This window comes from Polypterus senegalus, chromosome 10 (genome assembly GCF_016835505.1).
Source record: "Polypterus senegalus isolate Bchr_013 chromosome 10, ASM1683550v1, whole genome shotgun sequence".
NCBI classification, from domain to species: Eukaryota; Metazoa; Chordata; class Cladistia; order Polypteriformes; family Polypteridae; genus Polypterus; species Polypterus senegalus.
In genome coordinates, this window is record NC_053163.1 from 179343770 (window position 1) to 179415858 (window position 72089).

The 72089-nt window shown below is 40.3% G+C and overlaps 2 protein-coding genes across 3 annotated transcripts in view; both read right to left on the bottom strand.

Annotated features, from left to right (window-relative positions):
* Positions 1 to 4312: 4312 nt before the first annotated feature.
* Positions 4313 to 57727, bottom strand: sdcbp2 (syndecan binding protein (syntenin) 2). Of its 2 annotated transcripts, none has more exons than XM_039767861.1 (9): positions 57593 to 57727; positions 30146 to 30201; positions 26696 to 26786; positions 14032 to 14132; positions 12176 to 12334; positions 8488 to 8663; positions 6210 to 6381; positions 5735 to 5826; positions 4313 to 5056 (listed from the first exon to the last, which is right to left on the bottom strand). In XM_039767861.1, exons 2-9 carry the CDS (start codon positions 30194 to 30196, stop codon positions 5002 to 5004), a joined length of 897 nt encoding a protein of 298 aa, XP_039623795.1. In that variant the 5' UTR covers positions 30197 to 30201; positions 57593 to 57727; the 3' UTR covers positions 4313 to 5001. The 2 variants fall into 2 exon arrangements, with proteins under 2 accessions (XP_039623795.1, XP_039623796.1); XM_039767862.1 differs by lacking the exon at positions 57593 to 57727 and adding an exon at positions 50583 to 50603.
* Positions 57728 to 66828: 9101 nt separating this feature from the next.
* Positions 66829 to 72089, bottom strand: part of LOC120538373 (peptidyl-prolyl cis-trans isomerase FKBP1A-like) — a 24149-nt gene continuing 18888 nt past the window's right edge. The window contains exons 4-5 of the mRNA XM_039767863.1: positions 69285 to 69431; positions 66829 to 68064 (exon numbers count right to left, since the gene is read on the bottom strand). Coding sequence (XP_039623797.1) covers positions 69303 to 69431 — 129 coding nt within the window. The 3' untranslated portion in view covers positions 66829 to 68064; positions 69285 to 69302. The remainder of the gene's footprint in view (positions 68065 to 69284; positions 69432 to 72089) is intronic.

A 72089-nucleotide genomic window follows, 5' to 3' on the forward strand; every position in this document is an offset into this window, starting at 1 on the left:
GCTCTGGCAGAGCTCCTCCTGTTCCTCCTTGCACAAAGGAGCAGAAAGCGGCCCAGCTGGTGGATTGATGTCCTTCTATGAGCCTGTCTAGCTGTCCTCATGTAACGGCCCGTCTCCTGGTATCTCATTCATGCTCTTGAGACCATCTTGAAATGGCATCTATGGATGTGCCATTCTTTTGGAACTGGACTACGTTTGCAACCTGAATCAGCTGCAGGTACCGCCTCAAACTACCCGTAGTGACAAGGACATTAGAGGAGAATCAGTCAGGAAGGATGAGAAAGCAACTGTCTGTGCCCACCATTCCCTTTGTTGGGGGGTTGTCTTGTCATCGCCCCTCCAAGTCACCTGTTGTCACTTTCATTTGCACCAAAGACCATGCCATCAATTCACAATCGCTTCTGCTTCCTAACTGGATTTGGTGTTAGACTCTGAGGATTTAAGTGTTCCCTTCATTTTTTCTGAGCAGTGTATAAAAGTTTGTAATGGTGTCACAGCAGTGAGTGTGTACGACTTTGGATTTGAAGTCAATTGAGTGTTAGCTCGACTAAAAACAGTGTCACTAGAGAAATGAGCCCTTCATGGTGTGCTCCATGGCAGTCCTATAGGACAGAATACTGCCACTATTACAGTTAAGTGACCACCTCAAATATAAGGTTGGACCAAACTACTTCAATTTTAGCTTTAATTGTAATGCATTATAGAATAAATAATAAAGTCTCTGTGAGTTAAGATGGATGGGTTATAGTCTAATGATGGTGCGTTCCACTCTGAGTCGTGTCCTTCACAGTGGCTGACTGCTGTACCCACCTGCACTGTTCTACCACGCTGCACTCCGGTGCAGGATCTCCTGATTAGCGCTAAGCGGCTCATCCTGTAGAGGTTTACACCGATGAGGGTCACACACCTGAATCTGCTCAGTAATGTCCCATTGTCCTGCTAATAGAGAAATGGAAATTGTAGGTGAGGGGTTTAAAAGATCTGTTAACAATGAATAGGACTTTGGTAAAAGGGTGACACTCTATTGTTTATTTGCACCCCACCATTAAAGCCAAACATGTCCAGCTTTGTTTTACTGTCACACTCTTGTCCCCTTGAACTCTTACTGTGTGTGTGTTTGGCTCGAGGCTGGCACGATTAAGGCTGGCTTCACCGGTACCTCTGTCTGTGTACCTGTCAATGTTAGCAAAGAAAAAAAAACGTGCAGCCACCATCTGTTGTCAGCACAGCACTACGCCGCTTTGTACGGACATCACTCATTTTGTACCATTTTTCTAATCATTATGCTGTGTAAACAGACACCAAATTAAAACGCATGGAAAGATTTCAGTTGTGTGTTGCATTTACTACACCGAGTCGTGATGTCATGTCTGCGGGTTTAGAACTTTTCTAGCCAATCTCGTATCATTTAGTAAAATAAAATTTTCAAATGGGACGACGACTCAAACTTTTGCACCCACTAATTGTGTCGCATCCGCCTGGCCAGGAACCCACAACAGCAAAATGGCCAACAACAGATATCCCCCATGTTGCAGTTTTAATGTGTGCTGCTGAAACTACTGGGATGGCACAGACATTCCGTTGCTGGAGCCGACGAGTGTGTGGACAGGTCAGCAGGTGGCTGAGCGATCCCAAGCAGCAAAAAAGATGGGCTGAATGTGCATGAAACATCTGCACTGAAGGGCAAAGCTCCCCCTCAACTTCTGTACCCGCTTTTCCACAGGTGGCCACTTTTGCCATAGGAGTCATTTAGTCACTCGGCTAAAGCTTCATGTACTTCACTTACCTTCCTTGAAAGGGGCAAATGGTGGGACTCAACTGGGAATAAGGATGAGTGGTGGAGGTGGAAGAAGCTGTTTAGGGAACAGCTAAACCTGCAGGACCCACCATTGGAGGATCGGCAGCAGCCGTGTTTGTCACTGGTTCCATCTGTGTGGTGGTGTTGCAATTGGAAAGCTTTGAAGCAACAGGGCCACACAGCTGGAGGAGATGATGAAAGCACTGAATGGTTGGAGTGTTTCGGCTAACTTACCACTTTAGTGTTTAGTTGGGGGACAGGCAGGCTTTGGTGGTAGCCCCCATTTTTAAAAGTACTGGAAAAGGTTTGCCAGTTACCAGGGAGTGCCAACCCACGATGTAAAAGATGGAGTACTAAGAAAAGCACTTCTATATGTGTAAAGAGAAGACTGCAAGGAAGACCGTCATTGAGTTGAACATCAGATTCATGATGGCCAACATCAAGTTTCTCCAGGCTGTAGAATGTTGGTGCCAACTCTGACCTTTGCTTTTGAAGGGCCACAGCAGTTTTCCAGCACCGTGTATGCAAGCTTTATAGACTTTGATAAAGCAGAGGGCATGTTGGTCCACCAGTGGACAGTCACCAGGGCAAAGTGACTTTTAAATCGCTTAGAAACATATGTCTGATGTCCTCACTTAAGCATTTATTTGCAGCAATCAAGCCTGCTGGTCACCATCCACACTACAAACCCAATACGCAGTGACATGCAAACATCGTCTGTCCCCTTATGACAGTCATTAGTTTTCTGCCTGACAGATTTGTACACCTATTTATCCATTCAGTATTTTTAATGTGCACTCAAGTTGTAAACAACCCATTTCCAAAGTGCAGGTAATCCACTTTCTGTGACCCCAAAGTTAGTGTGTGCCCCTAAGGATTCAAGCCCCACACATTCCTACTTTGTTGGGGACCCTTTTGCTACCCTAAAAGCTTCAGTGCTTTTGGGGTAAGCATGTCCCAGTTTTGCACATTGGTCAGGAGGGATTCTTCCCCACTCTTCCTGACAGAATTTCTACAGACCCTCGAGGTTGGGGTGATGGTACCCCAGGACAGCAGTTTTCAAATAGTCCTGCCGTTTCTCAAAAAGTTCAAGATGAGGGCGTTGACTTGGCCATTCCAAAAACACTCACCTTTCTGTTGCTGAGCTGTTCCCGTGTCATTCTGGCCTTAAGCTCTCAGGGCCATCATCACATGAAAACAGGAATCTCCTCCTGAGCCTTAGAGGTTCATAACAGACTGCAATAATGTGTAGAAGAATATCTGTATCCACCATTGCCACAGCCACAGCATGATGCCACCACCAACATATCTCACTGCTTGTGGACACATGAGCCATGTTAGTTTTATGCCACATCTACCTCTTTGAAGTTCAGTTTTGGTCTCATCTGACCCTAAAGTCTTCTTCCACATCTTAACGGGGTCTCTCTCATGCTTTGTAGCAAACACCATACGTGTTTTTATGTGGACCTTCTTACAGAATGGTTTCTTGGTACCCTCCTATAAAGGCCTATTTTATGGAGAGCTCTTGAATTGTGGACCCCTGCACTTTCACTCCAGTTTCAGCAAAAGCACACTTCAGACTTCTGAGCAGGACCATTGGATTTTTCATCGCTTCTGTCATCACTCGAGGTCTTGCTCCGACATTTAGTTCTGAGGCACTGCCTGTTCTAGTAAGAGTCTCGCTGTTGTGATGAACCTTCCACTTTCTGATGATGGATCCAACAGCACAAAATGGGTCATTCAGACTTGGACATTTTTTGGCAGCCATTTCCTGCCTTGTGCATTTCAATGACTTTGTTTCTCACTTCAGCTGAAGGCTCCTTTGTCTTCATTTTTTGCACTGATCATCCAACAAGGACTATGGACCCTTACAAAAGGGGTATCCAGAGAGATATAAAGGACTCACAAGCAGCACCTAATTATGTTTAATTATGACTGTCACCTTTGTGTAAACCTGGATCTTCCAAAGCACAGAGGTTTAAATACTTGTGCAAGCAGTTAACGTAGGAGTTGATCAGTTAAGTATCTGCAGAAAAAAGCTTTATTTGGACTTTGGAAACAGCATAAGAGTTCCCATTAAAAATAGTGAACAGAAATGGTGAGGCAGAAAACGGGGTAATCAAAGGGATTGAATACTTTTACCCACCCCTCTACTTGGACAGTACAAGAAACAGCTTGAAAGCCGCCAGCCACGTCGGCTAAGGTTCTTTGCTTCCGCTTCACTCCTTGTGGTCGCCCTCTGTCTCTTATGTGTCACACTTCTTCAGTCTCGGTCTCTCTCTGGTCCAGCCGATCGCCATCCAACATGTCAAGTCCACTTCTGCTCAAGGCAGACCTTCAACTGGTGACACGTGCCAACAAGTTATCTGCTGTGAACTGATCTTTAATGCCAAAGGGTTATTATGGACCACTGGCTAAAATGTGTGATTTCTGAAATACCAGTCCAGCACCACTGGGGCTGCTTGTTAATGTTATATATAATTTTTTATAAAAAAGCACACACACACACACGGCTTGGGTGACTGACTGAACTATAAAAGTTTATTACAGAATATTATATATACTTCAATACAAAAGATTAATTATTGATTGGTTACTAGTACTCTGAACAGAAAACTCAACAGTGCTGGACTAACATTGATGTGTCCCGTGACGGATGGCATCAGGTGAACTTCAACTCAATCTGCCAAAACAACACCGGCATCACAACTGATGAACCTTTTTTTGTAGTGACCGTCTCATTCACTCAGGCCGAGATATAAACAAGGAGAACGTTAACACCTCGAGAAGAGGAACAAAAAAAACAAAAAACAAATTATAGCACGATGAGGAGTCGAGCTGGGCATGGCACCAGGGCCAAATGGCTGGAATGTTGTCTTTCTGCGACTTCTAGGAGCCATCATGCATGCTGTGAACTCTCCACAGATGTTACTAAATATATCTCAAGATTTTTTCCAAAAACAAAGTAAAAATGGCACAGTAAATTAATAGGACTCTGAAAACAGGAGAAAAAAAAAATCTTATGTAGCAAAATCTTACGTAGCCAGCATTTGAAAGTTTGTAATCAGAGCAGAAATCCCTCCCGACACACAAGAAGATTGATATTAAGGCAGCTACTCGGACAGATCCAGAACTCCATGGCTAGGGCTTCTTGAAGACAAAAGGACGATTTTTCAGGTCATCGTGCAAAGGCATCGTCCCCATCACACGTCAGGGATGGAGTGATCCATTGAGGACTTCAGAAGACCATGAGCCATTCTGAGGAAGGAGGGGTAAAGCAGCATTACCATGGAGTTTCTGAAATTCACTTCACACCTGAAGCCTTCCTGACCGCGACTGAGGGAGGGACAGTTAAGGATGCAGGCCAACTAAAGAAACCCCCCGAATCAGATAACATCCTGTAAGAATATCAATCTGAAAGACGTTAGCCCCTGGTCATTATGCCACTCTTGTGTGTGGGGTGCGCACCAACACCATTTACCAGGAGCTCTGCTGCCACTCACCCACCATTCAGTTCAACTAAAGTTGGCACTTTAACTCGCTTTACAGATTTTAACACAGTTCATGGACCACCACTAAATAATCTTGAGGTGCACAGTCAGTTGTGGATTTACAACTTCAATGTCTGATCACATCAGAGGACGATTTCTGGATGTGGTGTATTTAACAAAGTTTTAGTAGAAATATAAAAACATTGGATTCTCTCTGCATGAAAACACAACATTAAACATTTCTCGACTATCCCTCACTATAAGCTACATGGGGTAAGTTGCATATTATAAATGTAAGACCTTTGTGTGGGGTATTCGTTTAAGTGCTCAAAGCTCTTGTGTCGTTGCCTTTTAGCACTTTTTAATTCTAAACGACGACAGGGTGACAGCACAAGTTTCTCTCAATCCGTAATCTCTACAAAGGCGGCCCAGAAAGTTGCTTTACCTTTTCACCATGTGCTCATAGATGAACTTTGGCATGAGGGTGATGGTCACCGCAGTTCCGGATGAAACCAGGATCTCTTTGACCCGAGAGTCCTGAAAATCAAAGGCAGAGCACACATTACTAATGGAGGCTCAAAATGGACCATCTGTTCATCTGAAGAGCCGACAGGAGAAATGGACTAAATTCTCACATAGTGTTGCTGTTGCGCTTAAGCTTGACCACCATTGAGGCCTAGGCCTAGCCTCTTGACCTAACCCCACCCGCACCAACACACACTGAGCCCCACAAACCCTACCAATCACCATCAATGGATGGAAGAACATGTCAAGAAACTAAACAAGGAGGCACAGATTTAGTTTGTGTGAACAGTCATAAAAGCACCAACAGTTTTACTGTAAAAATGTACTCTTAACAGACAAAATGTTTTGAAATGCAGACCACCATAAGCACAGAGCAACTCCGCCGCTTTGCTTACCTTCAGCCCGATGACGTTCTGGCCATTGATCTCACAGATGTAGTGGTCGGTCAGGATCCCATTTCGGGCAGCAGAGCTGTCCTTCACAATGGAGGTGATCTTTCCATCCTTAAAGATGAAGCCCACGTGGCCACTGCTGTCTTTGTGCATTGTAATTGTACGCTGGAATGGCCTAAAGGAAACTCGTAAAATTACACACAGCAACTTGGTTTGAGGGTTTTGGGCAAACACAGCAACAGTTCGTAAAGGGACATCGAGCCCCAGTACTTAAGCAATTCTAAAGCCAGACACTTGTGACATTCTACAATGACAGACCACTCGGAGGGTTATCAGTCTGTCAAAACTGGCACAGGGTCCTAACAGCAAATCCACCTGTCCTTTCTGTCACTGGTGGGAAATCACTCAGTCGTACCCCTCCCCATTTCACATCCACAGAGGTGAAGCAGGACTTGAATACAGAATGGTGGGACTGCAGGGAAGAGCGGCTGCTGCAATGGGAGGATCAAGTGCAGCAGAGAGAGTGAGGCAGGCTGCCACCCTCGCCACTAGAAACCCAACTGGCCGCTGAAGGAGTTCTTCTATAGCAGTGGTCCTCAATCACAGTCCTGGAGGGCCGCAGTGGCTGCAGGTTTTTTCTCCAACCCAACTGCTTATTAAGAAGCACTTATTGCTGCACTGTAGTGGTCTCGCTTGTTAAGATTGTGAACTCTTATTGCTTATTTTAGTCTTAAACAGCAGTAGTCTTGGTTTGTAATGGCTCCTAATTAGCAACAACATGCAAATGACAAAAGAGACCAGCATTCCTCCATTTAGCTTGTTACCTTTTACACCTGTGTGTATTTATTGTGCACTATTGGGTTTAATTAAATACTTGGTAGGAAAGTGAAGAGGGGAAAAAAAAGTGAAGGACTGAGAATCACTCTTACATTTTTATCCCTCAAATCATTTGGATGATATCCTTAGAAAGGGGAAGAAAATCCACGATATGAGAATGAGCCAACATATCAGAGTTAAAGCACTAAGAAGCCATGAAATTAAATTATCGACAAGAACTGCTTTCAGCCACTGCGGCCCTCCAGGACTGTGATCGAGGACCCCTGATCTACAGTGTAGCTGGCCGAAGAAGGTTGTCACGTAGACCAGCAGCCCCGATCTCCACTACCAGCCCACATGACGGGGTCTCTGCTCAGCAATTCATTCAACTGGACACCCCCAATCATTTGCTCCAACATTCAGAAACCAAAAACACTGCCCTGAAATTTAATTACATATAAAAAGTAAAGAGAGTGGCCATTAAATATGTAAAATGTCACATGCTGTCCTTTTGGAAGAACAATACATGTCACGCAAGTCACATCAGAGTACAGGCACAGTCGCAGGCTCACTGATGTCATCCACAGCCCCACAGTCTACTGCAGCAGGAGGATGCCACCCTGTTTCGTGCTGAAACTGTTAACTACAGCATCGACTTTATGCCCAGTAACAGCCTGTCCTCCCTTCCAGGGTGGGTTTCTGCACTGTGGCAGAGCCGATACATATGACCCTTGACCTTCCCTACATAAAGCTGGGATCTTGGCAGTAAAATAATGCAATCCAATGAACACAAAAATATAAAATCATCCTCTCTGTAATACAACAGCTAGTGGAGCAATTCTGCTTGTAATCAATAGGCTTGTAATAATTTTATAACACTAATAACTGCACCAGATGTCATTCAGAGTGAGCGAGTTTTTGAGGTATCATGTCCAGAGACGGTCATCCTTACAGAGTTGTGTATGTGTGGTCAAGCTTGCCTAAATCTTAGGCCATAGGTTCTCTTACACACACACACACACACTGTATTATTGTAACAGCCTATGATATACAGAAGGAAAGCAAACCCATCATGATCACTTTCAAATTCCAGAGTGGCATCTCTCCACAGGCGGACATGAAGGATGAAGGTATACCCCATGGATAACAATTCTGACTGGCACAGAGCGGTCCCACTGCAAGTGCACATCTTTGGCTTACAAGAATTGAGCTCTGATTTCTTAGCTGTCTCAGTCTCATGCAGTCAAGTCCCAAAGCTACTGGTCTTCTATCCACCGTGTGACCTTCAGAACGTCACTTGGGTTTTATAAGAGCACAGAGCTCTAGCACTTCTCTACGGTGTTCACTTGGGAGAGCCTCGGTTAAAATAAAGGCTGAGTGACCGCCCTGTCCATATTAACACCGTCACAAGGAATGAATTGACATGCACATTCTCAGGAAGGACTGCATAAAATCCAGCACCTACCTGTCTCGGACGATGAACTCAATTCTATCCTGAGCTGATGCCTTCAGGACCTTGTGTGCTTTGTCCAAGCTCCAGCCAGCACAATTCTGACCATTGACTTGCAAGACCTGGTCACCAAAGCGAAGACCAGCTAAGGCAGCAGGGGAATTTGCTTGAACCAGCTGGACAAAAATGCCCTGTTAAACAAATTAAAGTCCTTCATTACCACACAGCATGAAAAACAAAGAGTGTAAGATTTGCCATCAAATTATAAATACTTCAACTAAAATGCCTCTCTCTCTTGGAAATTCTCAAGGTGTGCACACACTCTGGACAGGTTCTGCTTTTTCACTAAACCATCGGATTATCACTTCAGCACACTCTTGGATCACATTACTTCAACGCATAGCAGCTAAGACACGGCCAGGAGTCACCGAGTTGGAAGGCTGAATGCCAAGTACAGCGATTGAGTGACTTAGCAATGAAAGCTAATGCCAAGCTGCAGCAGGTAACACAGCTAGACCTGCATGTCAAGGAGGGTTTGCCAGGAGCACACACTAGACCTTGTAATCCAGAATGTTCCATACGTCAGGCAAAAACCAACCTTTTTCCCCTTAAATCAAGGAAATTGTGAGAAATGCCTGCATGTCAATTGGTGCAAAGGGCAGGCAGCCCAGAAACATTAGGCGGTAGATGCTGACTTGCCAGCCACTGCTACTTTAATGAACATTCAGCCTCACAATTGCTGTGCATCGTTAATCTGCAGATGTGTGTGATGTAGCGACTACTTGATAGCAAATAAGTTATCAAAATATTACAAACACGTGTTCCAAGTGTTACGTCTGTGCAGGATGGAGGCGTCCTCAATGCACCACAGATGGCATCAAATATTTCACAGGGAGTCCACAATTGTGTGAAAGAATGCAAGAAGTTTCACAAGCAAGAGGAGATCATTCGATCCATCAAGCTTGTTTGGTTATTTCCTGCAGTTTGGGTTGGTACTAAATGGGATGCAGTAGTCGCCACTTTTTGTATTTAGTATATCACAACAATCACAATTAATTTAGGATTGTGGAGTTCTATATTTTGATTCATATGTAAATTGTTGTGAAAATCGCTTAATTGTGTGAACAGCAGCGAGACAGAAGCAGAACTGACCAAATTTAACTGATGTGCACGGAAGCTCACAGAAATACACTGATATTTAGACATTAAACCATACCTCATTAATGCATTTAGCACATGTAAAATAATAAGAAGTAGGGCTCAGTGATGTAAAGCAAAAGATACCTGCAGAGATGTTTTGCTCTAGACCGCTTACCATTGCACAAATCTCTTGGTGTTTCCACAAAGAAAATTCTGCCAAATCTGAAGTTTTCGTCTGGATTTACACAGCGTCTATCTAAATAGATTGCAAGGTGTTCAATTGTGATTTAAATAAAACTGGTGACATGGGACAAACTAATCAGAATGTGTAGTCTTCATAAGGAATGAGTCTTCAGGGCTGGGGCCTAATAATTTAATTTATCCAATGTAGCAAATAAAGCACAGCGCAGAATTCTAGCAAAGCTCTCTTCTACACCCAAAGACATCACCACCTCAGGAGCTCTGCTGCTACCAGGGTATGCGTCCCATTAACGTTAATTACACTTTGAGAGAACATGTCTGTCCGTCATCAAACAATCCTGTATTTAAGCTTGTGACATTAATGTACAAAAGGAAGGTGCTTTTCATTAACCTGTGACCAAAATTTCAACATTACTGTTCAATAAAGAAACTGGCCTTTAAAATTTTTATTTTTGGGGGGGGAAAAATAACTGATGTTTAGTATGGAGTTTTGGGTGAAACGTTGCCCTCATGCATTGATTCTCCGAGGGGAAAGCACACATCCTTAAAACATTTACTTCAAACTTTCATTTATCTGTTCTAGATGTTCTCGGGGGTCAAGCAAGATGGGGAAAAAAAATCCTCCATAATGCAAATATCAAGAGACACCACAGTGAAAAGCAAGATGTACAGTCATATGAAAAAGTATGGGAACCCCTCTTAATTCTTTGGATTTTTGTTTATCACTGGCTGAGCAACTTCCTTTTAATAGATGACATGCCTTATGGAGACAGTAGGATTTCAGCAGTGACATTAAGTTTATTGGATTAACAGAAAATATGCAATATGCATCATAACAAAATTAGACAGGTGCATAAATTTGGGTACCAACAGAGATATGACGTCAATACTTAGCTGAGCCTCATTTTCAAATATAAGAGCCTCTAGACGCTGTCCTCCTATATAGCCTTTGATGAGTGTCTGGACTCTGGATGGAGGTATTTCTGTCCATTCTTCCATACCAAATCTCTCCAGTTCAGTTAAATCTGATGGCTGTCGAGTATGGACAGCCTGCTTCAAACCATCCCATAGATTTCCGATGATATTCAAGTCAGGGGACTGTGACGGCCATTCCAGAACATTGAACTTCTCCCTCTGCATGAATGCCTTTGTAGATTTCAAACAGTGTTTTGGGTCATCGTCTTGTTGGAATATCCAACCCTTGCGTAACTTCAACTTTGTGACAGATCCTTATATATTATCCTGAAGAATTTGTTGATATTTGGTTGAATTCATTGGACCCTCGACTTTAACAAGGGCCCCAGTCCCTGAAATAGCCACACAGCCCCACATCATGATAAAACCTCCACCAAATTTGACAGGAGGTAGCAGGTGTTTTTCTTGGAATGCGGTGGTGTTCTTCTGCCATGCAAAGCGCTTTTTGTTCTGACCAAATAACTCCATTTTTGTCTCATCAGTCCAAAGCACTTTGTTCCAAAATGAATCTGGCTTGTCTAAATGAGTATTTGCATACAACAAGCGACTCTGTTTGTGGCCTGAGTGCAGAAAGGGCTTCTTTCTCCTCACCCTGCCATATAGATGTTCTTTGTGCAAATTGCTCTGAATTGTAGAGCGATGTACAGATACACCATCTGCAGCGAGATGTTCTCACAGGTCTTTGGAGGTGATCTGTGGGTTGTCTGTAGCCATTCTCACAATCCTGCTCATATGCCGCTCCTGTATTTTTCTTGGCCTGCCAGACCTGCTGGGTTTAACAGCAACTGTGCCCGTGGCCTTCCATTTCCTGATTCCATTCCTTACAGTTGAAACTGACAGTTTAAACCTCCGAGATGGCTTTTTGTAGCCTTCCCCTAAACCAGGAGACGCAACAATCTTTGTTTTCAGATCTTTTGAGAGTTGCTTTGAGGATCCTATGCTGTCTGTCACTTTTCAGAGGAGAGTCAAAGGGAAGGAAGTACAACTTGCAGTTGACCACCTTAATTACCTTTTACCACTCATGATTGGATACTCCGGTCTATGAAGTTCAAGGCTTAACAAGCTCATCCAACTAATCAGCATTGAGCAGTGACAGGCATTCAAATCAGCAAAATGACAAGGGGACCCACATTTTTACACAGCCAGTTTTTCACATTTGATTTAATTTCATAACTAAATACTCCGTGACTAAAAATCTTTGTTCGGAAAACACCTCAGTACTCCGATGTTCCTAGGAAATGAGACATACCACTGTTTTTTTTTTGTTAAAAGATAATTATTATGCAGGATGAGAGGAGTTCCCAGACACTTTCATATGCTGTATAAATGCAATACGACATCCAACCACAGATGTCACACTTTAAACACTGTGCAGGTTTTCACTTACATTGTCAATGTTGCGCAATCGGAGGCCAACTTTGCCATCTTCATCTTTACAGAGGATTACTTCTCGTATCCCCTGCTTGATCTCAGCTCTGCGGATGCCCATGTCATTCCCAGTTACTGGGCAAACCACGTTGTTGGAAGATGATCTAGTGGCCACCTGCTGTAGAACAAAAACAAACATGCTGCTGATTTAAATGTAATCCCTAAGAGCAGTTTTTATTTGGGGCAAAATAAAATCAACCCATCCAAGGAACATTTGAAAGAAGACACCTACCACTCATTCAAAACTGAAATAAGGAGCTATTAAAACAAAAAGGTATGGGATGTTTATTCAACTAATATCTTCTAAATATGCAGTAAAACCTTGATTATCCATCAGGGGACAGGACTGAGGCCATGACGGATAAGAGAAAAGACAGATAACAGGACAGCTACTTTAAAAATGATATACTGTAGATTAGTTTAACAATTTTTATTTACATATTTATTTACAAAACTGTATTAAAATATAAAATGGTATTAACTTAATTGATTGATTTAATATTGTAACGACCAGCGTAATAAGCAAACAACTCAGAGGTGCAGGAGTTGTCTACGTTTTACTTCTGTAACAGACGGTGTCCTGTCTTCTACTCCGTTATCTGGGTTACACAGCACACCTCCAAAACAATTAAAGAAAGCTTTCCCAACCAACCAACCAGTTTATCTTCTGCCACTCATGTTCCGTCTCTCTCTATACCTCCTAAATGTCTCCTGACTCTCTACTCAAAACGTCCTTCCGCCCCACCTTCCTTTTTCTCCTTACCCAGTCCCATCACTTACAGCCTTCATTCCACCCTTTCTGCTCCCCACAGCACAACACAAGCAGCCTGCACGTCACAATATACTAACATAACAGAACTGAAAAAGAAAATGACAGCACAGAACAATATTATTAAAATGAATACAGAATATTACCATTAGGGGTTTCCATATTTAACACTTTTTCAATTTTGTCAGCATCACGCTTTATATCGTTCACTGTTGTTCTACCTACTCCATAAAGCAATACTTGAAGCACTTTTGCCGTTTCGCAAATGTTTAATAATTTAAATTTTTTGTGACAATTCCAACATCACACCCTTGCGTTTATCAGCCGTAACAATGTATAATAGATTAATTTATAACAAAAAGAGAAAAGCTACAAAATGATATTAAAACCTAAGGCATATAACTGACTAATTTCAAAAAGCGGCATGACATGTGGTGCTGGGGAAGAACAGAATGTGCTAGCAGAAGGGAGAGTTGATCCAAAGTGCGGCACGGCTCACAGTGTACCACACAGCAGTAGTACAGTAATAGGTAGGCGTTGGTGTGCGTCATTTTTCTTCTCCTTTGGCCCTGACAGTTAACAGAGACAGAGATGGTGAGTTGAGTGATGGATAATTGAGATTTAACTGTATAATGAAAAACGTGTTGCTAAAGGTCAGGACACCATTTTTAGCTTTTGTGTTTTCCAAGCAGTAAATGCTTTAAAAGAAGCCAAGCAGTGGTTAACAGGCTAAATCTTCCAACTTGTATCACTTTGAAAAACATGGTCATTTTTCAAGAACGTTTCCATTTTTATTGGCAGGTATAGTAAAGATAGACAGACACATAATGGTGCTCCTATAGCAGACAGAAGATTAAGGATGTACATTTTAATTTTCTTTCTGTAACAAAAATGGTGATCGGCAGCTTATATTTAACAAAACTGACTTAAAACAAACAAGTCTCTATACTATATGGGATTTAGCCTTTATTACAACATATTAACTTTATCAAGTATAAATATATTAAGAGATAATGAAAGGTGTTTGTCACACAACAAATATTTACATTATCAGATGCTGGGACCAGCGCAAGATTCCTCTGAACCTCATCACTGTTTAGGCTCAGCCCCATATATTCACCGAGCTCTTGAAGGTTTGGATAGAGCCCTGAAAAACAAACAAAGCAAAACGTTAAACGATGAAGTAGGGTTATGTGAGCATAAGGACATATTCAGGATAGTAATACAAAATTAAATAAATAATGCAAGTCAAAGAGGTTCCTGTCAGTTTAATGTGGCACAGAGTATGGAAATGGGAGAAAGGAAAGCAAACACACATCCACAACAGCTACACTTGTCGTCATTGACGTACAGCAGTGAACTTCACAGAGACATTTAAATGCAGCGGATTGGCAAATGTGACCTTACAACAGTGCATCACAGAAGACTTCCATGGTTCACAATAAATTCGTTAAGTAAACAAAAATGTGATTATATTTAGCAGAGACTCTTTAGGAAGTCTATCAGGGTGAATCATGCCACATGGGCACAAGCTGTGTGATGAAACCATGTTGTGTCAATGTGAAATATGCCTACTCAGCACTGCACTATAAATTTCCAGGGTCTGTTTTTGATTTACGTCCTACATAATCATCATCGTGAACATAACCAGTCTGAGTGTTTAGCCATCTCTAAACACAGCTGAGCCACATTTGGAGGGAAGTATATTTTTTCTGAGTTTCAGTATGTATGTGTGTGTGTAGTCACGTGGACGCACAAACAAACCAGTCAAGCAAAGTGAAACTTGGCCTAATCACTAGCACTGAGCTCAGCGATGTATCCTGAACTTTATATCGCAGTGTGATTTGGTGTCCTCCCTCACAGAAACAACAAGTTGCATTGTGACACTCGCCATTTCAAGGTTTAATCAGGCCTCTCTTTTTCTGCTTTTGCTTGCTTGTTAAGATGATTTACTTTTTTCCATTACCTGGAAAGGGAGTTAACAGTAAGGCAACCAACAGGGGAGCAGCCAATCAGAATAGAATTCAATAGCATTGCAAGTCAGGGACGAGGGGCCCATTGGGCATTCTATAGAGCAAGAAACCCCAAAGACCGTGCCAACGTCACAGAATGATGATGTCTGTCAACTTCCTGCAGTCAAACAAAGAAACGTGTAGTGGAGGTTCTACAGAAAGCAGCCTAAAAACCTCAACCCTGCCTTAGTAGCTCTCTCACAAACTTTTCCCATCATCAGCTGCTGAGTAGACATTTCTGTTCTTTAAAAAAACACACACACACAGACAGAGAGGGGTTTGGAAGCAGCAACAACTCTTATCAAAAATGAATAAAAACCTCTCTGCAGCACTCAGGATGTCTCCACCACTTAAGGAGCATCAGGCCCTTTTGTCTTTTCTTCCGATGTAGAGATACTCGCATCTCCCAACTGAATTACTGCACTTTTCAAAAAGACTATAAAAATGCTGCCGTCAGACTCCAGACATGAAGCAGGTGTAACACACACAAAGTTCCTTAACAGGTTCAACTATCCAGAGTTGCTCAAAATGTCACTAATTGCTTACAAAAATGCCTCATTTCTACCACTCTGACTCCGTGTCAGGCACAGGAGATCCTCCATCGTAGAACGAGGGTACACGCAGTGCACTTGTTGAGAAGCTCAAATTCCTCCAACAACCCAACTACTTGATTAAATGTTTAGAAGCAAAGGTGCATATAAAGAAAGAGGACAAGTACTTTACTTTAAAAGGAGAGAGAGAGACGTTTGGGTGTCAACCAATTATTCCTGCTATTTTCCTCCTCCATCCCATTTTACAAAGTCCCACACCAATGCCATCCTATTTTACACTATTTTTCTGCTGATAAGATCTCCTTAAGAGAATTTAATTTAGCGTTAATAGAACAGATCACGTGAACCAATCTGGCTGAATGTAAAATGGAATACATTACGAATAGCGGCGTATTTGCAGGTATGCTTTCCTCTTTGCAAGGACACTGGGAGCAGAGAGCAGAGGAAGCAGCTGCATGTGCCAGTCACCTGTGCATTAAATCAAAAGAGGAAGCAATGTGCAAAGGTACACAAAACAGAGATAAGAAACAAAACGGGCCTCAATGTGCCCGACGGTGCCAAAACAAAAGGGGTACTGAATTCCAAAGGTCCTGGTAACACGATGGCCGCTGTTTTCATTGTTAATTATAAACAGCACCACAGCTCTGTGCGGGAAGCAGGGTGTGTGTGTTCACAGTAGTCTATTGGCCGGAATGCACTGTTAAAAGAACACGCAAACAGGAAAAGGCGTCTGATATGGACAGGATCAATACTATTAAAAACTTCAAAAAGTTCAGAAACAATACTCAAATACCAAGAACGACATTAAATGCCCGGTGTTAAAGACTAACTGACTGTCCACACCCCCAATGCACATCGAGGATGCTGTGGTAGAACTGGTCAAGAGCACCAAACTGTGCCGTGTACACCTGGCATAGGACCTCCTTTGGCCAATTAACACCACGTCCATAGCCAGGACATGCAGCAGCATCAGCATCATCTCCAAAGCCACTTGACTGCTCAGAAGAGTCAAAATCAGCCTTCATAAATTTTATCACAACTCAAAGTAACAGAGGAATCGTAAGATGTCATTCCAATTTCCAATATAAACATACATGTAAAACGAGGGGAAAGAGACACAAAAATAACCGGACTAGGCTTGGGGCTTTCCTGGAAAACCGTCTGTAGGTCAGCTGGACATGAATCCTAGGACTATATCCCCTCCTACACGCCCTCTCAAACCGCCGACCGGCTCGGCATATCCTGTGAAGAGCCCAGCCAGTATCTGCACAACAAATCGCTACACGAGTGGCCGGCTGGTGAGAAAAGCAAACAGCGAGACAAGACAACACTCCCACGCACAATGCTCTTCTATAAAGCAGTCTTGACTGACAAAAACATTCCTGTCCTCTCTCATCCTCCCTATTTGCCCGATTTAGCTCCCTGTGATTTTTTTTACTTGCTCCTGAAAATCAAAAGTGACCTGAAGGGATGACATTTTTCCTCATTGGGTGAAGTGAAGACAGAAATGGCAAGCCTGTTGCAGAGCCTCAAGCAGGAAGACTTCCAGCTCTGTTTCAATCAATGGAAGATACGTATGGAGGGGTGTGGAGATCGGGAGGGGGAGTATACAGAAGGTGACAATGTTTAGAATGCTGTAATTCATCAAATGTTTTTTTTTTATTATTATTTTTGTGTCTCACCTCATACATTTGAAATCTGAGTAAACTTATGCGGTGGAAAAAGGCAGCTAAATAAGAAAACAAGAGCTCCATTTAGTCAAAGGAGAAAGCGGCTGTCACAGTTTCAGTTCAGTTTCCCCCCTCCGTGCCAAGCCTAAGTGCCACTCCCAGGCCGAGGCTTAATGGCAGTCAGAAGTTTCCATGATGATAATCAGTATGATGCGATGAACTAAAGGCCTTTCAGAGAAACAGGAAGGGCTTCGAAAGACATTAACTGTTTAAGAACCAGTATCTTTGTAGGTACCACTAGGTGCCTTTATCTGGGCTGTCAGTTTTACAAATGGCTGACAGAAATAAAACAAAGGCATGACAAGAGGGTGCAGTAAGCAGCAGCTGCTGCTGCTAATATGAAATGAAAGTGGCGATGTCAGCACTCTCCTCTCCCCTCTGCCACAAGGGGCCATTTATCCTAGGTGCCCATATTTATACAGCTCGTCAAATTAATGTTATTAGATTATATTGCACTTTCCTTGTTAATGACACTACAGACAAATATGCCAAGGCAAATATTAACAGGGAGGGCAGTCCGATAGGCATTCTCCAAGTCAAACCACCACTGACAAATCCTAGACACCGATTAGAATTACAGACGACTGCAAACAGTAAAACACTGTAAAATGGAGAAGGATACAACTTGTTACAGCAGCAGCTCAAACTGAAGTAAAAAGTACAGACAGCCTTTTCTTCAACAGCACCTTTCTACAAAAAAGCCAAAATGCCAAGGCACTATGCAACTACAGGCCTAAAAGTACAACTGGATCTCACACACACACACACACACACACACACACACACAGAGAGAGATTAAAGGACTTGCTTGGGAGTCTCACAGAGTGTCAGAGGTACGGACATGAAGCAGAAGTCTCAGAGATTGGAGTCTGATGTCTTGGCTGCTAAACCACAAAGTTACAAAATATGAATTGCCAGGACCCCGCAGGAGGCAGATAAACAAAGCTGTCGCAGATTAGTAGCAGAGTTTTACCGTTTCCCCTTCTCCTTTTGTGGCAGACTGCATTGACTTGGCGTGTCACTGCCTTGACTTATAAGCCTCCGCAGCACAACTCATTTGAAAGTATCAACAGAACAGAAACGTAACGATACATTTGGATGCACACGTGTGCTCTTGTGAGTTACAATTATTTTAGTGTTGGACTCACCGAAAGGAGTGTGTGCCAAATGAAACTTGTGTTTTTGTGTGAACCTATGAGAGCAAATTTAGTGAGAGACGCCAAATAAAAAACAAGACACGTGCAGTTTAGCTGGCAAATTCTTATAAGTGGAGGTCCATCCACTTTGATGAAACTCTTTGGAGAGGCACAGTAAAAAAGCATTGCTTTAATATTCAAAAAGCTTATCCATAAAGTTGTCAGTAATTTTGCACCCGTGTTTAAACTTACTCTGACCGTTTCAAAAGCACTTACCCTGCCAGTTCAAATTAGTGTGGTCAGGACTTCGCTTTGTGCAATGAGAACTTTCAGAGATAATTTTAGTGCCTTGTAGCGCGTTTCTTTCTTGAAATACCATAAGCCAGACTTCGGTTGCTGTGCCCTAAAGCAGATCAAGGTACCATGGGTAGGAGAATCACTATGTGCCAAGGCTGAACGATTCATTGATTTCAAATTGAAACAATGCAATTAGCAAATTGCAAAGGCTGGGATGTATACAGAGTGTCTGGCCAACTGGGCTTTTAAATCAAACATTGCAATTCAAATTTTATTTAAAAAAAGGTCTCGAGCAAAGGCACTTGCTGACATTCAATTGTAAAAGATTGACGGTTTGATTTTACCCACATAAATTATGGCATTGTGTTATTCCAGAAACTCAGTGCAAAGCCGCAGTATTTTGCACTTCACTTTCACAATCGGCCTTTTTGCAACTTTTTGCTTGGGTTGCCAGACTGCTTCAAAACTCCCGATGCTGTGCTCTTGATTGACAAGTCAGACCTGCCACTATGGGTGGGCTTTAGGGTGCAGTGCTCATCCAAACATTTCACTAGGGCCATCCATTTAATAATTTTGTTAATGACGAATAAATACTCCTAAATCGTACCTACTGTGCGTACATGTAGATTCACAAAGAACTGAATAGGTGGTTTTTGATTGGGCATAGGCAACCCTAACCAAAACGTACCAAGAGACCTCAATACAGAGCAAGTTTTTACTTGGATCTCTTTCATGGTGCGTGACGCATACCCACCACTTTCTCATTTGGTCTTGTGCCTGTGCCTTGATGACTTGCTGTTCTCATGATCAGTGTGTTATTAACACCGTCTGTAGCATCCGATTAAAATTCTAAAAACTGCAAAGCATTTATTGGGTGGTTTTATTATAAATTTTGGAGGTATCGGCTTAATGCTGTTCTTCGGTTAACTCAAGTCGAGTGGCGTCTGTGCGAGATGTGGCACTGACCTCTCGGTACAAATCATTTTTCAAGTAGCGCTTGACCGATTAGCGTGTCAGCATCTCTGCTGTTCATTTATTTTGAAAGCAGTGCTTTGTTTTTATAAAAAACCAATAATAGTGCCTGGCCACAGAAATACAGGGGCCTGCCTTTTATTTTTTTCTTTTCTTGAATGCCGTGATATTAAATGTACTACTGTGTAGTGGGCACCTCCAAAATATACTGCTCAAAAGAATTAACGGAACACTTTTTAATCAGAGTATAGCATGAAGTCAATGAAACTTATGGGATATTAATCTGGTCAGTTAAGTAGCAGAGGGGGTTGTTAATCGGTTTCAGCTGCTGTGGTGTTAATGAAATTAACAACAGATGCACTAGAGGGGCAACAATGAGATGACCCCCAAAACTGGAATGGTTTAACAGGTGGAGGCCACTGACATTTTTCCCTCCTCATCTTTTCTGACTGTTTCTTCACTAGTTTTGCATTTGGCTACAGTCAGTGTCACTACTGGTAGCATGAGGCGATACCTGGACCCTACAGAGGTTGCACAGGTAGTCCAACTTCTCCAGGATGGCACATCAATACGTGTCATTGCCAGAAGGTTTGCAGTGTCTCCCTGCACAGTCTCAAGGGCATGGAGGAGATTCTAGGAGACAAGCAGTTACTCTAGGAGAGCTGGAGAGGGCCATAGAAGGTCCATAACCCATCAGCAGGACCAGTATCTGCTCCTTTGGGCAAGGAGGAACAGGATGAGCACTGCCAGAGCCCTACAAAATGACCTCCAGCAGGCCACTGGTGTGAATGTCTCTGACCAAACAACCAGAAAGACTTCATGAGGGTGACCCAAGGGCCCTGAGCTCACTGCCCAGCAGCATGCAGCTCGATTGGCTTTCGCCATAGAATACCAGAATTGGCAGATGCACCACTGGTGCCCTGTGCTTTTTACAGATGAGAGCAGGTTCACCCTGAGCACGTGACAGAAGTGAAAGGGTCTGGAGAAGCCATGGAGAACATTATGCTGCCTGTAACATCATTCAGCATGAGCAGTTTGGTGGTGGGTTAATGATTGTCTGGGGAGGCATATCCATGGAGGGTCACACAGACTGCTACAGGCTTGACAAAGGCACCTTGGCTGCCATTAGGTATCAGGATGAAATCCTTGGACCCATTGTCAGACCCTATGCTGGTACAGTGGCTCCTGGTGCACGACAACTCCTGGCCTCATGTGGTGAGAGTATGCAGGCAGTTTCTGGAGGATGAAGGAATTGATACCATTGACTGGCCACCACACTTTCCTGACCTAAATCCAATAGAACACCTCTGGGACATTATGTTTTGGTTCATCCAATGCCACCAGGTTGCACCTCAGACTGTCCAGGAGCTCAGCAACGCCCTGGTCCAGATCTGGGAGGAGATCCCCTACAACAACATCTGTCATCTCATTAGAAGCATGCACCGATGTTGTCAGGCATGTATACAAGAACACAGGGGCCATACAAAGTGCTGCGTACAATTTTGAGTTGCTGCAATTAAATTTTGGCAAAATGGACAAGCCTGCCACATAATTTTTTACTCTGATTTTTGGGGCGTCTTTGAATTCAGGGCTCTGTAGGTTGATCATTTTCATTTCCATCAAACGATGTGGCATCCTTTCGCTCCTAACACATTACCCAGTCTATATCAGTATAGATATCCAGGAGGATTTCTTTTTCCCATTGAGATCTGATGTGTTTTCAAAGTGTTCCTTTAATTTTTTTGAGCAGTTTATTAAAACATGTCTGCCTTCACTATCCCTGCCATTTTACTTTGTTCCCTTTTCTCACAATGTTGTGGTCTTTTTAAATGACTGGCCATTATTTGTCTTGATCCTTGTCAGGACAGCAAGCCATAAAAGCGGCCACAAAAAGGAGCCGAAATCCTTACAAGGCACACGCACTGGGGTGAGGGATGAGAGACTGTGCTTTCACGACAAACGGGCCGTGTGATTTAAACTTAAGCATCGAGCCATCAGTAATAAACTTAAACACAAGATGGTGGTGCTGATGCTTCCTTTTTATAGTCTGCAGCTACTTGGTGTTTTGATTGCTCTTACAATTACCGAAGCACCACTTGAATTTTTAAGTTGGTGTGGCCATTAACATTATTGTAAAATATTTATAAAATAAAAAAAAAAAAAAAAACACAAGAACACACATAGGTTAACAATGACGGGTGTAATGCAAGTACGAATATATTTGACTATATACTGATTTTTAATCTGAACCTTAATGTTTGGGTAATTTGACAGTCCTTGTGCACAATGTTAAACTTCGGACGTGGAGAAAACTGGCTCACAAATATCTGTGCATACCAGACAGGAGTTCAGTGCTGGGGTAATGTAGTCCTGTGTCAGCGTTCACGTCTGGAACCAGCGAAGGTCGATATGCTGGTGCAAAATCTCTAAAGAGCACAATAAGTGTTGAGAAGAAGTTGATGTGTCATAGAAGCATGTATTATGAAATGCTTCTGTTGGAAACAATTTTAAGATTTTAGTTGTTCTACACGGTGTCCTATAGTGGCTAACACTTGGGTGGGGGGCTGCCGATTATCTGCAAGTGTTTTATTTAAATATGTAATATTTAGATATTGTGTAAGATTTAGATTCTACTGCTATTATATTTAGAAATCACTTTTTTGATTCTTCTTCTGTGGCTTGTCAATTTATAAGCTAAATACTGGATAACAGTAAACAATGTTTTATTGATTACAGATTAGATGCTGCCCCTGAGCCACAACTTTGGTGGTATTTGTTCGCTCTTGGACTGTTCTATGCCAATAGTTAATAAATGCATCATCCTTGCAATAAAACGTGCATAAAACAATTAGTGCTTTGATGGTATCTCATATGGCAATGCTCCATCATGTTTTAAATCTATTACACAGTAAATATTGAACTGAAGCCTGACTTAAAAATGAATGCAATGTGATTTCCAATTTATATCAGAAAAATAGCAGATTAGATGTATTCCTCGACTCATTCATCCCTACTTTTCATGCTTCATTTTTCCTCATCATACCTAGGCCAGGCAAATTATTTTGGTCTAAATATTTTAAACGTTTCAAGTTGCTGCCTCCAAGATGCATCTGTGCCACCTAATTTACCTGTGATGCAGTTGTGGTGGTTTGTGGGAGGGCAGAGTAAACAGGTTTTCCTGGAACTGCATAAACCAGGAACCTAATAAAAGGGCCTACTTTATTTAAAGACAATGAGCAAGGAGTGTCTGAAGCAGAAGCAACTGACTCAGCATCGTTTGGATCAATAACTCAAGCTGTGCTTTCACTCCGTTAGATGATCAAATTAGCAGTGATGATAGTCAAGCAAGTCTAAATCCATGTGGGGCTAGCAATGATCAGATTAGCACTCTACATCACATTTAACCACAAATCTCTCCGGGACTACTTGCCACCTCACACTCCTTACAAAACTTTAAATTCCAATAAGCAAGGTGGAGAAGGATGGGGGGTTTGGGACAGACAGGAGTATATGTGTGCGCCTTGCGGTGCTCAGCACTGTAATTATAAAAAGTATTCACCCCTGTGGACAGATTCACACATTATGGTTATGGATCTGTTATGACCAAAGAGCATCAGGACCTCAGTTTTGTGTCTCATCCAAAGGACAGCACGGCTTCCCCCATCACTGTACTGGGGAATTGGGATCCACATTAACACCACAGGGCCTGACCAACACCTCTTCCAACAGCAACCCAAGGTCTTCCATCCAAGTACTGGCCAGTTCCAAACATGCCTAGCTTCAGGTGGATGACTGCTTCTAATGCGTATGTGGTATACATGGACCAGAAGAATTAGAGAAAGTGCGAGCATAAAAAAACATCCACATAACGGGAGGGGACACACTCCTCCTCTGTAGGACAAGATCTACTAGAATGATCTAATAAAAAAAGATTAGTCATTTTACTGTGCTACTAAGTAACTGAAGGTCCATTTGGATTGAATGAATCCAATTCGAGTTGTGTCTACAGACTCGCACCCTAAGCTTGTAACAGCCGACCCCTTACCCAGACTGGCCATTATACTACCAAGACTATTCCATGGATCACCTGAGGTTTCTTGCTCTAATAACAAACCATACTCCTTACAAGTTGTCTTACTTCCAAAAACCAGACAACGAAATAACCAGAAACAGTAAACAGATATGTAAAAGTAAACACTAGCCAAGTTTCCATCCAGTTTTTTGCGACGTTTTGTTATCGAAAAAAAGAATATACGTTAAAAAAATGTGCGAAATTTGCTGTCTCCAGCCTGTTTCCATCCAACTGGCTTTTTATCGATAAAATGGTGTGCGTGATGACGTCATCCCACCCAAAACGAACTGTCGCATAAGTTTTGTTGTATCGCGAAAAAAAATCTGCCCTTGAGCCGTTTCCATGCATAATTTTGTGTATGTCGCAAATTATCTACCTTTTGTTTTCCACGTTACACCCCCTCCACTAAACAAAGAAACAAAGAAATTGAGAGATTATTCAGACAGTTTTTTGAAATTTGCCCGCTTACTGTTATTTCAGTTTCACAAATAATTGGAATTGCACATAATATCCGAAGATGACAGCAGAATGAAGCAGTTGCTTGTCTGATAGCCATAGAGCTCGAAGAAAGTACCCCAGTGCGACGAAACCCACGGGTATGGGAGAGACGACGGAATAAGACCTTCTGGGAGGAGGTGGTGGAGAGACACTTCACAGAAAATCTCTGGCTGCAACATTTTAGAATGACACGGCCGATGTTTGAAATGTTGTGTGGATTCATCAGTCCTGATGTTGTGCCCATCACAGGTTGCCACCGACCACCGGTTCCAACCCAAAAGCGGATTGCCATCGCCCTTTACAAGCTGGCAACCTGCGCCGAGTATAGAGTAGTTGGAGAAACTTTCGGGGTTAGTAAAACTACCGTTCATCGATGTGTATATGCTGTGTGCACCGCTATTAAAGAAAAATTAATGCGGCGTTATATCAGACTTCCGACTGTAGCAGAGACCAATGAAATTTCATACTGCAATTCCTTGGTGCATCTTGTGCCACAGATTTACGGTGTGCTGGATGGCACGCATGTGCCTATTCTTCCCCCGACGGAAGGCTACTGCGATTACATTAATCGCAAAGGGTGGCCATCTATTGTTCTCCAGGCCCTTGTTGATGACAGGTGCATGATACGAGACATTTGCGTTGGCACTCCTGGAAGTGCCCATGATGCAGCTGTGTTTGCAGCATCGGATCTGTACAGGTGAGCCTACCTTTCAACATCCCTTCTCAGTGCGATAACTGAATTAGTACTGTAACCTGCTTCCTTTAAGGTTTTTAATTAAAACTGAAATTTAAATTAATACAAAATAACGTTTAATAAAAAAAAAAACTAAAGTTAGCATTAATGAGAGAATTTCCCATATATGCTAAAACATCTGCCATTTAATAAAAAAATGTTTAGATAATGAAACACACGGTTTATTAAATATTTTGACTGGCACAGTAAATTACCTTTGCGGTTTTTGTATTATTTAGACATCCTGAAAAACACCCCCAGGCTACAGTTGATGTGGAGGGAGTTCAGGTACCCCTTTTAGTAGCAGGAGACCCAGCCTATCCGCTACTGCATTGGCTCATCACGAGAAATAACGAGTCTCTTCATCAGACCATGCGAACCGCTCCGCCATTCTCGTTTTGAGTGCACGTGATGAAAATGTATCATGACACACATTTGCGTTAAAGCCCTTTTTCCGACAAAAGTGTGTCCAATGTAGTTTTTGCGACATCTGAAGTATCGATATGGAATTTATGCGGTAAAGTTAAACGGAAAAATATTATGTCGACATGTACAACATTTTATCGATAATTAGCATTTCCATCAGCTATAATCGGTAAAAAAAAATTGAAGCGCTAAATATTTTTTCACAAAAACTCCTTGGATGGAAACCTGGTTAGTGATATATTGAAAAAATGAAAAGATAGACAAATATTCAATAATAAATATATGTGTGCGCAAACCACCACTTACCTGAAAATCAACAGTGACTGATCATCATAAGAAACACAAATATACAAATATTTTCATTAAACCCTCCCTTGCCCCTAAACAATAAACAAAAGCACACAACACAAATACAGAATCACAGATCGGATAAACTGAAAATGTAGTGATAAACGTGTACCAAAATAAAGTTCGGCAGTATTGAAAGCTGGCTGTAGTGATATTGTGCTTCCTCCCGACAACAAAGCGACCTCACTGTAAACATCCTGGAAATGGTTGGAACGGATTCAAACCCCGAGGTTATCGGCTCTGGCTGTGGTGATGTAGAATCGGATGATGAAATAGCAGGCAGTGAAATTAAGCAATAAATAAGTTATGAGTCTGTAGATTTATGGTAAATTGTTGTCTATCTCTCTCTCCTCTCCCTATTGTTCTTTCACCTTTGCTCTGTATCTGGTATGTAAACAGGCGATTTCCATCTTGGGGCTGTGGTCTCTCTCCATAATCTTTCCCCTCTGCAGTTATGGAGATAACATTCACTGACGCACACATAACAGACAGTAAACGGGACGATGAAAACAAACCGCACTCAGCACACACATAGTATATTCTATTATGTAGCCCCACTACAAGCTAACCATCACATCAAAAGGAGTCATTATATTGTAATTAAAAATGCAATGTTGGAAACACACACACACACACACGTTACATGTTGGAAAAGTAAAAACAGTGTAGTGTTCAGTGGAAAGAAAAAACTAAAAGGGAAATGCAAATGTATAGGACTACATTGCTTCATAAAACGTCAATCTCCAAAACCTTTCTTAGAACCCGAAAGGTAGTATCACAGTTGTAGCCACATTTAATGTGGACATGCACTGTAACAGACTCTCTCAAACACACTGTAGGGAGCGCATGTTTATGCGGCAGGAGACACAGAAGCTAAGTATGTAGCGTGGTCAATTCAGTGACACCTCTGTTCACATAATGATATTTTCACTGACCTGGCTTGGCAGACCAAGTTCCTCCTCCAGCTTCAGTGGCGGCTTCTGCAATTGCAGGTGTGGTGGTAGAGGCAGCAAAGTTGGTCTGTGCCTAGAATAACAAACAGATCAATAATTAAAGGAGTGGCAGGAAAGGTGTGGTATTGAACAAGCAGGGTTTAATTTTTTTTCCCCCAAAAAGAAATATAAAAAAAAGATTATTAGATACACTAAATGTGCACAAAAAAAGCCTGCAATGCTCATCAAAGGTGAAAGAATGTTTTTAAAGAAAGTTATTGATCAAATTAATCAACACTGATGCATGGAATTGTCTGACACTTGACAAAATATGGTTACAGTTCAGATAGCTTTATTACAGGGATTGGAGGGGAGGAGAGAAGGAAAAAAAATTCCACTGAAAAGTTATCCAATTTAAAATTAGTATTAAGTGAAACCTACATAACCGTATGCCTTCCAAGTAGATGATGCATATTAAAAAGTACTAAATTCCAATTTCATTGTAGAAGAAGAAATCTGCATAAGTATATGGATTTTTTTTTATTTAAAAAAAAATCCCATAATTGATTATGGCCCTTTGTCCCCAAGCAACTAACTGAAGCAGCCTGTACTGCACAAAAATAAGATCTTATCAGATAATTAAAACGCGTTACCAATGAATGGTTAGAAAGGGGGGGTGGGGGAAACACCCCACTATAGAAAACAAAAAATAGTCATGCAATACACTAATCAATGTACAAAACATGAAAGCCCAAAAACATTTAATATGTACTGTACAAATACGACATCTGACCGACTGAGACAGTTAACACCTTTAGCCAACATACCTGCTTCTTCGGGCTTGTGGTAGCACACCTTAGCAGCTTCCAGTAAATGTAACTACTTACTGAAAATGTGCTTTTTTTGGATACTTCAGCACTATCTTCCTTACCTCTCCAAAATGCAACATGATTTTTAAAATGTCCGCAGAAGCCTCTTGGACGAGAGGGTCAACAGTTGTGAACTGTCATGTTACACACACAGCCCCTCTACATAAATGGGCAAAAAGGAATGCTGGCTGTACATTTACATGTAGAGTCCTCTCCTATATCATATTTATAAAGAGTGAAGCATACCTTCAAAATGAAAGAACCCAACAGCTTTACAGAGTGTCCTAAAGTTTACGTCACATGCAACATAACCATGCATTACCTTGAGTGGCAGCCGTACATAGAGGATCGCCGGAGAGACCAGACATCTTGATAGGCATCAACTTCCATACACACAGATCTACAGCACTGCCCATACCAACATGTTGCATTTGCCACATTCAGGATCTTAACAACACTGCCCTCCTTATGCAACATTTTCCAATAACAAAATTGTGAAGCAAAAACAATTATACATTTATACTAATAAAAGGCAAAGCCCTCACTGACTGACTCATCACTAATTCTCCAACTTCCCATGTAGGTAGAAGGCTGAAATTTGGCAGGCTCATTCCTTACAGCTTACTTACAAACGTTAAGCAGGTTTCATTTCGAAATTCTAACCGTAACGGTCATAACTGTCAACAACATCCGCCACGCTGAACTTTATTTATGGGCCCACCTTCAAGAAATCTGCAGCTCGGTCACCGTGTGAGGCGACGTTGGGTCCCCCATCCCAACACCTCCCACGTTGTTAGCTTCCTGCCTGTACAAGGCCGTCCATCGCTCAGGTCTCTACATTCCCTTCCTTGCTTCGTCACGGGATTCATGTCTCCCTGCTGATAACTGCAGCCTTTTTATTTAATCCACGGCTTCTCCGCTGTTTTATTGTTCATTTATTATGATTATAGTTATTGTGTAGGTATTTTAGACTTACTTTACAGTGTTCAGGTACCCATTTCCTTTATCATTCTAACTGTACCCCCATTAACATGTCTATCGAGGTGATCACTATCGATCAAAGAACTGTCACTTACCGAGTGGTTTCCATGCCCGGAGATGGCACCTACCTTTTCCATTCTCTGTGTTACATATTGCACGGCCATATCAGGCTCACTCTTGATATCCGGAGGAACATTGTGTCTTATGTATTGAATGACTGGAACAGGTTCAAGGTGTGGACTGATGACGGTAAAGGAAGATAATTATACTACACAGGAGCTCTAGAAGAGTGAAATGCTTAAGCCCTTCACCTATGGTTCTGCATGTGAGTTGATGGCTGCCGCTGAATTGTTCGGTTGTCGCTTTCAAGTGTACCGAAATGGCCAAATATTTTACATCTTTTGACAACCGCCAATGTCTCTTAAACATCTTAGATTCACAGGTGACGATTTCAGTAGTGGACACTTTGATGTTTATGAATGTTTAAACTCTCAAAAGCTGGATGTGAAGTTATCGATGAAACCGGTTGTATGCTTACAACGCTTGACAGATGCCGAATGTCACTTCAACACAAGTCCTGCAAATACTAACGTAATTGAAACAAACCCTGAAACTCAAACCGATCATGACAGCAGCAGTCCAAGCTGTGAGATTTGAGGCAAAATTACTGTTCACATGGCCAACTGTGCGTTGCATGCTCAAGAGTAAGCTCAGCGCACAGTATGGTCATATTACAACCGGAGGGCCGAACTCACAATGTGGTATACAAAGAGATCCTTAAATAATTATTGATATATTTTCCCTCAGTTTAAAAAGGTTTAATTTTCTTCTTAATAAAAATTTTAAGGCAATACTTTGCCGCTGCGAAAAGCAGGTATTTTGCTAGTATTATACTGTATATATGAAAATAGTTTTCATTTACAACAATTATCACTGACATTTACGCTTTGCCGTTTTTACTGATAGCCTTAAAGGAAGAGGTGAGGTTTTGCCAAGACTGACCATAAACAAATGAGGGGAGCAACTATTTTTAAACAAGCTTTGCTGTGTTAATAGGGGGTGGGTGGAGTGGAGATTGCAATAATCACAGCTTGTCAACTCTCCTATGGCAGAACACCCAGCATCAGATGCACAAGGTTTAATCAGCACAGCAGCCAAGGGGATGAAGATTCAGGAAATTATCACCACTGATCTCCATCTACACCTGAGTGGAGAGGAGCCCCACACATGTTCAGTGTTTAGGTGGCTCAATAAAGGAGACTTCAATTAAGGACAGACCAAGGAAACAGACATGTTCATGGCCTTCTTGACTGTCCTTGTAAGCAGGCTCAAGAAAGTAGACAAGCTGTTAGTGTGCATTCTGATCTCTGCAGCCAGCTTTTGGACTGGAGAACATGTGTTACATTACTACATACCCCCTACTGCCCTGTCCCAGAAGTAATCATTTCTAGAAACTCTACTCCTCTGAAGCAGGAACTTCCCAAACTAACCCACTGGCATGTCTGCATTATTCACCACTGCGAATTCACCATTATAAATGTACTCGGACCATATAGTCACCTGGAAGAAGGAGGAGGAGGGAACACAACCTTAAACTTCTTACCTTCATGACTTTGTCGACCTTCAGGTCTTCTAGTGAAGGATAGAGAGACATCTTTTCTACAAAGAAAAATGGACAAGGATTATAACCAGAGACACACATTTTCCACAAATGACTATTTTACTAACAAAAGCACAGTCTTCATGTACCAGGGGCACTTGCTGATAGTCCAACTACACCGCAATGCTTTCATTCTTGTGGTACCCGAGGGTAAACTGGTGCCAATCAAGTAGATAACTTTACATTCTCACCACAGATGCTCCTATTAGGTTTTTTGTTTTTTTTTTTCCTCTAAGCTCTTGCATAACCAGACACAGAGAAGCCTTATGGCCAACATTAAGGTGTTAACGTTATTTTATAAACATAGAATACAGGCTGCAGGTGTTACCTGTTCATTTTTTAACAACAAAATGAAATTCTGTAGCTATATTAATCAGTGACCATATAATATTATATAATAATATAATACTTTAATGAAATATCTAGAGAAAAATATTTAAACCATAATACACATGGTATTAAAGAAAATAAAATGCATTACACTCTGTCATTGTTCAGTTTCTTTCGTAATGCACTTATCTGAAACAAAGCTTAAATAAAAAAAAATAAAAAAAAAGTTTGACACATGCAAACAAGAACTTGACTGCGTTATGTACACAACAAAACTTCAACGTTTACACAACATTCTTCTTAAACCAAAATTATCCTTTAACCAGTTCAAGGCCACATGGAGGATGTGGCACAGTGTTTCCTGGACCAAGGCAGGAAACAGCAAATTACCCAACACCACTGGTAATTTCAAAATTAGTGGCACTTAAGACACAACAGGGATGAGAAAGGCAAAGAATACCACACCTCAAGTTACACCATCACAACGGCAGCACCTGTAAAGGTGAAGCTGAGACAGCAATGACGCACTTAGAATTTCACTGCTCATGTGACAATAATGACCTGATAAGCCTACCTGTAATTTATTATTATATTTTCCATAAACATTGTGCAACCGAACATTACTGATAGAAAGAGGGGAAAAAAAAAAAACACACAAGTGATGGAGAAGCTTAAACCGTATGCCAGAATAACCAAAAGTGTCAAATGATCCAGAATTAAGCCCCTCTAACACATATGAAGTTATTTACTTTTCATTTCACGACCAGTGTTGTAAGTTCACGCTAGACAGGCTATTGTTACCAGACAGACAGACATAAGACAGATTTTTCTTAAAGTTGACAAGTCAATATCTGTGTAGGGAGCTTGCTGCTTTACTGTTCGGTAGCTTTTTTACGCAACAACCTTTAAAATGTCCATATCAAACAGGAAAGCTTTATGTTGCTTTAAGTGCCCCTCCTGGTGTGTTTTCAAGACAACGCTGACAATGCGTGCACAACCACTGATACAACCCTCATTTATTTATGTTGTGGAAACTGTACGCTGTAAAAGAGGCCATCTCAAAAAAAAAGTGGACTGACATCCCATACAGAAGGTACTGTACATTCTCCACTACAGTCTGAGAGAAGTTGGCAGTAAAGAGGTGGCTTTTGGCCAAGTATGTCATCTCATATCTTATAGACTTGTTATACCACACAGGAGGGTCTGCGGTTGACATGGACACTTTATCAACAGAATGTTACTCCAACATTAATGGTATGTCCACCTCACAAACATTTCACTCTGCATTGAAACGGTTACTGTAATCATATTTGAATACAGTCAGAAAACACATTTAAAACATTTCTCACAACCTCATTGTAAAATTCAGCTGGCAGTTCGTCCTTCTCTACCACATTAAAAAAAGACAATGACATATGGGGACACAAAAGAAAAAAAAAAAAACCTCAGTGTATCATAATAAAGTAGACAAGCATTGGGATTTGACAGTTGAACCATATATCCACAACAGGCAAGATACAGAAGGGTGTGGAGTGAAGCAGTGGTTTGTTGTGGAATCACATGACCATCCATTTAAGACCACACATTGTGGACTGGGGTAACAGATATTGGTCAGTCATAAAACCATGACGTCTGGACTGCAAAGGCCCTCAGAAGCAGCACTTGCAGCATAAAGCTAAAGGAGAACTCTCGTTGATGTTTGTGTAGGTACTCCCTGAAAGTCATGCAAACCAAAGCAGTTCCTTTCAATGTTGGCCGATCTCTCTCACTCAAGCCCTACCTTACAGTGCAGCACCACCACCACCACACCAGTAGCATTTTGACCTAAAGACACCATTTCAACATTTTTAGAGATGGTTGCATTTGTTTTGCCAATTGATATGCAAATTCACAATGAGAGTTTAACGTATGTCACCATCACCAAACCTAAAAGCATGTATAAAATGCTTTTGAGTAATCCAGACAAGCCTAGATCATCTTCACGTTTTTTGGAATTGGACAAGCTTTACAATGGACTACTTCTTTCTACGGTCATATACGTAGTAAATCAACTGCAGAAGTATTCTGAAATCCACATTCATGAAATGTTCCATTGTGGCTTTCATGCAGCTCACAGCCTAAAAGCAGCCTGAACGGTTTCGGGAAAGGATATTTTAATACCCACTGATGGCAGGAAATGCTGCAGTCACCACACTTACAGACTTCAGCAGTTTTACTTGCTCTTGGCAACATTCCATTGTACAGGCTTCAGAATTTAGCTGGGCCATCAAACACTCTGTGAAGGTGTTTTATTAAAATCATTTAACATACACAGACACAAGCCTGCTGGTAACGCACTCCTGTTGAATACACTGCTCATCATGACTCCATCCTGGGACCGATTCAGATTCTCTCTCTGTGTTGCCACCACAGTAAATTATGTGGTAGACATTAAACTTGGATGCTGGTGAAACTCGGACACATTTCTTAATAAACCTAAATGACACTTCTATTATGCCATTAACTAACTGCTTTAACGAGATGACTGTTGAGGGTTATTTGTAGTGATGCTCTGATCAGACGCTGACTGAAATTGGTCAAATTTCACTACTAAAAACTCTATTGTTGGCCAGCAAACTGTCCAATCAAAACAAGACTTTTTTCAACACGTTTTTCTAAGCTTATGGTAATTTAGTTGTAGTACTCCTGTATTATGTAAGTTCTGCTAGTGCATGTCTTTTTTGATTCAAACTTCCTGTAAATACAGGGCAGTAAGACTACAACAGAGACAGAGAGAGAGAACGCACTGGAATATCAGCCTTTTATTAAACAAGGTGGAATAATAAACTGAGTAAAAGGAATCGGTAAGGCAAAACGGCAAGAAAAGCTACATTAATGAAATCAGGCCTTTTTCTTTTGTCCTTTAATTACACTGGATACTGCTTGTCTGAGTCTGATGGTGAGCGAACTTTTATGAAGTACAGAAAAACGCATTTTCAACTTGGAAAAACGAAGAATTTGAAATTGCTGCTTAACAGCAAATCTGTCTATTTTAGCTGTAAATTTGTTAATGACGTTGGCCTTTTATGTTCTTGATAAGACATTTTATGAACGTTTGATAGCTATGTGGCTGTAAATGCTTGTACTGTGTTTATAATTTGTGAGTGTGCCATACAGAAGGTCTGGTAAGAAACAAGTACTGTGTAATTAAATGATAACTGTGGACCATCAGGGCACTCCAGCCGCTCCAACACTGATAGACAGGCAGGCAGGCAAAGAGACAAGTTCCAGCACAGCACATACTTTATTTCTATGGGGAAACACTTTGGTCTCATCTCCCCAACAGCAACACAGTGCAAACACAGCACCAAAGCACAGTTTTCTTCTTCTTCCTTCTCTCTCTCCGTCTATCCTTCCACCTCCACTCCTCCTGGCAAGCTTTGTCCACCTTGTCCCGTCTCTAGCTCCAGGAATATTGGCTGCTGGCTCCTTTTAAAAGGCAACCTGAAGTGTCCCAGGTGCACACTGACCATCTTCTGGCAGCAACACTACAATCAAGGGCTTAGCAATAGCTGCAGCACCCCCGCTAGCGGCACCCACGGAACCCAACATGGATGCACCAAACTCCAACTCCCATGGAGCCCTGCAGGAGTCAGAGGCAATGCTGCAACCCAGGGGGCCGACACCTAGTGCTCTGGTGGGGGTGATGCACTGGATGAACTCCTTCCAGCGCAGAGGCATCCTGTCCAGGTAAAGGTCCCTGGCCGTCCACCTCATAATCCAGATTTATTATTACACTTCAAAACGTCAAGCTACACAATGGGGGGGGACCTTGTATATGGTAAATGCATATTTTTTAACAGCAAAAACCTGTAGTGCAATTAGTGATTAAAACTGATCAACACATACGAGTGCACGTATATTTAAGTAGTGTTTAACTACCAATATCGATTAATTGAATCAATGTGTAAAAATTCAGTAAATACGTTTTAATTTGACAAGTGGTGAAAACTACTTTTTCAATTAAGCTGTGTTTCAGATAAGCACATTACAAAAGAAATTAAACAATAACAGCCAGCTTGCAATTATGAGGAGAATTTATTTTCTTTTAGGTCATATGTACTGTGGATACATATTTCCTATACAAATTTTTAGGGAATTTTACTTTAGCATATTTATAGCCACTGAACAATATGCCTAAAGAATTTCATTTTGTTAAAAAAGTTAACACCTGTTAAACTATAAATACACCAAAGTTATTAGTTAAACATAGAACACATACACGTCTGGTTATGCAGAAACTTAGTGTACAATTTTTATTTATTTTTTTTTAAAAGGGATAAAGAAATCGGCCAATTCAATAACATGAAATTAGAACCAGTTGCATCCCTAGTTATTTGCACTCAAGTTCACAGAACACAACACACTTTAAGTGGATTAAGGTCTATTTAAAAAAAAAAAAATTCATGAAAAAGGACTGGAACATCAATTATGCCTTCTTAGTCCATAGGAAATGTGTGTCTTTTCATTGAATAGTAGTTAGCCTATTTTTAGTTTAACAGCTGCAAAATAAAGGGGATTTTAAGAGAATGCAGAATTTGAAAATACTGGTTTATCCATTTATACCACACGGAACTCATTCACACTGTGAATTTAGACTTCCACAGGAATGACCCTAACTAAAACAATGTATAATGAAATAACTTCAGCTCATTCAAATTCTACAATGACTTAGAGGTTTAGTTTAAAATCCACTTTTTGGATATATAGCACCCTCAATGGCTTTAGTTCCCATCAACTTGCAGAACTCATTAAATGTTTTTGTCTATGAAGTAGTTACAAGATTCAGGTATTTTTAAAAAGAACATTCACGAGTTCCATTTAAGGTCACAGCGTGTGTACAGCCCATTCCAGAAACACTGGACACAAGGCTGGAAACGGGGTATCCAGGGCATTGCAAGACCCACTCAAGCGCGGACACACACACACACCCCCTCCACACAGGGTCAATTTAGAGTTGACAATATAGCCAACCAGCACTTCTCTGAAGATGTGGAAGGAAAACCAGAGTACTTGGAGGAAAATCTGCAGAGACATTAAGAGACCATATAAACACCACACAAAGAGTTGGGCCTTGTCGGACAAATGGGCCAAAGCATCTCCAAAACAGCAGGTCTTGTGGGGTGTTCCCAGTATGCAGTGGTTAGTACCTACCAAAAGTTGTCCAAGGAAGGACAACCTGTGAACTGGCAATAGGGCTCACTGATGCACTTGGGTGCCTATCTGGTCTAATATCACAGAAAAGATAAAGTAGCACAAATTGCTGAGAAATGCAATGCTAGCCATGACAGAAAGGTGTAAAAATGCACAGTAATAATAATTTGTTGCATTTATATAACGTTATTCTCACTACTCAGCAATTGCAGGTTAAGGGCCTTGCTTGATGGCCCAACAGAACAGAGTCCCTTTTGGCATTTACGGGATTCGAACCGGCAACCTTCTTAATGCCAGTGCAGATCCCTAGCCTCAGAGCCACCACTCCGCCTAAGTACATCACAGCTTGCTGCATTTGGTGCTGCTTAGCCACAGACCAGTTAGATTGCCCCCATCTACTGCCAACAGCACTTGCAAGGAGCATGTGAGCGCCAAAACTGGACCATGGACCAATGGTAGAAGGTTTTCCTGGGCTGATGAAGTTTTCTTTTATACGATGTGGACGGCTGGGTGCGTCATTTACTTTGGGAAAGAGATGCCAGAAAGATGCACCATGGGAAGAAGGAAAGCCACCTGAGGCAGTATGATGCTCTGGGCACCGCTCTGCGGAAAAACCTTGGGTCCTAGAATTCACGTCAATGGCACCTTGACACACCACCCACCTAAAGACTGTTGCGGATCATGTACATCCATTCACGGCAACAGTATTCCCCGATGGCAGTGTCTTCTTTCTTTCAACAGGATATTGCACCCTGCAAGAACTGTTCGGAAATGGATTGAGGAAAATGAGAGTTCAAGGTGTTGACTTGATCGGATTGAGATTTGGGGATTTTGGAGGCCATGATGTACTGAAAAAACAAGTCTGATTCATGGAGGAAGCACCTTGCAGCGCAAACTCTTTTTCAGGATTATGATTTTAGATTTGGAGATACTCATTTGTATCCTGTGTCAAAACTTATGTACTAATCACCTCAACATACCAAAAAAAAAAATTAATTAAAAAAAAGGTTGCCAAGACAACCGATTAGGTGGAAATGATCTTTTTGGTTACCTAAAGGTCATCTGAGAGCAGACTGCACTTGAACAATCCTTTTGTAAAAATTTAATAGGAGAAGCGCTAAGACAGGGGTGCCCAACTCCAGTCCTGGAGGGCCGCAGTGGCTGCAGGTTTTCATTCTAACCCTTTTCTTAATTAGTGACCTGTTTTTGCTGCTAATGAACTCCTTTTGAATTCATTTTAAATGACTTGCTATTGAAGGCTCAGCCCCCTTAATTGTTTCTTTTTCCTTAATTAGCAGAAAAACAATGAGATACAAAATGAGCCAAAATACGACCAGCAAACTGTGACCATCATACAATATCTGATAATAAAGAAAAGCGAAGGTCTGAGGAATGCTGATCTGCTCTTAGAAAAAACAAAATCTACAATTTCAGAAATGTGGCTGCAATAGCAGACAAGCCATGAAATTAAAGAACGGGTTTATTAACAACAAGACTCAGCGCCTCATTAAGCAACTAGTTGGAGTGAAATTTGAGGCCCTGACTTAGTTGATCTTCTGTTGGCTCATTCACTTCATATTTCACTTCTGTTTGGGTGCCATTTAAGGAAAGAAATGAAGAAGTTCAGAAGAACGATGGAATTCAAGGCAACAAATCTTAAAAAAGCAATTAAATTAAAATGAATTTAATTAGCAGCAAAAACAGATCACTAATTAAGAAAAGGGTTAGCATGAAAACCTGCAGCCACTGCGGCCCTCCAGGACTGGAGCTGGGCACCCCTGCGCTAAGAGATACGCTTGCAGCACCACACACAAGATGGGACAAGATGCAGTCATCAGCCTGTTCTAAAAACACAAAATCACAACTGGCCTACAAAAAGACAAAGAGCTGGTTAGCTGTTTCAAGGCCACAATAGAATGCACATTGCTCCTCCTGGAACCAAAAATGATGCTTTCAGGATAGAAAGCACAAGGCTCATCTCTGGTTCCAGGAAAAACAATCAGCTGGAGTGTTTTCTTCTGTACTCAAGCATAGCCAGCTAAGGAGTGTTTCATCTCAGTTATAAGAATACTTAAGCCCCCTTTATGAATATTAGTCACCTTAATTAGTTAAAAGAATCCCCTTGGGAATCAATAAAATACATTTGATCTAAATAACACTGTCAATACAGCAGCTGGAGTGCTTCATGCAGGACCTGAACTGCTCCATCATGATTTCCTGTTTTTAATCAGGACTCAAGATGAAAATGAGTGGTAATGCACTCTACGGCACTAGATTTGCCTTATAATGTGTAGCCTATTGTTCTTACAGACAAAAATGGTGACTCATAAAATGAATTCAAAAGTCTAAAAAGCAGCAACTGTCTTTGTTATAATAACCACTTCACTAACACCAATATTCTCCCTTTCGGAAATCAAAGGAGTTTTTCAGCCAGCCAGAAATGGGGCTACCCCAAAGCCTGTCTTCACCACCAGGATTAGGTTACTAGAAGCCAGATGATTTTTAAAAGTTAACAATGAAAACCAAAAGGCATAAGAGATTGTAAACTGCTCTGTTAAAAGATCACGTGGAGGTATGAAAACAAATTCACACACACAGGTAACCTAATTGAACATCTCACAAGTAAACAGAAGAATGAACACAGTAAAATTGCCTCTGGCAGCATGCAGCATCAACCAACCACTGTGGCACACTCCAGCAAGGACAAATATAATGTCAAACGATAACCCGCCGGCAGTGGAAAATAACAGAAGCTCTTGCCGAATACATTGTTCTTGACCATCAACCACGGTCAGCTGTTGATAACATGGGATTTTGGTGCCTCCTGAATGTGTTGGAACCCAAGTACAACATTCCAAGTCATCTTACCAAGGATGCACAAGTTTGTAAAAAAGGTATGTCGGCAGCTTATTGCACAACAGAACAGCAGTCAGCTTCACCACTGGCATTTAGAGCAGCAACTTTTGTTCAATGTCTATTATCAGCTTAACTGTGCATTGGATAGATGAGAATTTCACTCTCTAGCAGGTTACTGTATGCTGCAAAGACAGACAAAGTGCTGGTCACCTGTTTCAGGATAAGACAGAAGGGAGATTCATTTTCTTGGAACCAAAAACTACACTCTCAAGGTAGAATGTACCTAACTCAGCTTTGGTTAAAGGAGGAGCAATCAGCTGGAGTGTCTTCTCCTATACTCCAGGACAGGAGGCTAAGGAATGTTGAATCTCAGTCATAAAGAATACTCCGTCCCCACCTTTATGAATATTGTCACCTTAATTAGTTAAACATCCCTTTAGGAATCAATAAGAGACAGTCATGTCATTCTCCAATCCACTATATCCTAACACAGAGTCACATTTGATCTAAATAACTATCAATACAGCAGCTCGAGTGTATCATGCAGCACCTAAAGTACTGAAATGCTGCATCTCAGTTTCCTGTTTTTTATCAAAACTCAAGATGAAAATGAGCGGTGTTCACTCTAGGGCCTAGATTTGACTTAAAATGAGTAGCCTATTGTTCTTACAGACAAAATGGTGACTCATAAAATGAATTCAAAAGTCTAAAACCAGCAACTGCCTTCCTTATAATAACCATTTCACAAGCACTAATATAATCCCTTTTGGCAAAGCCGTTTCTTTCAGCCAGTCTGAGACAATCGAGCTACACCTAGGTCTGTCTTCACCGCCAGGATTAGGTTACTTGTAGCTGCCCTAACCAAGGGTTGTACCTCTTCTTAACAGCTAAGTTGTTTACTCTGCCTTTAAAAAGGAAATACTGTTAAAAATGACTAAGGCAGCAGCTGTATTAAAAGGCACCAGTGCCTAATTACACTTATGGTGCTGGTCTATCAACATTATATTCCATGGTCCACAAGTCAAGTTGGGGAGCATGCACTGGTACAGTGCGTTGCTGCACCCACCACATGACGAAACAACTCTGAATCCCGGTTAGGAAACTCCCCAGGCAGACACGCGGTCCAGTCCCACCCTCGATCTGCCGCAGCCAGGTGTTACATGGGCGACCCCTCGGCCTGGTCCAGCCACTCAGGTCCCAAATAATGAGGATCCTGCGAGCTGGATCTCCCTCGGGGAAACACGCCACATGGCCATAGTGCCGTAACTGACCGACGCTCCCTCACAATGCAGGTAATGTGTCTCATTCAGGACTCCATGGTCCACCCTGATATGCAATTGAGAAGATTGTTATTTGTATAACTCAACCTTTGCTTTATTACAGTGACTTTCATTTCCTTAGATTATGTGCAAATTTAAAATAAGCAACATACAGGATGCACATATATAACCTGCTTGTGGTATGCACTAACCAAGTCATTAAAATTGGTAGGAAAAAACTTTACTTGACCCCGAGAATGTTGGATTTAGAGTCAGAGTTACTAAGCAAAAAAAAAAAAAAAAAAAGGGTCAGATCAGAAACTGGCATATACAGTAAAGTTTACAATGGGAAAAGTTTGAAATCACTCAGAAATCAACAGTAAAATGCCCATTTTATCTTTTTTACTGTTGCAGACGACAGTGGCATTTGCAAGGTATTATACATGAAAGCGAATCAGCAGAAAACCCATAAGGCATTCATTTCTCAACCTACAGACTGACGTACTCATCCTCTTGTACAGTTTTGTAACTGAGCCTTTCCCTTCTTTTTCTATTCTAGTTAGATTCAGTTTGCCCTCTTCAGTCACGACAGTAGTGGACATCTACAGGTATGTATGAAATATTCAGTTTCGTGGCAATCTGTCACATCGAATAACTTTAAATTTCACAAAAACAGGATCACCGATTCTTCAGACAGCTGTCACATTTCAGTCACTTTAGAATACAGAATGGAATGTCAGTTCCTTACAACCCAAATTGGGGATGGGGGGAATTAAAAAAAAAAAACAAAGCTAAACAAAGATGCCATTGAGACACTGGAGTAATAGCTGCTGAAAATGTGGCATTGCAGTCACATGTGAATAATAAATTATAAATCAGTCATTTCAAGTAGTAATAGCCATTTGTTCTGGCTTACATTTGTTGAGAAATATACTTTATTAAAAACTATTAAAAACATGAAAATTTCTAGGTGTTTCACAACTTTGAATGCTACCTAATATTAAGATTCTACACTAAAAAAATGTATGCAGAAAAAAAAAAATGTTTGTGAGGCGCGTAACTGCTCTGGTTTCAGTTATGCATAAAGTGACAACTAAGCACAGAATTATGTGGAATTTAATACATACTTTAGACTGTCTGGTTTATGTGGAAGCGGTCTTACAGTTCCAACATACAATGATACCACTGTGACATTTACCCCAGTTTTCACTAAAATAACTGGACTTCACATCAACATCTGAAAGATGGAGTCTACCCGCGTGGTATAAACAATCAGGTAACATGCCAAGTAAGAGGAAAACAAATTGCATTGATGAATTTTGTAATGGAGCAGCACAATATGATGAAACATTAGAAGATGTGTTGAAAAGAATCCGAAAGTCTAACCAAGCCTTCAGATCATAGAATAAGATGTTGAAACTATCGCAATGACCCTTATCCACAAAACTACAAATTTAAATGCTAATGTAATGAACATGGTGTTATATGGTTGTGAAAATTGGAACTCGCCCAAGCAATTGTGAGCAGGCTACAAATATTCATTAGACACCTATGGAAAAAGATTGAACACATGTTATGGCCAAATACAACTACCAATTTTGATTTGTTGATAAACAATAGTAAAACAACAACAGTAGCTGCATGTCGGCATATCCTTTGCAGAATAAATCAAATTACAAAAGCTTTGGACTGGTACCCACTAAGTAGTCACTAAAAATGAAAGATGGCATAAAACCTGGAAAAAAAGACATCACTGAATGAAAAAATGGTTGGAGCTTCCCAATTCTCCCTTCAGGAGAGAGAAAACTACAGCTATCAGGTCAAATATCACCAAGGATCTAGAGATGTAATGGCACCGATGCTGGTATCAAGTCTTAGTCCAATACTGTGCTCATGAACTTGTACTTCTAGTAAAAAAAGGCACCAATGCCTATCACGAATACCATTAACTAACACACACACACAATTGTATGAACGTGAAGGAGCCCAAAAAAACCACACGAGAACAAAATGTTTAGGGGGCTACGGTTAGAAATTAACAATGAAAACCAAAGCCATAACGGACTGTAAACTGTGCTCTGCTTAAAGATCAAGTGGAGGTATGAAATAAAGTTAAAACACACACACACGTAAAAACATCCTAAAAGTAAACATAAGCATGGGCACAGCGAAACTGCCACTAGCGACGTGCCGCAACAACCAACATTGTAGGAAACTCTAGCAAGGAGAGGAGAAATGTCAAACGATAACTTGTGTGCAGTGAATGTACTCTTACCCAGTGCATTGCTCTTAACGATCAACCACTGTTAGTTGTTGATAATGTGGGATTCTGGCACCTCCTGAATTTGTTGGAACCCAAGAACGACATTCCAAGTCATACCCACGTTACAGATGTCATTTTACAAAGCAAGGATGCACGAGTTGTTAAAAAAAATTATCAGCTAATCTACACAATAGAGAGATGATAATTTCACTCACCAGTGGGTTATGCTGCATGCAGTGCAATTTCGACGCTCCCATACAGGCCAAGCAATAGCAGATGCATTTCAGGAAATATTTGGCACTTGGGCTAATCTGAAAAGTTATGTGCACATTGTGCTAAAAATGATAAAAGGCATTGATAACACAAGTTCCCAAGCTTTTCCTGTGTTGCTTATACACTCCAGCTGGCAGTTGCCTTTTTTATTCCAGCAAAGTGTTGCAAATGTCAGGACAGTCAGACATAAAACAGCTGGGCAACATTCAGACTTAGCCTATAAAATGAGTATACCTTGTTTCGATTAGAGTGGTGATGCTTAATTTCCTCTAAGCTGGAGTAGGCAATGTGGTGCACTTCAGTTGAAAGCAGCGTATGTGGTCATGTCACCGTTTGCTTTTTCTAGGTCACATACTCTAGTTTTAATGGGGAAATTAAGCATTAAATGCTAAGATGATGACTTAAAACAAAAAAAAAAAAAAATCACTATTTAAAACTACATTACACATTTTTCACATATTACAGTGCATCCAGAAAGTATTCACAGCGCATCATTTTTTCCACATTGTTAGGTTACAGCCTTATTCCAAAATAGATTAAATTCATTTTTTTTCCTCACAATTCTACACACAACACCCCATAATGACAACGTGAAAAAAGTTTACTTGAGGTTTTTGCAGATTTATTAAAAATAAAAAAACCTGAGAAAGCACATGTACATAAGTATTCACAGCCTTTGCTATGAAGCTCCAAATTGAGCTCAGGTGCATCCCGTTTCCCCTGATCATCCTTGAGATGATTCTGCAGCTTAATTGGAGTCCACCTGTGGTAAATTCAGTTGACGACATGATTTGGAAAGGCACACACCCGTCTATAGAAGGTCCCACAGTTGACAGTTCATGTCAGAGCACAAACCAAGCATGAAGTCAAAGGAATTGTCTGTAGACCTCCGAGACAGGATTGTCTCTAGGCACAAATCTGGGGAAGGTTACAAAAAAATTTCTGGTGCTTTGGAGGTCCCAATGAGCACAGTGGCCACCATTACCCGTAAGTGGAAGAAGTTTGAAACCACCAGGACCAGCCATCCATCTAAACTGAGCGATCAGGGAGAAGGGCCTTAGTCAGGGAGGTGACCAAGAACCCGATGGTCACTCAGTCAGAGCTCCGGAGGTCCTCTGTGGAGAGAGGAGAACCTTCCAGAAGGACAACCATCACTGCAGCAATCCACCAATCAGGCCTGGATGGTAGAGTGGCCAGACGGAAGCCACTCCTTAGTAAAAGGCACATGGCAGCCCACCTGGAGTTTGCCAAAAGGTACCTGAAGGACTCTCAGACCATGAGAAACAAAATTCTCTGGTCTGATGAGACAAAGATTGAACTCTTTGGTGTGAATGTCAGGCGTCACGTTTGGAGGAAACCAGGCACCATTCATTACCAGGCCAATACCATCCCTACAGTGAAGCATGGTGGTGGCAGCATCATGCTGTGGGGATGTTTTTCAGCAGCAGGAACTGGGAGACTAGTCAGGATAAAGGGAAAGAGGACTGCAGCAATGTACAGAGACATCCTGGATGAAAACCTGCTCCAGAGCGCTCTTGACCTTAGACTGGCGCAACGGTTCATCTTTCAGCAGGACAACAACCCTAAGCACACAGTCAAGATATCAAAGGAGTGGCTTCAGGACAACTCTGTGAATGTCCTTGAGTGGCCCAGCCAGAGCCCAGACTTGAATCTGATTGAACATCTCTGGAGAGATCTTAAAATGGCTGTGCACCGACGCTTCCCATCCAACCTGATGGAGCTTGAGAGGTGCTGCAAAGAGGAATGGGCGAAACTGGCCAGGAATAGGTGTGCCAAGCTTGTGGCATCATATTCAAAAAGATTTGAGGCTGTAATTGCTGCCAAAGGTGCATCAACAAAGTATTGAGCAAAGGCTGTGAATACTTATGTACCTGTGATTTCTCACGTAAACGTTTTTCATGATGTCATTCTAGGGGGTGTTGTGTGCACAATTCAGAGGAAAAAAATGAACTTAATCCATTTCGGAATAAGGCTGTAACAAAATGTGGAAAAAGTGATGATGCGCTGTGAATACTTTCCGGATGCACTGTACTTTGGAAATTCTTTTTTTTTTTTTTTACAGTAAATGCCTTCTGAAATCTAAGAGTTGGTTTCAGATACATTGCTTTAATCAGTGAAATGAACTGCTCAAAGTGTCCTCACAGGTGGCGCAGTGTTGTCCTCACAGGTAGCACAGTGGTAGTGCTGCTGCTTTGCAGTAAGGAGACTGTGGAAGATTGTGGGTTCGCTTCTGGGATCGCTTTCCGGTTCCTCCCTGTGTGGATAGCGCTTTGAGTACTGAGAAAAGCGCTATATAAATGTAATGAATTATTATTATTAAGGGTCACTTTATTCATACTGATTTTGAAAGATCATATAACAAATAAATGTGTTTGCAAAACATGGTATCCAATGTATGTTTTCTGACAGCGTAACGGAATAGAATCTGTGCTGTGCAATATCATCACTGCATAGTGCAAAGCATTACTGGTGCAGAGTTTTTCTATTTACTGGAACTCTGCAAACAAGCACTGAACATAAACCTTACATGTTGATTTTACTGGTTATGTGCATTTGCATCGATATTGACGACTCTACATTCAAATTGATTATCTTACTGGAGCAATGCTATTTTTGCTTTTCTCCAAAAAGGACCACACATTTCTAGGTCAATTCATTATTTCAATTTTCCACTATACTCGCTAGTAAAAAGTAATTCAGTGGAATATCTCTCAGGCTTTTGTGCTACATTAAAGTGCATTTTTATAATTAAACTAAGGACCACAGGTGTTAGCTGTTCATTTTTATTAACAAAATTAAATTATGTAGGTTTTCTGCTCAGTGACCATATTACTCAAAATGTATTTAAAATACATCAAAATATGATCAAAAAAATTTGTATTCATATGTTGCATCAAAGAAAAATTCTAATTAATTGTAATCTGCCAGATTTTTTTTTTTGTATTGTACATATCTGAAACAATGCTCAATTAAAAAGTAATTTCCCCATTACCCCAACCAAAAAAAAATATATTTCTCACACAATCAGTTAATTGATATTGGAAATTAAATACTGCTTAAACGTAAAAATGCATGCGCTTAAAAGTTTTAATCATTTTATCTCATTAATTGCACTAAAGCTTTCTATCTGTTAAAATACACATTTACTAAATAAAGGTGTGTTTTTCTTCAGTTTATCAGCTAGATATTTGTAAATCTTGAGGTGTTATAAATATGGATTACCATTTTTATTATGTACAGTAGGACTTGTTTCTTACCAATCTTATGCTGCATGACACATACCAACAAATACAGGGATTACAATGTCTCGACCCACGACATTTCAAGTTTACAACGTTCACTCCCATAAAAAAAAAATTGAGACGCGAGTGTTTCAGCTTACACCTTTAGCGCTGTACTTGGACTTCGTGGGCAAACTAGTTTGGTTGCGCACAGTGGAAGAACGCACAGTAACGCAGCATATGAGTGAGGGAGTTGGTGAACTAGTTTTGTTGCGCACGGAGGAAGTGTTCCGTTTGTGTTGCTTTGTTTGGCGACTTTTTACCCCTTATGGCTCCTAAATGAAAGTCAAAGTCTTCAGATGGTAGTGCTTCGAAGAAGAGGAAATGTCATCACGATGGAAGTGAAATTAGATATTGTAAAGAGATCAGAAGGAAGGCAAGGAATTTTCTGTTACTACAGTACAGTGTACTGTAAAATATAATTTATGTCCGTTTCCTTTTTCTGTGGCTTAGTTGTGTTTTTATGTTCTAGATTATGATTTTGCAAATGTGTTAGGACAGGTAAGTGAGACTTAGGCTAGGGTGTGTTGACACCAAAATGTAAGAACAGAACTGTGTCATAACCCAAGGACCCCCTGTAATAAGCATTACACATAATGAGAAATAACTGCCTTGTTTCAAATTTTCCTTTTATTTTATTTTCCTTTTATTATTACCATTCTAAAGAGCATTTTAATGTCGGGAAAACCTACTTAGCTACCTCAGCCAACTTGCAACTTATGGAGGCTGCTAACTTGGCACATAATTCCTAAGACAAAGGTGTAATACTTGATTTTTCATTACAGTTATGTGCATTATGTTTTTGCAGAGTATATAAAACGGGGAAAAAAAAAAATCACAACCGTCTTAATCCTATATGCTATTTTTTGACCAGTGGACATCCTCATACAGCCCCACTTTGCAACTTATCAAAATGGGGCTAATCCGTTTACCTACCACAAGCAGCTTTTTTCCTTATTAGCCACATTTGTAAGTTGATGTTAAGGAAAGCTTTTGCCAAATAAAAAGTATAGTGAGGAGCAAACAATTAGAGGCCATTACAATGCAACACTCTTGAGTTACTCCATTTAAAAAAGGACCAACAGACATGCCAAGCCTTGAGTTATGTGAAATACACAAAGATGGGCAAAAAAGGCACACAGATGAGCAGAGGGCACATGGGGATGGCGGGTAGCAGAGTTTGGTGGACTAAAGTAACATGTTTAAGTAATCATGAGTAATTTTGTATGGGTTTCATATATGCATTACGGGCGTGCAAGTGTGCCCGTTCCACCGTTCTCTTTGATCATGTCAAGGTATGTTAAGTATAAATGTACATGTAGTAGCACTTAGAACTTTTAATCTATGTTCAAATGTATTTGAATAATTACACATTTTTAATACTATTTTTGGACTTCAAACACTAAGATTGTGGGATCAAAGCAAATCACTTCATCTGCCTCTATTCCAACTGGAGAGACAAACATACCACAACTGTATCACCCAAATGCAAGTTGCGGAGGATAAAGGCAGCCGCCAAATAATCTCTTATATTGTTAATTAAGGCAATACATTTGAAACTGTATGGTTGTCAGTTCAATTGATGTCGCCATCTCAGTATGTAACCACTCAACAGGGTTTGTGCTCTACTGAGACAGACAGTATCCAAAAATGTTTATGTTGCCTTGAATAAAAGCATCCGCTAAATTTATAAAGCAATCATTCACTGACACTGTATAAAAACGGAACAATGCTAAACTGGAGATAACCCCTCCGACACAAGTGGGCTCAAATATGCACATTTTAACACCTAGTAATAATAATAATAATTCTTTGCATTTATACAACGCTTTTCTCACTACTGAAAGCGCTCAGCAATTGCAGGTTAAGGGCCTTGCTCAAGGGCCCAACAGATCCTTGTACATTTATTTACCAGCTTGATGAACGAAGGTTGCTTTTACATTCAGTGGATCAAGTGCATTAGACAAGAAACTTCCTAAACTCTACACAACAAAGCTCTTTTCTAGCTTATTTCCTAAAATGCAATTAAACATTCATCAAGGTTTTTTTATGACTACCTTTCTCTCTGCACAAAGTAAAACATCTCCCATGTCTCCATGAGGCTCTACTGGCAGAGGGGGGCCCCCAAGTTAATGAATGCTTTCAGATACTGTCCAAAACACTGTACATGCCACGGAGGTTTGCAAAGAACACAAAGAGTTCTCCTCCTTAATATGCAAGCCACACAACTTGCAGATTTCACTTTCCATTAAAGAGCTGCTCTCCTAGACACTGCAGTAAAGAACGTGTGGAAATGCAAAAACTGAGTGACAAAAATGCTTACAAAACAAAACGTTAGGAGGTGATTGATGAAGAGTAATCAGAATCCCTAACAATTAGAAACAAAAGAGCAGACAGCACTCAATATGTAACAAAGATTTTTGAACGACTGAATGCCAATTTCTTCTTGCAGTATTGCAGGAATGGTAAAAATCAGGCATATACTTTTTCTAAAACGGGATTTGCCACAAGCCAGTCTTTCACTCCTCAGTTTAAAACAGGCAGCAGTCCAAACTACTCTGCCAAGTCAACAAATGAGTATTTCAAAATGTTACCCACCCATTTGTGGTCACTTCAAGCTAATTGGTGGGATATACATGGAAGAAAGTGGGTGAACATCTCCCACTCTACTACTTCTGCCTCTAACTTTACATCTTGGAAGTCAGCAAATCTTAGGTTGCCAACAGCTTTAACTCATGCTCAAATTTAAAACTTGCAGTTCATCTCATAAAAGTGAAAAAAAATGAAAGATCTGACATTACATCAGATAGTTGACCTATCTATTTTGTAGCCCGCTGACCAGACACCGACAAGTACAAAGTTCATTTGTCTACTGTTGCCAAGTGCCTTGATGTTAATTGTACTAAAAGAATGTTATAGTAAAGAAAAGACACACTAAATAACCTAACTGCACGCAAGACCCCAAATCAGACACATCAACTGCAGGTGGCATTTAATGTCTTCATTATGCCCAAAACACCTGCCACCAGCAAGGTGACATTGCACAGTCCTAAAAGTGACAGAACATGAACTTTAGGCAACATGTGTGTTTTGTTTTCAACCATGTAATTAAAATCAACACATTAAATTATGAACAATGTGCAATTGTTTTCTGTGATGGACTGGCACCATGTCCACGGATTGTTCCTTGCATATTATGTGCTCTGCGATTGGCTCCAGCTTCCCCAATACCCTGCCCTAGGAACTGAAGCATTAGTTTTTATTTATATTACAGTTTCTTCTTGATGCACTCTGTAGTCGTCGTAGCATCAGTTATAACAGTGCAATGGCTCCTTGAGATCACTAAATAATCCAAAGTAAAGGGAGATCCCAAATTCAAACTGAACTTGTGTCAAGAGTGAGGTACATTTTTTCCATTTTTCCCCAAGCAAAATTCTATGAAGTGTCAGAACAAACAAAATGGTGCCACATGCCTTATGCTTCAGAGACAAGCTACTGCACTGTACAACTTTGAATGAAGACAAAGACCCCAACCCTGTTCTCTAGAGCAGGCGTGGGCAATGTTGGTCCTGGAGAGCCACAGTGGGTGCAGGTTTTTGTTCCAACCCAGTTTCTTAATGAGAAGTCAACTATTGCTGATGAAGCTCTTAAGTGACATTTTGATAATTCACTTAAGGGTTTGCAAGCTTAATAAGCAAGACCACTAAATTGCTTATTTCAATCTTAAAAAGCTGCATTCAGTGTTTAAAAGGCTCCTTAATAGCAATAAGATGTAAGTGGCAAAGGAGCAAGCAGTTCTCCATCTAGCTTGTTTCCATTTACGTGTGTTGTAGCCACTGCGGCTCTTCAGGACCGACATTGCCCACCCCTGGTCTAGAGCATATACCTAGAATACAAGAACAGTCCCTCGAAAGTAAGGACTATACAAATAACCCCAGTCCCTCTAGTCAGACTAGCAGAGAGACAGACATTAAAGCTTCCAACAAGGTCATGTTTAAACATTTACTTTTATATTACGTTTATACATACTGAGGGAGAAATAAGTATTTGATCCCCTGCTGAATGTGTAAGTTTGCTCACTTACAAAGAAATGAACAGTCTCTAATTTTTATGGTAGTTTCATTTTAATGGAGAGAGACAGAAAACAATACATAAATGTGTGGTAAGTTTACTAGTGAACATTGGGGCCTGTACATGTGCCTTCTTGAGCAGGGTGACCATGCGGGCGTTGCAAGATTTCAATCCATTACAGCATAATGTGTTACCAATGGCGTTCTTGGTGACTGTGGTCCCAAATGCCCTCAGATCATTAACAAGCTCCTCCCATGAGGCAAGATCTTGCACGCAGCAGCAGACCAAGAGCGATTGATGGTTAATTTTATTTCTTCCATTTTCAAATAATCGCACCAACATTTGTCACCTTCTCACCAATCTCTTGCTGATGGTCTTGTAGCCCATTCCAGCCTTGTACAGGTCTACAATCTTGTCCCTGATGGACAACACCAAGGAGATGTCAAAGGACATGGTGAAGGAGAGGTCGCAATGGAAGAAATTGATTCTGTGGACATGTGTGCTTTATACACAGAATGAGTTGAGATCAGGAGTATCTGTGATTGATAGTAATCTGTGAGCCACGTGGGCACGCAGCCAATCTGTGGGAGCCAGAAGTCTGGCTGGGTTGTAGGGGATCAAATACTTGTTTCTCTCAATGATATGCAAATCAATTTATAATTTTTATGTAATGTGTTTTTTTCAGGATTTTTGGTGGATATTCTGTCTCGCATTAAAATGAAACTACCATAAAAATTAGAGAGACTGTTCATTTTTTTGAAAGTGATCAAACTTACAAAATTCAGCAGGGGATCAAATACTTATTTCCCCCAATGTATCAACAAAATTCTTACTTGAATGTCTCTCACTGAGTAATGCCTGCAGTAACAAAGAAATGGAAACAAAAAAGAGAACAGTAAAACAAAATCATTGAATACAACATATATACATACACAAAGCAAACATTTGTGGTGTTGTCAGCCTAATGGCCTGCAGATAGTCCTATGAATCTGAATGGCCTGAATCTAGAGGTCCAAGGGTTAATGGTCTTGTACCTCAGTCTGAACAGAGGAGGAAGGAAAGAGACTGCACAGGATGTCAGAGGTCTTTAATAGTACTCCTTGCCTTTACTGTAATTCAGAACTACTCAAATTAAAAAATAAACTGCAACAAGATACTAAAATAAAGAAATTGCAAAAAAAAATCAAAATGAAAACTATTTCTAATTTTACAACCCTTTATTTCTGATACACAAATGCAAGTACCCAGTTATGACAGGACAACCCTGTTGAGCTGCTCAATGAACCTGAAAATGTTGGATTTAATTTGGGTGACAAGAGTACAGCGAACTCCGAGCAGCACAGGCCCAGAATTAAGTTCCAACTCTGCGACTTACCTCTGCATTTGTGCATATTTTTGAAAGTCATGCTAGTTTGATTAACTCAGAATACTGCACAACCCCAGCAAATGTGTGTTTGTGTGTATAATCATGTTTCACATCAGACGCTCCCAGACCTTAATAAGGGACAACATTGGTTAACATAACAAACAATGACATACTGTAGTCAGCACTTCATTTGCACACCTTCCACGGGATTTTTACTTAAGGAAAACCAATGATAACCATGCAAGTTTAAATGGTACACACAGGAAAAGTCTTGGGAAGACATGGGAGTCCTTGAATTTTTAAGGCCTGTGCTGACAATCTTTGTGTCATTCTCCATCTGTCACTATGGTTCCAAAAAGTGTGACCTTTATGGAAAGAATCTGATGTTAGGATGGGCAACAATGGAACACAGGAACAGTCTTGTCTCATTTTATCTTCACCCTGTACACCTCAAGCTATAAATATAACACCAGGTCATGTCACATGCAGAAATTTTTAAATGATTCCACTCAAATGGGGTGTACTGACAAGAGGGAGAGATAGAAGGAGTCAAGTGGAGAACTTTTATAGCTGTAGGCAACTCAACATCAGTAAAGCCAGGAAACTGCTTACTGGCTTCATCTGCACTAAAAAGACATATATACTCAGGCAGTAGTCAGAGGGTGGATTTTGCGTTGGTGTGCTGCTACAAATACTTGGGTGTCCACATAAAAGATGGGCTGGACTGCTCTCATAACACAGAGGAACTATATAAAGAAAGGGCAGAGCAGAAACTTCTTAAAAGAAGCTTATTTTTGTAATGCGTGTAGTGAAATCCTTTACATGTTCTACAACTCTAATGGTTAATTCAAATTCCTGCTCTGTAATGTGCTCAGCTAGTAACATCACCAAGGCCACCAAACCAACAAGCTAATTAAAAAGGCACACTCAGTGATAGGACACAGCGAGGACCTGCTGGAGGTAGCAGTGAAAGAGAAAATAAAAGACAGAATGGACAGCTATTATAAACAACTATCCAACCCGCGGCGTACCATATGCCGCATAATCAGGCCGGTTTTTTAATAATTTTTAAGCACAGGGAGAAAATTAACATTTGAAAAAAAAAAAAAAATCGGTAATGTAATAAATCAGCAAGAAAATCAACATTGTAACAATGCACGGAACGAACCAACACACAATCGTCTGTGTAGCGCTCAGGCGCGGAGGGTGGAACGGGAGGAGAGGAGAACGATGTCCACTCCGCTCCCTCCGTCATGCTAGTCTGCCGATTTCTCGTTCAGTATACACTGCCTGCTCATGTGCCCACCTCCAACTTGTCACTCGAGTCGTCATCTTTGCACAGTCCAGATGCACCTATGACTCACGTAGACTTTTCAGTGCTCTGTGCAGTTTTCGCTGCCTTTCTATATATAATCCACCAAGACACCCGACCACGGTAGCAGCGAGGTGGGTGTGTACAAAGTGCAGGAGCATCTAAGACGACGCATGTTTGTTGCGGATGCGAATTGCTGTATGTAGCGTGTAAAACAGTTTGCTATGGTGCACGCGGTCATGCGTTGTAACCATGTTGACAAAAGAGCTTTGCATAAACTTAGAATAAAACACTATAAACACAAAAATGTTACAAAAAATACAAATAAAAAAGCAAATGATACTAAAGCATTAAAAAGAACACAATAAAAATGACACTACCTTTAAAAAAAAAATCTCCATACGTAAACGAGAAAATAATTTGAATTAAGATTTAAAAGCATCAATAAAGATGGAAGGCCTACAAATAGAGAATGTAGAAAGAAAGAAAAAGAGCACAACCACCATTAGGCCAATGTTGCACAACTTTGTCATGGGGTACGTCAGATTTTCCAATTACAGTTGCTGATCTCACTACTATATCATGCCATTATTACATGACTGTAAATAGGGACCCATGTTTACAGTCCTCGGCCCTTTTCCTGACAGTCAATAGCATGCTATTTGACCAAGGAGATGCTGCACAAAGGGTTAACAGCTGCAACGTGTTCAACAGCAATCCCATCCCTGTATTTCTCTTTTTTTTACTGTTCTGTAATAGTATGTACTGTAAAACACGAGACATCAGACAGACCAGCTTCTCTTCTGTTTGAGAGTTCAAAAGCCACCCCCCAGCTACCCAACACAGCTGGCTCTATTCAAAGGATTATTAGCTGTGTTACAGTCTCAGCCCTTTTCTTTTTTTTTCTGTTTTTGTTTTAGTACATAAAACATGACATCAGACAGATGAGCCTCTATTTCTGAGGTACGAAGCGCACAAGTTCCTTATTCCTCATTGCTTCACTGGTTGTCAGCTCTCCCACACGCTTAGACCAGCACTCTGAACGGGGGGATTTCATCAATCAATCACAGACTGGTTTAAGTCAATAGATATGTCACATTAGGCAAAGGTCTTCATGGACTATGCCGCTGACTGCCACCAAATGGCTATGGTTATGTAAATGAAGGCTACAACCGAAAATCTGTGGAAAAGTTGTCTGACGTGACATGGGCTTTATGCTTCATCCGAGACCACAGGATAGAAACTTTTTTGATTTGATGACCTCAAAGGCCTAAAGCCTAGAAGTGGAGTAGAGGGTGAAAGAGATCTCATATATATATGTGGTGCCAAACTGTGAAATTATTTAAAAACAAATAATGGAACTTTAAACTGAATTCTGTACTTTATGGCCAGCCAATTAAGACAGGCCAACACTGGAGAAATCTGCTCTACCAGAAGCAGAGCTGCTGCTTTTCAGACCAAGCTTCAAAAAGGATAGGGAAGATTGACTAAATGTCCAAAAAGATAGAATTACAATAGTCGAGACAAGAAGAAATAAATTTATGAATTATCTTCAAAGGAGAGCCCAGATTTCAGTTTATCAAACTTCTTAAGCTAAAAGAAATTTCCTTTTCAGTACAAGTGCAGAAATTAAGATGCAGTTGCACTCTCAGGAAGCCATAGATTATCAGACCTCACTATGCAGAATAGATGGACAAGTTAGAAAGAAAAAAAAAAACTTTTCTTTTACTATTAGGCTCCAGAATCAAACTGATCTAAATTGGTAGCGAGACACAGGGTTATGGAGTTGACAGATAAATCCTTCAACTCCAACTCTTTAGTTTCCGGTACTTCTAACTTTGACTCTCCGACTCCTCTGTATTTAATATGCCAATGTATTTTCCACGTTGATTGAAGGAAGACAACATACACATCATTTAACCACAGAACTACTGGCTAGGAAGCAGACTCTCTACCATATTGGCCAGTTTAAACAAAAGACAATAACCCCTGAACACACATCAGGCCACAGCACACACCTCCACCTACATCATTACACTGGTTTACACCCAAATAAACTTGTTAAACACATTATATCTGAAATAAAATGAAAACATGTTTTACAATGTACCATAATCCAGATTACAATATGTGAAAGTCAGGTTGTTTAATAGCTCAGATGAACTTCACACTAGTAGTAACACATCTATGCATTGGGCTTTATTTGAACATCAGAGAAGTACTTAATTATGACTATTGTTTGTGAAATGGGACATTTGAACTTGCTGTATTTTTTTTCCCCATTACAATTTAAATGTATTAAGAGTCGGAGTTGGTACATTTTTGCCGACTCCTACTCCAGGTACTCAAAAATTGTCTCCGACTCCACGGCCCTGGTGAGAAACCACAACATTACAATTCTCTCCACCCATTCTCTAACCCAGCGTTTCATATACCGTGGGTCAACATGCTTGTGATGGGTCACCGTACGATTTTGTAGTAAAGTTACCAGAGTGCACCCAAAAGTGAATTCTTTGCGGAGTGATGCACAATCCTCCATTTATTGTACTGGTTCATTGCAGTTCAAAACAACGCTGTTGACACGTCACTGTGAGCTTTTCAATCTATGGCAGAAACACAACATTCCCTGTGACACCAAATACCCTCTTACAACTGGTAAAACAATCAAAATGAGACGGCCGACGTCCATATACAGATATAAGGAAAGGACAGACAGAGGAGGAAATGACAGGCAAGCTTGTGAGGTGAAGGGACAGCAGCCCTAACTTGAAATTGAAACGTCTCAATGAGCACAACAAATGCGGTACAAGTATATGACAATTTTCATGATGTTACAAAAGGCAAGTGAACAGGTTTGGGGTATGTGTGTTGTACACTAAAAGCAGTTTCAGTGGCCATGGACAACTGGTGGGCCCGAATTAAAGAGTGTTCACTATTACAGCATATATCAAATTCAATTCCATAGCACACGTTCAAAGGATTTTAGTTTTTTTTTTTTTTTAAATTTGATTTTCTTTAGCGAGGAAGTGGTACTGACAGTGTATATAGGACATGTTTGTTGGACCACCAAGGACTGTAATAATACCAGAAAATACCAAAAGGTTGAGACAAGCTGTATACACATTCAGAAAAATGACAGTCAGTAGCATAAAACATTTCAAACATATTCATTAAGATTTACCCTATCAGTGAACAAAAAACAAATGGGGCACACACTTTCAGGAAAACGTAGCCACATTTTTACTCAATTTACAAAGGGGGCATACATTTTTAGGAAAAAATGCAGCCACGTTTTTACACACTTTATCGAATCGTTACATGAAACGCAGGATATGTGGAACTATTTGCAAACCCCAAAGATTGCTCGACTACCTTATTCTTTATCTGGTGCCATGAGTCAGGTGACTAAGTTAACAGACCATTCATATCGACTTTCACAAATTACATCCTTGCACAGCACCCGTCAAAAAGCAGCACTGACTCAGTTTTACTAAACCTAACGCTAAGCAAGTTAGTCTGAAAGTGATATACCTCCCTGTTTGGAATAATATATTGTTTTCATTAACAATTTCTACTTTCCTCTTTTAACCAATATTCACGTGACAGATATGCTTAAATGGGAACAAAATCTTTCAACTTTTTTTTTTTTTATTATAAGGTCAATGCTTTTTGTCTTTTCATGGCTCTGCTTCCATTAGGACAATACTCCTCTTCTCGGGTCTCTGTAGGATACCGATGTTTTCATTTGGGTTCTCAGATTAAAAAGTTTTAAAGAATCCTTGCTCAAACCCATACAAGGCTCTGGGTGATTATATTGGCACAGATCCAGACCTTGATGAGGCGTCAACCTACTACTGAGCACAATCACACCCTCATACCTAATTTATTGTGTAGGTTGGGTTAATGGGCAACATCTAGAAGAACAAGAGACTTCACTAAACCCAACACTAAGCAGTTAGTCTGGCAGGGATATACTTCACTGTTCTGAATAATTATTTTTAATAAAAATTTACACTTCCCACTTTCCTCCTTTAAATATGCTGAAATGGTAACATTTTTTTCACTTTTTTATTATAATGTCAATGCTTTTTGTCTTTTCATGGCTCCGTTTCCATTAGGACAATACTCCTCTTCTCGTGTCTCTGTGGGATACAGATGTTCTCATATTAAAAGGTTTTAAAGAATCCTTGCTCAAAGCCATACAAGGCTCTGGGTGACTATACTGGCACAGATCCAGACCTTGATGGGGAGACAACCTACTACTGGGCACAATCACACCCTCATACCTAATTTACTGTGTAGGTCGGGTTAATGGGCACCATCTAGAAAAACAAGTGACTCCACACAAGCAGGGTCAGTATTTAAATTTCATACAATAAAACCATAATATGAATGATTCCAGAAGACTTGCGTTGAAACGATTCCACCTCGTATATCCTTTAATATACGGATGAGCTCCACAAGAGACGACCGTTTAGCTTTAAGGTTTCTTGGCAGAGCTCTCACCTTCGACATGACAATGAGGAGCCCCCCACGTTAGCAGCTCTCTTTTCCGCACACAATGACACACCTCGACATTGCCTGAGTCACGGAAGTTTCGTTTACGGTTAATTGAAACCGGGGTTTTGTTTTGTTGGTAGGGTGGGAGAGGCAGTGGGACGTCGATAAAAATTGTCCTAACATTTTGCCCGTAAACAGCCCTCGAACGTCAAAACTAAAGCCGGGTTGAATAATAAGCGTTCATTTCGAAACCCGACTCTTACTCTATTTTTTTTTTTTTTTAACACCACCGCCGTCTCCGGAAATTCCCGAGTCCCCCAATTTACAAGAACAGAAACAACGGTAGTGGTCAGTACGCTGTGACAACTCGGGAGTGGAGGCGACTTTACCACACGGTCTCAAGCTGCAACATTCGTGCCCCTTTCCCGCAATAATGTCCAAGGAAGCCAGAGCACGGCGTTCACTGCCTTGAAAAACCTGCGCCTTGTGATGTTTACTAAACTCCTTCCCAGGGAAGGCAGTTCCAACTGCGCACTCGGAAAGACGGAGTCCAGCTGTATAAACACAAAGTCGAGCTTTCCGTGCCTTTGTGTCCTTAAGATTCTTAACGAAAGTTGGCCACGAACAAGCGCACGAGTTAAATAAAAAGGAAAACAAAAACTCACCTCGAGTGTAGCACACAGAAACCGTGGACCAAAAAACAAAGTGCGACTGCTGCCGTCACAGGACTACAAGTGAAAAGATTTCCGACTTTGAAAGCAGTGACGTGACACTCCCAGCAGTCAGCTGACCACTTGTGTCACGAGAAGATTATTCAGCGCCAAAAACTCACGCGCACATATCAGGAGTGGAGCCCGCGCATTGGATGCGCATGCGCCAAGAAGCTTAACGTCACCACTCACCAGGCTCCTTCGTTTCGCAAGAATGTAAAAAGTCCCTCCTGATCTCTTGTTGTAAAAACAGATTTTTCCAAAGCTACTGAGTACTTGTTTATTAAGTTTATTTGGAAAAAAAAAACGTCAGCTTTTGAAAAAAGAACATTATCTTTGTCACCGGTCGCGAATGTGGCTTTGAGTTAACCGATTCTACTATTTTATAAGAAAGGTACGTCTAGTGTCCATTGCTGTACTGTTACAGATTTAGTGTATAATATGTAGTATATCATGTGATATGATTTAAAGCAGTCCCCGACGCTCACAGGCACTGTTCGAGCAGATGTCGAAAGCTTTTTCGTAATATTTTTTTCTGTTGCGTGCGCACAGAATATCACCGCCCGAGCCGCACGATCAACGCGCCCCTTTGTGTTATTGTAGCCCACCACAACCCTAAGCGTTGTGACTTCACATTTCCTCAGACACGAAAATTAGCAGCTGCTGCATTGTGAACAGTGCTTAGGAGGTCAAAGTCTTTCTTGTCCTTCCAAATGATGGCAAGCTTTTACCTTTTTGTCACACAGCTACTAAACTAGGCTGCCTAATGCTAACATTAATTTTATTTTAATTTCTTTCATTTTTTTTTTCATTTTTATTACTATTTAATTTAATATTGTTTCTTTGTATCAGTATACTGCTGCTGGATTATGTGAATTTCCCCTTGGGATTAATAAAGTATCTATCTATCTATCTCTCGATGCATTCACACGACTGGAATCACCAGGCAAATCACAGTGATTCGGTGGCACAGTGCTGTGGTGAAGTAAAATTTCAAGCAGTTCATGTGAGATATAGAAATTAGAAGCTGCCCCTCGTTATACAGTAACATTGGTCAAGCTAATCGACCGCCAGTGATAGCACAGATGATGTAGCGACGCCGTATTGACTGTACTTGTCACCATACTTGGTCCCAATCCCGGTGTAAAATATCGAGGTCAGGATGTGCCCGGAGCTTGCTTCGCACAGCATGTAGAACTTGATACCGAATCTCGCCGGTGTGGATGCCATGTAGCGTTTACATGACAGCTTTCTCGTCTAATATATGAGACGTTCGTTAATACTTACTGTAGGTCACAATCAGGAACACACACACACCTTCTGCACATTTTTCGTGAATGATTGAAACGCATCCCACAGTTTATACAGTTTCAGTGCTGGTTGATTCATTAAAGTCATCGTTATTAATGAAATGCAGGTATTTCATAATGGGTGTAAAATGACACTCACTCAGAAATTCACCGGCGATAGGGGTTTGCAACAACCGGTTTGTAGACCAGTACCATCGCTGGTTTTGACTGGGTTACCCACTATGCCTTGCAGCATCAAAAGACTGAAAAACACCCACACCGACAGGCGACAAGTGACTGCGACAAGCAGATGGTTTTACTGGGCCTTTTCCGACACTGTTTAGCACCGCACTTTATTTCAACAACTATTTTCTCCACCACAATGACAAATCGTAAATTGTCCAGATACTCAACATCAAAATATATCTTTAGTCCGGGATATCCCGTATATGGACAACGAGGGGCTGCAGAATTGTCAGCAGTAGTATGAAGCCGACACCAAACACGAACGTCACCGAAATATGGCAGGTCGGAATCTACCCGGCAGGTGTCACTTTCACGGTCTGAGTCAGCGTCAGATGATCAATTCACGTCAAAATAGGTGGTGAAGGTTTTTTTTTTTCCTTTAATAAATCGAATAATCATTTAAAATCTGTTTATTGTGTTTATTCGAGTTGTCTTTTGTATATGACTAGATTTGTTTGTAGATCAGATACAAATAAATGTGACGAATACGCAAAAACAGAAGAAATCAGGAAGGTGCAAATACTTTTTCACGCCACTGTATTTCGGCCTGGAAAATGTTTTTGGAACCCCTAAAAATAACGGATATTCTTTCACATAAGTCTTGGAATTTTCCCATTTCAATTTTGTATTTCTAATAAAGTTTGAGAAGTGCATTCGAGAATTTTGCAGCATTTCTTAATATTGAAGACAAATGTTTAAGTAGTAGCGACTCAGAAAATGGCATACATTTTATACGTTTACCAATTGTATTAAATTTGGGGGTGGTTTATCTAATGAATTTTATAATATACCCTACCATATTTTTTTTTATAATGTAAAGATGTTTTTACTTTATAATTTCAATTTGAACTCTAATTGAAGTCCAAAGACATGCAGGTTAGGTGCATTTGAAATCCTAAATTGTCCCTAGTGCGTGTGTGTGTGCGCCCTTCTGTGGGCTGGCGCCCTGCCCAGGATTTGTTCCTGCCTTGTGCTGGCTGGGATTGGCTCCAGCAGACCCCCGTGACCCTTTGTTAGGATATAGCAGGCAGGACAATGACTGACTGTCTCTAATTGAATTGAGCGATTCTTACTTAGTGATGAAAATTCCATCTTTCAATTATTTTCAATAGATACGCTGTAAAGGACTTTCATTAAATCTCTTAAACTTCATAAAAACAATAAACATTTGCATATGGTTAACACCTATAATGATTTTAAAAATCCTCTTTTTATTGTCTACCGTGGCAATTTTTGTTATTACTTATTCATATGCTCTAAGAACTGTAAACTTACTGTTATTGTAAAATTAATGTTTGTTATCACACCCACTGGCTAAGATGATTAATAACAATGTTGTGGTCTATGGTGTCGAATGCGGTACTCAAGTCCAATAGAATGAGTACAGATGAACTGCCTGCATCAGCATTAACTACTTAAACTAATGCAGTTTCGGTGCTGTGATTTGCTCTAAATCCTGACTGAACCTTATCAAGAATGGCGTGTTTATTGACATAATTATTTAACTGGTTAAAACTGCTTTGCTTCTAGAATTGTACTTAAAAAGGGCAAGTCAGAAATAGGTATGAAATTGTTAAAGGCTGAGGCATTAAGGTTATTTTTGTTGAGCGGGGATTTAGTCTTTAGAGAATCTGGGAAGACTCCAGTATAGAAGACTGAGATGAGAAGTTAACTAAATCAAGTTCACTATCAATGAGCACATCAGAAACTACTTTTTAAAAAGAAAATAAATTAAAAATGGCTGTTGGGACTGGTTCCCGGGTACAAATTGAAGTTTGAGTAACTATTCTATGAATGCCTCTATACAGTCTGCCTCACAATGCTCACCTACAGCCAATCTATCACAATTTGTCTTAGCTCCATGAGCCCGAAGACCTTCCATCAGCCGCACACCCAGCCCAATGGACCTCAGCAGACTGAGAAACCGTGGTGGAGCAGCAGAGGTGACAGTCTCTCAGCTGTCATCCATCCTGTACAGATGCTGCAAACAGCAGTCCCTATCCTGAATCTGTCTTGAGACTCTCCTGCAAGTACATTCTGGGTCTTGTGATGGTCCACGCCACTTAATCCCCACTATGGGTCAACTTAGGCAATCAGTAATTTATGAACCACCACTGGTAACAACCATATAGAAGTGAAAAAAGTGCTTCCTCATTTATCATCAAAAACAGTAATAAAAAAAAAGTCACAAGGACAGCAAACGGAAAAAAAATATGTACAAAATGAACAAGAACCACTTTTTCCTCTTTGCATTAAAGTAAAAATCAAGAAATAAAGGATTTTCAAAAAGCTATTTACAAAATCAAATGAGCAGACAGCTCACCACCACATTAGCCACTCTGCTTTTAAGCAAGCCATTATTTTCCAGTTTCATGCACACCAGAGAAATCTTAAGGGCTTTGGTGATGGCAATTACCCACCAGACAAGGGAGTGGTGCCGTGTATTAATGCTTTCTCTTCTCCTCCAACCTGCAGAACAGAAGACTGACAGCCACTTCTTTGCTGTTGTCACTTCCATGTCCGTCCACCTGGACCCTTCCCTTTCCCACCTTTTGAACTTGTAACCCAGAAATCGACTTATCTGATCGATTTCCCATTTAGAACTCCAGGTTGAAAAGCAATAGTCTAGCTACAGACCTCCAGAGCTTCACTCCATTGAGGATCTTATTAGTTTATACATCTGTGAGAACACCTGGTTACACTATGGTTAAGAAGGGGGTTTGTTGTTATCCAGCTCAGGTCAAATACACCAAATGACAAAAATCTGCAATCCAATTGGCTGTCCAACAGAGCTACTGAATCATGGAGCTGCAGAGGTCTGCAGATGGACCCGTCTCCTGAAAGGACAACTCCACATTTATTGCATGTTTTCTTTGCGGTTTCTCAATTACATGGGGTTTACAAGGTGGTGCCCCAAGTCTTCATCGTTATTTGTGTCCTATACACTATATATTTTTTCAACAATCTAACAATTAAACTGGTTATACTATATTTTTACTAAATACAGCAGGACTTTTGTGTTAGATGGGCAAGAATGTTTCATTTTAAATGTTTTTTGTATTTTTTTTTTTTAATGTTATGGCTATTTAGTTATTTACTGTTACGCACACAAGTGAACTAGCTGTTCCTTTCAGTCACTTGCGCTGGCCAGATCGACATTAACCATCTGTATTTAATTACAAATAAGAAAGCAAATTCCATTGGGAATAAAAAAAAAAAGGAAATAAAATGAAGCAAACATTTAATGATACAGAAGAATTACAAATATTTCTCAATTTCCTAGAAGTGTAAGTGCACATTTCTAAATGCAACATAGGAGAAAAAAAGCAGTTAGGTTAATTAAACAATGAGATCAGTTAATGGTAATAATGACTGATTGAGAAACCCGTTGGAATAAAAACCTTATGGTCACAGGTTGAAGCATCACACAGGTGTATTACTGTTGGTATAAAGGAGTCCCCATAGTGTTTCTTGACACACTTCAGAAAGATTTCCTGGCTTTGGCTAAATGCAGGAAGTGCTCGTCTTTTTATCACTTGGTTTTGTTCTGGGAATTCACTGTGTGGTGTTGTGGCCACGTGCTCCCCACTAATCGTGATCTGGAAACCTTTCGGCTACAGAGGAGGATGCTGCACCTGCTCTACTCCTAAGCTGAAAGCAGTGCGCTTCTACAAGTTCAATGGCAGGCAGGCAGGCAGGCACTCATGTGTGTCTGGACTGTTGAACTGTAAGCCAGCAAAACCATTTGACATCATATTAACAAAGGAGAGGAAGTAAGGTGACAAATCTTAGTCTAGCCACTAACACACTTAATTTTTTACCCACATGAATTTTTTCACATCAAAATCAGAGGTAAAACCAAAACAAAAAAAAATAAATTTGGCCCACACCGATTCTTGTACATGACATGGCTTTATATTATTTCCTGTCAATGGTTAACCTGTCACATTTGTGCATCTGTCTTGGGCACATCAGAATTAAAACTTGGTCAGACTGCTACTTGGAGAAGTCACTAGGAGAGGACAAAAGGATAAAAACAGACTCTCCTTTAAGAATGATTACCTGTGTGACACTGGGGGTATGGTTTTGATGTAGTGTCCGACGGTTAAAACAGAAGCACTTGTGGAGTCATTAGGACCTCAGGATACACAGCTTGAGTGAGACAGACTGTTCCACAAAAAGCGGCGTCACTTTGGGGTTGGGGGGGGGGGAGATGAATAAATAAATAATTCAGTCACTCACCACCCTCCATGTCAAGACCTCACATGCAGACTGTGAAACCAGGGCTTCTGCGTCAGTGCAGAGCTTATCCAGTCGAATTAAAGGAAAACCTTGGTACAGTAGCAGATAGTTGCTTTACAAAAGACCCAGAATTTAAGTCCCACTATTACTATCTCAAGGAGGAAGGCAGGGTAATATTATGCCAGTCACAAGTGTCTTGACTGGACCACAGCATAGAGTAGGGCCACCTACCTTTAACATTCTAGCCAAATCTCTCCAAACTGCCTGCTGGCGATAGCAACCACGAGGATGGTGTTAACATGGATCAAGAGATGTTGCAACGTATTTGAGAAACCTTGATATGAACCCAATTATTTCAAATTCTTAACATGCCAGTTTTTAAAACCACTAAGCAAAACAAGCCATTAATCAAAGAATGAGTTATCACCAGAACCAAGACTGTACACAGATGAGAGATGGAACACTAGGGAGGAGTTAAAGTAAAATGTTTTAAAACACCATTAGCATGAGAAAGATTGTTTGAGGTTTTTAATCTGTAACCCGGGATGTGGAGGGTCAAGATGTGATGGTTCCTCGTGTTGAAGCTTCTAGCAGCAATGGAGCATGTTTTAAGGCCCTATCACTGTATGATTTTTCCAGTGATTTTTTTAGAGCCATGCTTCATTCCATAACATTTGAAGGAAGTCACATCACATTCTTCATGTAGTTCGACATACTCAGTGTCCACCAGTCAGCAACTCACTCCTCAAACAGGTTTAATTACATTTAATGATGAAGAAGCGGTTTATGGGCATGTACAGCTACAGTATGAGGAAAGCAGGCTGTTTGCACCACGCAAACAGAAGAGAGTCTTATGTCTGATTTTTTGTTTTTATATACTATAAATGGAAAAAAGTTAAAGATTGCAGGCACGTTCTCCTTACCTTTAAAGCAATGATGAGTTAGAACTCCTAAACAATTTAACACAGGCAAAACAAAAATAAACTAAATTTGTTACAAATCCACAGAATATAAAACCAGGGAGAAAAATGCAAACAAAGGTGAAGAGAAAGAAAAGGCAGGAAAGTATTCTGCTGAAGAATGGAAATGTGGCAGGCCACTTGGTCAAGTAATCAAGAGACCAGGAAATGTACAGTAACTGTTAACCAAAGAAACAGGCAAAGTGTAAAAACCAGATGATCAAGTAATGGAAATGTCAGAGGTAAAACAGTAAACTAAATCAGTCAAAAAGTCAGTAGCAGGGATCAAAGCAAGAAAACATAAATCCTTAAGTTAAAAATATAATTAAGGTGGGAACAGCTGATGTACACTATACTGACATTTAGATCACACCAGTCACACAAATACATGGATATGGCACTTACCATCGACAGTACATAAATATGGCTGGTGCTTGAGCACATCATTAGTTCTATCTACTCAACTACAACCACTCCATTTCACAAGCACCTATTAAAATGTTCCAGCTTTTATATTTGATACCCATCAATCTTATTCTTTAAATATAGGCACCTTAACAGGCATCTCAGCCATTTGAGACATATAGTATTGATCAAAATAAATCTGGTATGACCGAGAAGTCTAAACACTGAATCCACAGGTACACACAATTTATTCATTTCTTCAGTTGGTTCAGACTATGAATGGAGTAATACTTCATAGGAAGTAATGCAGATCACCCCGCTGCACTTATTTAAGAGAGGGCCAGGCACTCCCAAAAGGCATAATGGTCACCAGTAGAGGACAAAAAGGCTTACTCAGAATAAGGTAATAATGCCGGAGACATTTTAAGGCTTAGATATTACCGTCAGTTGCATCCTTACAAGAAAACCAGTTATTTCCAATATCCTTAAACTACACAATTCTTCAGATGCGACACTTGGCATTACAACTTGTATACAACAACATGGTCTGTATCCTTTGGTCAACTATACCTCAAATATAACCTTTCCTCAACACATTTTTTCATAATATGCAAGTTAGAGGGGACACTGGAGTATTAGCACGGAGACCGATTTCTGGCCCCAGGTGCACCTTGCATGGAGTTTGCATGTTCTCCTCGTGTCTGGATGGGTTTTTTCCTGTATGAGCAACAACCTAGTATCTTTTACTATTCCAAAATATCTGCTGTGGGCGTCTATAAGAATATCTGCTTCAGAAAGTCCTGGGGACAAACAAGTGTAAACAAACACTTCTGAAATAAAGAGTGCAGTACAAATCATGAATTTACAAAACACAGGTGGTTTCTGATTTGAGCCTGTAAAAGCATTTGGAATTGGCTTCTAATTTAAACCTTACGTTTTACTGATTTGTTAAATGTTTCATACCCTTAAGCTTTACTGTATCAAATTAAGACAGATCACAGAAAACAATTAACAATTCTGAAATATTCAGAATCCACAATGTAACAAAATTCATAATTAATCTTAGTCTTTGAAATTTAAAGAATGTGTCTGTTAATTACTTGAAGACATACCATATGAAGGCTTGTGCTGTTGCATAACACCATTTTTTCAGTAGACATCTGCTTACAGGGACAGATTTGTCACTATGACCATTGCCTTTTGTAAATATTCTTTTAAAATTATTCTCTTTTAAACCTGCTTAATCAAACTCAGCTGTATGAAGGCTGGGTCATATAAATCAGCAGCAATGGGTACAAGGTAGGAACCACCCAAGAATGCCTGATTTTTGGCCATCAACTTTGGACTACTATTTGAATGAAAACCTCTACCAATACATACTGTACATGTATATATGTATCAGACCGTTCAGATTGAATTGTAATTGTGAATGTATATAATCAATAGATTACCACAATTCGAAGGAGATAGCAATAAAAAAAATTAGTGCTATTAGAATTTATAAGCTTAAAGTATTGCATACATACCATAACTAAAATAACTATTAATGATATTGCAGAATTAAAAGTATGCATTTCTTATTATCTTATTTACTTACGTCACCTTGCAAGGGATACTATATTTCAATACTCCAGCTTTGCTGCTCCTGTTCAATGTAGTAAACTCTCAACTAAATCATCAGAATTTAAGATTTACTCTATAGCGTAAAAGCACAGATTTGTACAATAATAGAACTTAAATAAGTATAGACATCAGCATGTACATAAACCTAGTTTGACAAAATCATGGATGCATTTTACAACAGTAAAGGTGTAGACTGCGGAGAAAGTATCAGTTTAAGAAACAGCAGGAATATACTTCTACATAAGTATCACCTGAAATGAGAAAAAGCAGAAGTAATGGGGAATCAGAATTAAAAAAAAAAAACCCTTAAGAGCAACTACTCATATTCTTACAGACAATTTCACAACCAGTATAGCAGCAAAATGCCAACATGTTTTTCTACTTTGAAAAGTGATGCATTGGAAAAGAAAAAAAAAAAAAAGACGACTTTTTTCAAAGCTGGTAGAAAGCACTTTATTGCAACAGCATATTTTGATTTTCATTGGTTTCCTTGCCTATTCAGCACACAGCAGATATACAGTGCAGTAAAGGACAATCTAAGCCACATCAAACAGGTTACACCAACAGCTGTGATGACCAGCATCCTATTTTTATATTTGTTTTTAAATCAGCACCTTCAATTAGTAAGAAAGGACTCTTCTGTGCCCCCACAAAAAATGTTAGGCAGTGTGGGTGATTTCTGGTAGCATCAGTAGTAAAAGTTTAACTCTTACAACTGTTGTCTACATAACATATCAAGGTATGTATATATATATCTATATATAGATTTTTAATATAAAGTTGGAATCTGAAAAATACAATGGCAAACTGTTGTTACAACACAAGGAGGCAGACTTGTCAGTTAACTGCCCAAATGTTTAGGCACCTTGTGGTACAACTAATTTTTACATACACTCCACAGCATGTTGTTTCACTAATATGTTGTTTGTCAATTATGGCTTTGTGAGTACAGCTGAATTAAGGAAACAAAACTGTTTTTCATGAAAACTATACAGGTGTGCAGGACTCATGTTCCTAAACAAACATGCAAAACCATTTTTGCAATGAAGGAATGGAAAAAATACAGTAATCAAGAGATACTTGTATAGACTCGTGGAAAATTAGCCTATTCTTATGAATGCACAAATCATGCAATCCACATATTTTAAGTAAAATATAACCAAAATCATTACCTAGATAAATGACTGAGGAACAGAACAGGTGAACTACAGCACTAAAACTACTATTTGACCAAAATAAATTAGTTTTCTTGATGAATGTCTGAAGCAGCTGAGCCTGCTGGATGCATTGATCAAAGTTTTAACAGCAGAATCTCTGGCTATGCAAGAGTGTGCTTTTTAAAAATGAAACAGTATCTCAGATTTACTGCACTCTTCCATTATTTATCATCAATTTCTCCTTAATGCTTGATCATGCACAACTTATTCTACACAAAAAAAGCAAACAAAAGCACAATTAAATTCAAGATTAAGAACTTCACGAGGTTTTAAGTTTATGGCCCATAGTTTAAAAGGAAGGGTGTGTGTGAAAAAGGCTGAGTCACTGATGATGCACAAATTCTATATGGATAGATAGTGACTAAAGTGGAACTATAATATGAGCCCCTTATGTACAAGTGCACACTTCTCCAAGCTCTCTCCATGTTCCCATCATAAGAGGCAAACTGGAAAGAAAAACAAGGAAGGTTTTATTAGAAAAATAAAAATATAAAATTAAAAATTAATACAAAGTCTAGCTTAGCATTTCAAGCATCTCCATTTTCATCTTTTCCATTTAAAACTTGTAAAACATTTTGTTAACACCTTGGATTTAAGCTATGGATACAAATAGAAATCTAGTTTGATGAGAACACAAACAAAAAGGTTGTTACTACACACCGATTTGCTCGGTGCTAATTTAAAAAGAGTGATAAATTAAGCTATCAGATGACTGCTTAAGGCTAAAGTACTTCAACCCTTATGTAAAAGAAAAATAAAATTTGTGGAATCCCAAAGAAGGGGTTTGGTAAAAATGGCAAAAAGATGGGGCCCTACAAAAGAGTGGAACAGGAATTAGCCAAAAGCAAAAGGTGCTATTTTAGGCAACAAGTCAAAAGTTCCAAACTAACTACTCAGATTATCAAATAAAGATCACATGACTGCTACCCCATAATGAAGCTAACATTACACTACTCTGCTAACCATCAAATAATAAAGTCACAGACTCCGAGGCAAAGCCCTTCTTTGTCAGAATATCTAGGGCAATTCATTTAGAGACACATATTTAAAAGTGGCTACAAAGTAATAACATATTAAATTTTGATACTCTAGAGTTGAAATCTAGATTAAAAAAATTAAATGGCTTTAATTCAAATATAATCGGTGATCTTAATGTGTTGCTCATTCTGATAACCTATGGTTATACAGATAAAGATTACAATACATCCAACAGAAAAACGTAGTAGGGGCATTTGAATTATACATTTTGACATAATATCCTAAATTCTGTTTAATCCAGTTCAGAGTTACAGGGGACTGGAGGCAATTACAGCAGCGCTGTGCACAGGGCAAGAAACAGCTAGGACTGCCTACAATTTAATACCACTTACAACCCAGTTATATTTGGTTATTTTTTTTAATACAAAGATGTTTGACGGACTGAAGAGCCTCAACAAAAATAAAAAGCTGTAAATGTAAGGTTAGCACATTCTGTGGAAGCACACAATCCAAACATGCCTTGATAAATTATTATGCATTAATAAACTGACATTTTATAAAATGTGGGAGGTGTAAATTAGAAAGTGGTTTTACGCTACGACAGATGCATTGTAACACATTCCCCCATATGGTCCAACACATCTAAGAATCATTCTGACACACAATTTGTAGGCTGTGATGTACTTACAAAATATTCCAAGCGGCTTCATTCCAGCTTAAGGAGTTCCACATCAAAAATCAAAGTGGCATTGGATGGGATGATACCTGGGTGGCCTTTTGCGCCATAAGCAAAATCGGGTGTACATGTCAGCTTTGCCCTTTGGCCAACACTCATCTAATAAAAATAAAAAATGGGGAGAGAATGATAAGTTTCCAGATTGAATACAGAAGTATTTATAATAATTCTTTACATTTACATACTGTAGTGCTTTTCTCACTATTCAAAGTACTCTCCACACAGTGAAGACCCAGGACACCAACCAGGATCTCCTTACTGCGAGGCAGCAGTTCCAGTATAACATTTAACATATCCAGCAATTTAATACTAAAACATTTGTAATTAAGCACAATATTACTCTAAAACAGTATGTTTTACTAAACAGCAAATAAACCAATCTTTGTAAGTTCATGATTTATTTCTGACATATCAAAAATAGTATTATCTTGAAATCAAAGGCAAAATGTGCACCTAGGAATGCAGCAATAACATAACTTTACCAAAGTACAGTTAGTAACATTCACTAGATTTTTAGCATATTTTCATAGCCACATTAACATTGAACAAGATGTTTAGGCATTAAAAATAAACTTTGAAATACATAAAAAAAATGCATCCAGTAAAAATTGACACACAATCTGGATATCCAGACATTCTAACTATGAAGGGAAGTAATATAATTATCGTTCTTATAGAATCTTCTAAATAAACTTGTAATTATTGAAGTCCGCACTTGCAAATTGTAAATCTAGAACACTAAACATGATTAACACCACCTTATTCTGTCCAACCAACTTTCAAAAGAGCATGTATGTGACAGATCATATAGATCATATTTCAGAAACATGCTAGGTGTCCTAGTGGACACCCAGGAACAACTTCAGCAAAATAAAATAAACTAGCCAACCCGCGGCGTACCATACGCCACATAATCATGCCTTTTTTTAATGATTTTTAAGCACAGGGAAAAAAATTATCATTTGAAAAATCGGCAATGTAATAAATCATCAAGAAAAGCAACATTGTAACAATGCACGGAACGAACCAACATACAATCGTCCGTGCGGCGCTCAGGCACGGAGGGTGGAACGGGAGGAGAAGGACGTCCATTCTGCTCCCTCAGTCATGCTAGTGTGCCGATTTTTCGTTCAGTACACACTGGCTGCTCATGTGCCCACCTCCAACTCGTCACTCGAGTCGCTGTCTTTGCACAGTCCAGATGCACCTGTGACTCACGTAGACTTTTCATTGCTCTGCACGGTTTTGGCTGCCTTTCTATCTATAATCCACCAAGTCACCCGACCATGGTGGTAGCGAGGTGGGTGTGTACAAAGTGCAGGAGCATCTAAGACGACGCAGGTTTGTCGCGGATGCGAACTGCTGTATGTAGCATGTAAAACAGTTTGCTATGGTGCATGCGGTTGTGCGTCGTAACCGAAAACTTGTTTTTTTAAAGACTGCTCACTTCATTGTGTTTTAACCTCAGTTGTAAAGGAATGTTTTAAGGATCCAATGGGATACCCCTCGTAAACCGTTTTACACGCTGCATATGGCACGGAACGGGAGGAGAGGAGGACGACGTCCATTCCGCTTCCTCCGTGCAACTTGTCACTTGAGTCGTTGCCGTCTTTGTACAGTCCAGATGCACCTGAGACTCACATAGACTTCTCACTGCTCTGTGCGGTTCTGGCTGCTTTTCCATATATAATCCACCAAGACACCCGACCACGGTAGTAGCGAGGTGGGTGTGTACAAAGGGTAGGGACATAATGAGTGGGAGCGTATGAGTCACACTTAGTGGGAATTCCACGGTTTGCAGCCCGAATGGGGTTCAACGGCTTACCCACGCCTCTCTGCGCTGGGTAGACACACGGTCAATCTCATGCATAATTATTTATTGAATGCTAAACACTTCTGGAAAGACACGGTTGTCTAAAACGGGTTGGTGTGAGAATACAACAGTAAGTGAATGAAAAGATGGAACTCTGGAGAGAGCAAAATAACACAATAGTGAACCCGCGGCATAACAAACACTGTGTGGCTCAGACGTGCACGTGGACTCTTAGCACAGACAAAAGGGACTAATAACTGGGTGGTCGGTGAGTTTTTGCGTATGGGCAGGCAGTGCGATTGCCTGTAGAGCGAGGGTAGACGCCGGCCGGTGAAAAAGGAGTGTTGGTGGGCAGGAAAACATCTTCCGTGTTCCTGCAGGAGCATCTAAGACGACGCATGTTTGTTGCGGATGCAAATAGCTGTATGTAGCGTGTAAAACAGTTTGTTATGGTGCACGCAGTCGTGCGTTGTAACCGAAAACTCGGTTTTTAATATAGTTTGTTTTTAAACACATGCTCATATTTTAGTGTAGTTGGGTAGGGATTTGCAAAGTGAAAACAGCAAGTATAGATGAAGGACACTAAAGGTACAAATGGGATCTTGAGAGCAAATGCCTTAACTGTGAGTTTGTGTATGAAATGCAAGTCTTGAACAACAAAGTACCAAAGGCTGTTGTGTTTGTATCAGATTATCAATTATATAATTATACTTTGAATGGCTAAAAATTGAACACTTAAATTTTACATTGCCTTGCATACTACAACGCAACATTGCTGGATTTTTCAGCTAAACTGGCCATTTGTCATTTTCAAGAACACTATACCAATATAAGCTGGTTGAGTAGCTTCTATTGTCAATAAAACAAAACGTTTCTGTCCATTAAAAAAAGCAGTCATTTCCATTTCAAATGCAGCCCGCTCTGTCAAGCTCTACTGCAGCTTA

Excerpts from the sequence above, each read along its gene's own strand:
- sdcbp2 (XM_039767861.1), bottom strand. The coding sequence starts at position 30,196 with ATGTCTCTCTATCCTTCACTAGAAGACCTGAAGGTCGACAAAGTCATG. Across the intron at positions 26,787-30,145 it reads AGGTCGACAAAGTCATGAAG|GCACAGACCAACTTTGCTGC; the intron begins GTAAGAAGTTTA and ends TTGTTATTCTAG. Across the intron at positions 8,664-12,175 it reads GATTGCGCAACATTGACAAT|GGCATTTTTGTCCAGCTGGT; the intron begins GTAAGTGAAAAC and ends TTTGTTTAACAG.